This window comes from Xiphias gladius, chromosome 22, assembly GCF_016859285.1.
Source record: "Xiphias gladius isolate SHS-SW01 ecotype Sanya breed wild chromosome 22, ASM1685928v1, whole genome shotgun sequence".
Taxonomy (NCBI): domain Eukaryota; kingdom Metazoa; phylum Chordata; class Actinopteri; order Istiophoriformes; family Xiphiidae; genus Xiphias; species Xiphias gladius.
The window spans coordinates 26992214-27047409 of NC_053421.1; the positions used below are offsets into that span (position 1 = coordinate 26992214).

At 42.1% G+C, this 55196-nt stretch overlaps 4 protein-coding genes across 5 annotated transcripts; 3 read left to right on the forward strand and 1 right to left on the reverse strand.

Moving 5' to 3' along the window:
* The first annotated feature begins 23202 nt into the window (after window positions 1-23202).
* On the forward strand, window positions 23203-35944 carry LOC120784627 (soluble guanylate cyclase 88E-like). The gene is made up of 16 exons (XM_040118574.1): window positions 23203-23330; window positions 23966-24098; window positions 24665-24836; window positions 25928-26019; window positions 27322-27579; window positions 27748-27892; window positions 28423-28548; window positions 28781-28901; window positions 30323-30452; window positions 30896-31042; window positions 31486-31632; window positions 32432-32588; window positions 33616-33725; window positions 34220-34309; window positions 34730-34848; window positions 35498-35944. The coding sequence occupies exons 1-16, from the start codon at window positions 23203-23205 to the stop codon at window positions 35865-35867; spliced, it is 2445 nt and encodes an 814-aa protein (XP_039974508.1). The 3' UTR covers window positions 35868-35944.
* Window positions 35945-39367: 3423 nt separating this feature from the next.
* Window positions 39368-45680, forward strand: tnfaip8l2b (tumor necrosis factor, alpha-induced protein 8-like 2b). The gene is made up of 3 exons (XM_040117857.1): window positions 39368-39554; window positions 44104-44427; window positions 45108-45680. Exons 2-3 carry the CDS (start codon window positions 44110-44112, stop codon window positions 45348-45350), a joined length of 561 nt encoding a protein of 186 aa, XP_039973791.1. The 5' UTR covers window positions 39368-39554; window positions 44104-44109; the 3' UTR covers window positions 45351-45680.
* A 766-nt stretch (window positions 45681-46446) lies between these two features.
* Window positions 46447-49923, reverse strand: lysmd1 (LysM, putative peptidoglycan-binding, domain containing 1). The gene is made up of 4 exons (XM_040117856.1): window positions 49785-49923; window positions 49314-49522; window positions 48016-48335; window positions 46447-47183 (listed from the first exon to the last, which is right to left on the reverse strand). The coding sequence occupies exons 2-4, from the start codon at window positions 49491-49493 to the stop codon at window positions 46994-46996; spliced, it is 690 nt and encodes a 229-aa protein (XP_039973790.1). The 5' UTR covers window positions 49494-49522; window positions 49785-49923; the 3' UTR covers window positions 46447-46993.
* Window positions 49448-53630, forward strand: scnm1 (sodium channel modifier 1). Of its 2 annotated transcripts, none has more exons than XM_040117855.1 (8): window positions 49448-49555; window positions 50687-50757; window positions 50890-50978; window positions 51964-52058; window positions 52529-52629; window positions 52736-52884; window positions 52985-53105; window positions 53223-53630. In XM_040117855.1, exons 2-8 carry the CDS (start codon window positions 50744-50746, stop codon window positions 53332-53334), a joined length of 681 nt encoding a protein of 226 aa, XP_039973789.1. In that variant the 5' UTR covers window positions 49448-49555; window positions 50687-50743; the 3' UTR covers window positions 53335-53630. The 2 variants fall into 2 exon arrangements, with proteins under 2 accessions (XP_039973789.1, XP_039973788.1); XM_040117854.1 differs by lacking the exon at window positions 49448-49555 and adding an exon at window positions 50320-50484.
* Window positions 53631-55196: the final 1566 nt, after the last annotated feature.

The window sequence follows — 55196 nt, forward strand, 5'->3', positions numbered from 1 at the left end:
TTGTGCATGCATGCACTGAGATAGGTTTGTGGGTACTTATGTACCTCTACATATTGGGAAGATATGCCTGTATGTATTGTCTGTTAACTATTATTTTTTGTTCCCCTTTGAATGGGGCAAGTATGATTGTTTTGGAGATGGGGGCAAGTACTGTAGAAGGGGGGAGGTGAACAGGATGGTCTGGGGATAGGGTAAATACGGCATGATGCATGCCATTTTTCTAATTTGTATCAAGTGATATATATTCATTGAAACAATACTAAGAGTCTAAAGTCAGGCTAGCACCTCAGTAAACCTGTACACATCAGTGCTTTGAACTAAATGCTAATGTCAGCATGCTACTGTCACATGCTCACAGTGATATAATGTTTTCCAGATTAACTTCCTTAGTTTGGCGTGTTAGCATGCTAACATTTGCTAAGTAGCACTTAACACAATGTACAGCTGAGGTTGATGGGAATGTCGTCAGTTTTGCAGGCATTTGGTGAAAAACAAACGTATTGGACAAACTGAAATGTCCACAAACTGAAATGTCCATGGAAATGTCCATGGTGGCACTAGATGAAAAGTCAGGGGGTCACCAAAGTAATTAAAGCTCACCCTTTGGGGGACATGAATGGTTTTACCAAATTTCACGGCAATCCAGACAATAACTGCCGAGATATTTCACCCGAAACAAAAATGTCAACTCACGGTAGCTCTAGAGGAGAAAGCAGATGATCAAAGCGTCAGTGGGATTCATTCTCCAGTTATCATGAATTTTGGTACTGAATTTCCCATTCAACCCATTCAACAGTTGTTGAGTTCAGTTTATGATAAAAGCAGTGGACTGATCAAGCAACCGAACGACCAACTCTGCCATTCATAGAACCATGCTACGAGAGTTGCCAACAAAAATCAACGAATACGTAACCTCCTTGGCGGAGGTAATAACAGCTGTAGAAGGGTCAGGTTATCTAGCTTTGGATTTTTCCCCCCAGGTTTTGAGAAGCCTTTAGATTTTTGAACCTGATCTGTACAGAATGAGACGGGCTATGTTGGCTAGATGACTCAACTCCGAAAACAGAAAATAAACTTTTATATGGCAAGGTACCTTGAATTTTATCTCTGGACGAAAACATATATTTTCACACTGTCACTTATTCATCTGCTAAAGTTTTCAATCAGCCTTCAAATCCCAGAGTCCTCATCCAGACTGTCATCCCACTGACTTTCCATTGACTTTACTTTAATTATAAGTAGTTACATCAGATTCTGTGTGCTGGAACGTGGCACATACCTATAATGACACAGAATAATCTCAAAGCAACTATCAGCCACGGAATTCATTAGTAACCATCCCTTGGTGTTAATTGATCCAGTGTTTTGCCTGCAAGCAATTTCCATTAACCTTCAGCTCTTTTAAAACACACCCATTTATGATAAAATTCCCTCAATGCAACTTCCTATAACAAATCTATTAGTGCCCAATCCTGTATATTTCTTCAGGCACGCCCCGAGGTAAATGGTTTTCAGAGCCACCGTTTCTCATTACAGTAGTAAACATTTGAAACAGGATGACCTGTTAACTCAAAAAGCCTGTAAAGCGCTGTAGGGTTTAAATAATTCTCTCTATTAAATCTGCTACCAGTATAGAGCTGCAGCCAGATGAAAACCTTGTAGCCTGTAACAAATCTAATTTTCTTGAGTGTAGAGAAACAGTCCTATTCCTTTTCTTTGACCGATAACAACGCTGGTCTCAAAGTTCATCAGGAGTTTTGATTTTGTTTCATAAAACCACTATTACATCGCATTTGAGGAAAAATAAAAAGGAATTATGAGGCAGACAGGAGTAGTTTAGTACTGTCCCTCCTCTGCGTGCCTGCCCAGGAGAAATCGAGCAGAGCAAAGTGAAAAACCAGTGGGATGTTTTGAAATGGATTAATGCTCCCACCATTTGAGGTTAACAGCCTGTCGCTGGGCTTCCTTATCAGACGGCCGAGATCAATGGCACAAACACATCTGCTCCCCAAACAATCTGCCAGTGTATTGCTGGACACTGCACTGAGAATGAAATAAAATCATTATCCAGCAGCTCCCGGTGCTATTTTATACCCATTCGTCTCCTGAATCTCACACGGCGTAAAGAGCAACATCTATTGACCTGTTTAGGTGGACTGATATTCCTGTTGGAAGACAGTTTCAAAACTTGAAAACAGGGTGACACCTGACACGAAAACAGGACAGAATCTTTTTTCTGATATTCACAATCTGAATTGTGGTTGGTGATTAAAATGCTGAATGTGTGGACTGTGACGCATGCTCAGGGGCATATTACATAACCTGGCCTCATGTACCATAGTCTGTCGTGCAGTATTACCTGTTTGTTTGTTTTTTTGATTGAATTGTTCCAGCATGGTCTACTGGCACGTGACAATTCTGTCCAACTAAGCATTCTGCTAATTTTACTAAATCGATACTGGATCTTTTTATGAAATGTAGGTGCTACTAGAGTTCACGTTCAAACAAAGCTGCAATCGGAGGCAAAAATGAGAATCTGCGAGGTACAATATGTGCTCTACTTGAGTTAGAAAGCTGGTAGGTAAGCGCTTAAATTTCTGCTTTGAGAGGTTTAAATTTCTTTTTTAACATCCTTTGTCCATAAATTACCTTTGCAGAGCCTGGCAGGTATTTGGATCATTTATAGACATGAATTTCATATTACAAACTAAAAGTAGTTTGTAATATGAAATGAATTATTCTTGCATGATTTGTGGCCCTAAATGTTGCATTTGCAACATTTGCAATACTTCATTATCCATCTAAAATATCGACTTGTAGGCTACATTAAGCTGATTACTTCTGGAACCATTGAGTGTTTTATTTTACTCACCGTGATAACTGGGTTGATTCTACTTATGTATTATTTTCTCAGTAAATAAACCAAAAATCTAAAAAAAAAACAACATGACATTAGCAGTAACATGAAATAAATTGGAGTCGACTTAAGTATTTTAATCAATACACAACGCAATTACTGACACTAACGCGCACTACGAGACGTCCGTGAATTACACTGCAGCAACGGCAACCCCCGGGAGGGGGGGGGGCATGTGTTAGTCAGTCACCACCTGCACTGCTTCAAGCAAGACAAAATTTGTCAAACATTAATGAGTGAGTTTGTAACACAGTTTAAAATGGTAATGCTTCCATCTCCTTCACTGCCAGTCTGGTAAAACAGAGTAGAGTCAGAGTGTGAGGCTGTGGCTATTTCCTGGAAGCAGGCTGTGACAGTGCAGACCTGCTACATACTAAAGTCGAAAAAGGTTTCATCAAAAAAAGAAAGAAAAAAGGGCAATTTTTTTTTAATCAAAATCTTTCATCAACTCTTGTCCTGTTGGAATCCTCTACACATTTTCTTTTCATATGTATTGTGAGCATGTAGTAAAAAAAAAAAGTCCCCAATTTTGGATTTTAAACAACCAAGAAAACCACGCAAACGCTGAGGATAAAAAGACTGCGTACAAACGTACAGCTCCTGGATACCGTACTGTTCAGTTACTAATTAATAAAGTTCCTCATTTCTAAAATTTCTAAGGTAAAAATGAGGCAATTGGCCCTTCAGGCTGTGTAATATGAAAGTAACACAACAAGGATGCTCTTGGGGAGCAAGCAAAGAGATGAATATTATTACTTCTGAAGAAATAATTGATATGCAAATATATTCAACCCCCCTGTGATGTTCTGCTATTATCATAAGTTTTAGCAGTTCTGGGTAATAAAGACTTCTGGGTAGTTTTGTGTGATTCTTTTGTGTCTGTCTTAACACCTGAAGGACACACATTGTGCAAGATGACTTCCAAGCTCAGGTGTGAACAGTCTTGGTACCCTTGCTTCTCTCCTTTTTTTACGATGAAACACATAATCAATTCTTTCATCACAAGAAGAGAAAGCCATCTCAGTCCCGAAAGTCACTTCAGCAGGAATCAACAGGTGATCTCGCTGGTGCGGATACTGTGACTTCAGTTCACCATCATACTCAAGATGTGTTGTTTGAAACAAGCGGTCTTTTGAGCGGTGCAGGTAGAAGTCTGGTAGCATCTTTGTTTTCTTGATATTAAGCTCGAGGTAATTGTGTTCACATCAGTCTGTAAGGCAGTGAGCGTCTCTCGGGAAATCAAACGGGGACTCTGCTGAAGCAGAGAGCGCGATGTTGTTGAAGTGGGACTTGTAGATGAAAAAAGAAAACTCTGGGGAAGACTGGGAACACAAGTACTACCCAAAAAAAGATCTCAAATATTGAATATCTCAAAACGAAGCTTTTACAGTCTGAAAATACGTGTAAAATAAGACACATTTCGCTGTCACAGTCAACAAGTTGAGTAAAAAAGAAACCAGTCTAATAAATATCAGTGCAAACAGAGTCAGTTCTTGAATTGCCAAGACGGGGAATCCATACTGTCTATGCATGTTATGGATTGGCCTTTATGTATAGCTATCATCAACTCAAACAATTTAGAGGAATGAAGACCATTTTGTAAACAACTACTGGAAGATAGGGTAAAAAATAAATCCAGTATGGCCATAGAACGGTCAGTTAAGAATCAAGATGTTTCCGAAACTATGGAGCTGCAGTGCCAACCTTTTTTTTCTTTTTTAAAAGTTTTTATTTTGATTTTTATTTATTTTTTTATTCATTTCATTACCATAGAAAAATTGACTTGCACAGATTTAGATAGGTAATCCATCATAGAGTATTTATTTGGAACGCCCATGAGGTCAACCCCTAGGAGCAGTTTTTAAAACAGCCACGTAGCTGTAACAATCAACAACAAGTAAAAGGTATCAAATCTTTATTGTAACGGAATAGTATCTGTTGTCCCTCGAGTCCTTTCCACATTGTAATGAGATAAATCAGAACCAGTGGCTGCCTGGGAGATCAACCTAGAATCCTGTGGTGTTGTTTGGAAAATGGATGGCAATAATGGGAAATGTGGAATGGAAAGCCCCCATCTGAATGATCATTGGAGTTTTCAAAAGAAAATCAGCTGTAAACAAACTGCAGAACAGCAGTAGCTTAATTATATCACTGTGAATATAACAGATAAGTTAGATTTAATTACGCATTGACTGCTAACTTATTTGCCAGCCCTGTGATAGAAAATGAAGTGAACAAAAAGTTCCCTTGTGTTCTACTTGTTATAACAAGTCAAAGGCATGAACTGAGACTGATATCGACACATCTTCCCTTTGTTAGCAGCCCATTTCAGGTAACCTCCGCAAATATTTAGGTGAAAATAAAGAAAATATGCGTCCGAGCGTGATTCTTATTGTGCACAGCTTGTCCAGCCGGCATCAGGACAAGTTAGTTACTGAAGGAGGGAGTCCAGTTAAAGAGAAAAGGTCACCTGGGAGTGAGCAGCAGTGGGATGCCTTAAAGGTTACTTCCATCGAGCTCCATCAAATATTAATGACATCGGAGCCCCTGACAGGACCCCCTGGCGGACAAACAAGTCCATTTAGCAAAGGGGGTGTTTTGAAAAGCCACGAGCACTGTGATGCAACACTTTGTTGCCCGGCTTCAACCTGATCCCTTCTGTTTGATTCTCACTCTGTGCAACTCCATCTGTTGTGCTCCGGCAAAGCCTCGGCTACCCGGCCGAGCCTTGCGAGGCAGCGCGAGGGGTTTTCAGAGGCAGCATTCCTGGATTTCTTTTAAAAGGTCACCGGCAGGTGGAGTGCGACTTCTTGCCCTTATATTTCCAGTATTTTGTATTAATTTATCGATCCAGTTATGTCAACAAGGGAGGCATAAAGGTTACAGCTGAGTGTGCTATTTCTGCAACCCTGCCTTATTAACTATGCAGCTGATATGAAGACATTATGCCCGGCAGTAAAAGGGGCCAAAACTAATATTTAACTGGGAAAAATCTGCCCATAAACAAGCCTCGTGTTGTCCTTTCTATAATGGAAAATCGGTAGTACTCCCAACAGAAATAATCTGAAATGGTGCAAGTCCGCCTCTGATTCGCTCCAAAAATGGATATTTTACCTCAGAGAGGGCAAGAACGGTAAACACTGCAATAAAAGATCAAAATGCGGATTCATCTCTCCTGGCAAGTCACCGCACAGGGCACTGTTGTTTACCACTTTCCAAAGTTGCTCTTGACTTCTCGTAACCTGAGATGAAGACTTTTTTCTGGATTATTACCGTGAAGAGATGCAGCGAGGCAGCTGCAGGTGTTGGCCAGATGTTCATGCAGAATGCTGGGAGCTGCATTCAGTGTTTCTGCTATTTATCACTGATGTCATTGTTTTTGGCACCGGCAATCTGTTTTGTTTTTTTGTGTTTTTAACGGATTCAGGCACACAAAGAACATAAAAATCACTCAATGCATAAACTGAACCTGCACACAACGAAAGCCACCAAAATAGCAGTCATTTATTTTGAATTTATGACAGCAGCTCTTTGTTCAGTTATCACTGAAACTGCTCAATCTCTTCACGCAGAGCTCATATGATCAACCCGCTGACAAACTCTGTGCATTTTCTCATGTTTAATCTTCTATCTTAACCCTTTATTTCTATCTCTATCATGTCATGGTATGGTCTCATGGTGGAATAATATCCTCTTGTGTCTTTGCCGGAAATGCGGATAGTTCTAAAAGATACAGCATTCAGATTGAGTCAGGAGCAGCTTAGTCTATTGCTGGAAGCTCTCTCTGTGTACAGTTTTATTTTACCTTGTTTTTTTGCTGCACTCTCAGCCCTTACTCACATTAGCGGCCGAACTGGCGTCCATCTTGTTTGGTTGTTGAATTAATGAAACATCTTAATATTGTACAGGCTGCTATTACACTGGTACGTGGTCTCTTTCTTATGTGACGGCACAGGTCAAACATTTTAATTAATAAAGCCTCTCGTGCAAACATGCACATACATAAAAAGAGCTCTACTTTGCTTTAAGTCGAAAGAAAAAACACAAAAACATGTCGGCTTGTTTTGAGTCAGTCGAACCACAGGGGTTTTTTTTAAAAAGGCCTTTTTTTCTGCCTCATGCTCTTTTGATTTAAAAAGGTCAGAAAAGTTGCTGTTTTCTTACAACAAACCACACACCCCTTAAACTACTAAAACTCAACATCACATATGTTGAGAACGTAAAATGAGTGATGTCCCTCCGTGCTGCTTTTATATCCTATATACTTCCAAGCCATTGAGATAAATCCCGTCAACCCCAACAGTCCTGCAGATGCCCCCATCCTCCCTCAGCTCTGATCCGGTGCTTAATAATAGATTGTGGTCAGCTAGTTAAGTCTTCCTCTTGCATCGGGGGGGCTTCCAAGGCCTCAGGTTACGAGGCCACATTACTGCACCAATTTTTTACACAGCCCGGGGACAAGGAAAAACGGGCTTCCCTGCCCGTGGCTCCTCACATTGCTTTCCCGTTTGTAATAGTCTCTGCTGCGACATGGCGGGCAAGTCGGAGGGGCTCGCGCAGTCACACTGGGGGTCCAAGAGACTTGGGGAGGATAAATTCTGCAGTCCATTTCCATGTGAGGAGAATGAACCGAGAAAAATAACCACAAGGAATTGCTTTGTGTAATCTTTTATGTCAGAGTCTGCATCCTCAATTTATGAGGCTGTAAACAGTATGCGCATATTTCATCACTGCAAGGCGAGAGAGAGAGTGCGGGGGTGTGTGTGCATGTGTGTGATGGAGAGGGGAGGAGAGGAAGGGTTTGTAATAGCGCCACAATATTAGAATGTGAATAATGCATATAATCCACCTTTCGGCGAAAAAATGAGACTGGGCCATTAAAAAGCTCCAAACTGAAATTGATGATAAACATCTGAATTGCAGAGCAATCCACCATAGCAGTGTGAGTGGTCTCTGAGTGGTTAGATGAAGCTGTTTGGCTGCAGTCGTACATGCAGCGAATGGCTTACGGTTTGCTCTCTCTGGGGCAGCCAGAGCCTAAGTGCAGCATGGGAGGATCCTCAGAGTCTTGTGAGACTTTGCGGAATAAACATGAAGTCTGAAATGTGAAACCACGTGCCACGCAAGGCGAGCGAGAGGTGTTCGTCATCGTCAAAGGCGGGAGGAGATACGACAAGAAAACGGCAGCCGTTGGTGGCTGCTACTGACCAGCGCGGGGAAAAGCAAAAGGGTTGAGCTCTGCATTTGCAGATGGGCAGACACATTTACATCTGTATTTGTTATTATTAAAGGCAGTGTTGGGCAAGTTTCTTGGAAACTGTATTCAATCACTCACTACACATTACTCATTGAAAAAGTAATTACAATACTTTACTCAGCGGCAAAAATAATGCGTAACATTACTTTCTACTCTACACACTCAGCTTTCAGCTCTGTCAAAGTTGCCTTTAAACAACTCCAAATCCGCTGCACCCACATGATGCATCTTCTGTGTTTAACACACGTAGACCGCAGTTCAACAAGCAGCTCTATGATTCGGAGGGATTTACTCACCATCCAGCAGCTAGCTTAGCCTCTGTGGCTGCACACAACTCTCCACAAGCCCTGACCTCAGAAGTTACAGTTACACAACCTCCGGCTCTGAAACAGAAGTGACTCCTGAATGTACGAGTGCCCGTGGCTCACATTTCCCACGTTGGCCAAGAGCACAGCCCAGAGCTGCACTTCTCCTCTTTTGGTAGAGGCTGCCCCAACCCCAGCACCTCAACCAAATCCTTCACCGGTCTGGACACACAGACCAAACGGATCTCAACCCTCCATCAAACTCCCAGTAAGAATGTCAAAGTAACCGAGTGTTTCTGGGGTTAGCCACTCTGATGTCATTAATGAACTTCAAACTTTAGTCCCTTGCACTACTTGCTACTGAAAAAAAGTAATCACATTACTGTAATGTGTCACTACTGGCCAACACTGGTTAAAGCTTAGGTTCACAAGTCTGTCTCACGTGCAGTTTTGGAATGTATTGAGAAAATAATTAGAATTAGAGGAAGGAACGCACCTGCAGATATGACTGGAGTTTTCTGTGACTGTAGTCATCAGTGCTACGCCTAGAAGTTTTATATGTGATTAGAAAATCTTTCATTCTGATACCATTGATATTTATTTGCGGAAAAATAAGAGAAACCAGGTGAAATTTTGTAAAAGTTGTTTTCAGGTAGCAGAATGCGTTGCTGTCTACAACGGGGTCTTTTTCTGCATTACCACCAGGTGGCCCCAGTCAGAAGTGTTTAAATCCTACACTTAGTGGCTCTGAGCGCCATTTTTACCGAAACACTCCTAAACAAACGTACTATACACTCTGACATGCAGCTTGATGTTGTTTTGTCTGCTTTTTTGACACAGTTACATCACACTGAGGTTAATTAACGTGTGTTGTCCCTGATAAAATGAATGAACGAACGAGGTAAAGCACGAGTGGTCAGCGCAGCTGCTGGGTCATCCTCAGGCCGTAAAGAGGCGTGTGCACCGCTTTGCATTACACATAACGAGCTGTCTAATGAATGTAATTACTTCTTTTATCTAACTCTGCACTCTGTAACAATAGGTAATTATTTGATTTCACATAATGGTGTTGCTAAAGCATGTGGTTGTTACTCTAGCCACAGAAAATCATCTACAGAGCAGCTAAATAGGAAATTGCACGGACCACTTATGCTTGAGTCTGTGCACACGTGCTCTGCATTCATGTGTGCGCGTACAAATGCACATTTATGATAATGGGTGTTCATTTAGCCCGTGCTGGATATCAATTTGTGACTGTGTACTGGAGAAAGTCTGGTAGGAAAGCATTGACCTATTGATGTATGAGTTAAGGTGAAGCTGCGCCATGGGAAAATGCGAGCCACGTCCTGTTTAGATGTAAATCAATACCGTTACAAGTCTAAATGGTGAGAAACGTCCAGGTCACGCCGGGTAGGAGGAATCCAGGATGAGGCTGGATGAAGAGAGAGGAGGCGAGAATGTGCGTAAGTACATGATGGTGTATATTCATAGGTACGGACAGAAAAAAAGGAGAACATTGTGCTCTTTGCCGTCCTGAACACGCTGCGATGTGTAATGATGTAAGATAACTTTAGAGACATAAAGCAACGCTGTGCCTGCTGTGCTGGTGGACACACCAGCGGGGGGGGGGGTTAATTATTGCAGTAGATACAGGCTTGTGAGAAAAACTTTATGCGAACAGAAGCCATCACCTTTTTATCACTAAATTCCAGAGGTGTCATCAGCTTCTCTAATTAAGTGCCCAAAAACATCAACAACAAACTCTGCGGGTCTCGGAAAACGCTTCACTAGCTAAGCAACAGTGGCTTTTCAGGGCGCCGTCGCCCAGGTAGAAAAACTGATAAGTTCCCACGTTTATATTCTGTCAAGGAATGCTTTGCTCGGCACACACGCTTCTTTCATTCCCGCTTCACGTTCGCTCCGTTATGTGCACCTGGGAGCTGCCGCCGGCCAATGAGCAACTGGATCAGAGGAGCTGGGATTGGAACGCCTCGCCTAGAGGATTCCCTGCGGAGCTTTCATTAACATGTTTTGTTTGCATCCAATCTGTCTCATCAAAATTCTCTTTGTGTTTCATTAAGACCTAACAAACGTGATGAATCCTGCATCCTCCGACTGGCCTTCGCTCGCGCTTCAAGCAGCCGCTGCAGCTCTTTCAGACGCTGCAGATGGAGCCAATCAGGTACATTCAACATCAAGACACTCTTGGCTCTCGTTTCTGTCCTCTGTCAATAAGAGCAAATGTAAAGCCTGGATATGCTGTAGCTCAATAAGGTCACTCGCAGCAAATTTTCTGTTCAATTGGTTGCTGCCTAACGCTGAGTGCACATACTCTAGTTTTTCTGAAACCTTCAACTGCATCTACAGGCGGTGATCCGCAAACTTGATTTGAAGATAAGTTTAGGCAACTGAAATTACTTGGTGAAGGGTAAAACTGCACTAATCAACATTTTTATATAAATTACTATGTGTAAGATGAGAGGGGTCATGAACCCGGAGATTTTCCCTTGGCGTTTTAGCCTCGTTCAGCTCGGTTGTTTAGGTTTTTCGGCCCGTACCTTCGGCTCAGTCTCAGCACTCTCATCCAGCCCACTTCCAGCTGCATCGGGCAAACTCTGATTAACCAGCACCTTTTTTTAAAAACTGACACACACTGAATGCTACCTAACTAAAACCAAACAGCTGCTGGGCATGCGTCGTACAGGAGCTTTTAGCTGCTAAAGAGCCAAATGTTTTTTCTCGGGAGTCGATAAAGACAGGGCTGGAAGGAGAATATAAAGGTGAATATTGGACTTCAGTTTTCCAGGTCGCCAGAAACATGGCTCAAAGTGAACGCTAATGATCTGTGTTTTATGTTTTTTTTAAAAAATGATTAATGAAAGACCATTAAAAAGCCAACCCGATATAAAAGTGATAAAACCTGCAGCCTCACAGCAAGCTACTACCTATTCTACCAGACCAGCAACTGGCTGTGCCTTCTCCGCCTCACCTACTGTAAGTGGAACCCACTGGGTAGCGCACAAAGCTTTTAAATAATACACAAGAAGAAGAGTTTCTTCCTCCCACAAATTTACAGCACTCAGTCACTCACTGTTTAGAGCAGAGGTTCCCAACGTTTCTTTCACCGCAGACTGTAATTAAGTTTAGGCTCGTCTTCAAACCACTGCTCCTTCCCACTCCTACTGGAGTTTCTACTGCTACTCTCGTTGTTTTTGTTTCGTGCTCATCTCTTCGCTAGTGAGTTGAAAGAATCACAGAAACAGATCACACCCGGCTAGAGTAGCTATGGGCGATGACGGATTACCTACCACACTTTCCAGCCTACTTTACTTCAAATTCAAAGGGTCCTGTTGCTGGGAGTACGACGAGGAGTGTTGGGGAAAGATGCATCGCAAACAAGACGTGATGCAAGGAAATTACTGCAAAAATAGTCTATAGAGCCATTTGAAAATTGTTATGCAGCTGATTGCTGAATCATATAGTTTTTTCTCGTAGGAAGTGAAAGAGCAGAAGATCACAAACGTCACAAACAAAAACCATCATACACGACTACAGTTGAGGTGACTCCCTTGTGTTCCCTCTGAAACTGTACAGATAAAACAGGTTTCGGTCGTGTTGCAACACACGATCACGTATTTTTATTACCTGCCTGATAAATTAACTGATTAACTGAAACAAACGACTGAAACGGATGATTGAACACAGACACGCACACACACACACACACACACACACGCAAAAACAGGCCTACTGAAGAGGGAGGGATGCAGCATGCTCACATGGATTATCAGCGACAGCGTGAAAGATATAAAATTCAAGCAAAATTCGGGTTTCCACTACACAGGAAGCACGTTCTCTCTCACTTCCTTAATCAAAATAACTGCCTGAGACGACTGCCCCCATATTCGGTTACTGTATATCCCCCCCTGGCTGATACCACTGTTCTAAATCTGTAGGATTCTGATCCCTACATCAGCATGGATTAGCGCTCTCTATCACTTGTGTGTTTTCAAAAGAACAAGCTGGGGTTGTACCATAGCATCAATTAGTTATGTAAATGTCATCATCGTTATTTAGACTGGGTTTTGATACCTCTATTCTGAGCCGCGGGGTTTAAATGAAAGCTTAAAATGAAATGAGGGGAATGGGGAATCTCTTCTGCTGATATCCACACAGCTGCGTATAAGATATTAAATAGAGACCTCCGGGGCACAACGGCTATCTGATTGGCAATAAAAACCCCCCTGAACGATTTGGAACGGCGTTAATTGTGATGAAAAAGACAATGAGGCACGGCAGGAGGGGAGACGCAAAGAGGAAGTTCAGAGATACTGTACCATGTGATCACAGATCAGCTTGCATCATATTTCCTTTATTACCTCTGATTTCATCTTACACAAACACAACATGCCATGTCTTCTCTCCTGTTCCGTACGCCTCGCCAGCTGTTGTTTTTTTTCCCCTCGCTGAATTGTTCTTTTATGTTGCACTCCGCTCTTACGGTGGCCAAAATTGTCTAACTGTACCTCAATTTCTACAGGGATGAAAAAAAATGAAATGAACAAAAGGCCTATTTCTACACAGATGCCTTTTCTCTCAGCCCCAGAATGGAATGAGTCGATGTGCGGCCCCTCGCAGAAAATGTAATCACACCTCAAGAAAAAGAAAAAAAAAGAAAGCGGCCAAACTTTGGCTCCAGGTGATGTCGAAGTCAGGATGAAGGTTGAGAGAGCCGCACACCTCCTAAAAATCTGAGCCCTGTCAGTGCACAGCATCGGCACAACAAGTGCTTTCCTCAGTGCTTCCTCTCAGGCCGTTGGTAGGCTTTAATAAATGTTAATAGAATACAGAGTGCTCGGGGCAGAGTTTAGGAATTACAAATTGCTGGGCTCATTTTCGGGCATCCTCACGGGACTTCTCGGACACCAACACCTTGACACGTTCCCTTGAGGGGCTCAAACCGGAAGGATTGAGAATGGTGCAGGAATATAAATCAGCTGAAGGGAGAGGCTGCCAAGAGAACCCGCAGATGGTTGTATCAAGCTGGCAAACGACGGTGGGGGGGGGATGGCGCGTGGCTGTCTTTGGCACACCGCAAGCATCTGGAACCAATGGCACAGGAAAAACGCGCATCCCCACAACACCACTACCACCCGCATCACTGAAGACAACTCCACCTCCCCGCTCTATATTTGGTTTATCTCACCACCCAGCATCCAGGAAGACAATAGGGCTGAGAAAATCCAGCCTGTGTGTCCCCCCCCGCTGCAGGAGCCTCTCTGTTTGGACTCTGAATGCGGACGGCTAAAGGTTTATGGTAATCTCATCTCAGGGCTGACTGTGTTACGCAGGATTGGGTGGTCACAGGCAAGTGAAGCACAGAGGAGAGATGTAGCTGCAGTAAATGAGAGGTTTTGTTGACAACATGGACACCTAACTCCTGCAGCACAGCCCTCTCTTGAATGAACTGATGAAGCTGTCCACATTGAGCTACCCAGCGGTAGCCTCTTACACACTTTACAGCTCATCTTGGTTTTGCAGGCCTTACTGGATGTAATGACTGTAATTACAGAACTCTTTTCGTGGTCTTCAATTGCAGACCTTTAAAAGATGGCTGTTATGTTGTCAGTACCCGGTTTCAAAGACACAAAAAGCAGGACACGAACTGGAAGTTTTTGCTGTCTGTATAAGCTCTGAACACAAACATATACATACATACGCACGTATATCTACGTATACATACAAACATACATACATACTGTGTGATCTATTCAGAATCATAGGGCTTAGTTTACATGTACAGCTTGCATTAGCATTTGCTATTGCATGTTATATACAGCAGTGTCTATGGTTCAAAAAATGATTATAATTACATCTTTTTGTGATGAGCAGCCCTCGGATTTAAAATGAGAAATCAATAAGGAATAAAGGCTCGTAAAAACACAGGACAGCGTGTTGGCACTTTGGCAGGCATCTCATTAATGAGTTTAACGTACAAGTCTAACAATCTGGTATCCATTTATCCCCCGTGTGGAGATTCCTGTCAAGGCCCAATCGCTTGGCAAAGACCTGGCTTCTCAGCATCCACAACCGGCCACACAGCGATACATGGAGCACGCTGGCGAAACACACAGCAGCTTCTTATCTACACTGGCATGCTAACAAATCCACACATTACAGGAGCAAAATACCCAGCTCGGGTATATGTTTTTTATCACGTAATGTTGATTTGAGTCTAAACCAAAACATTATTACTCAAACTCAAGTCCTGAAGTCAACCACTATCTCTATCACTATCTGTCTTTTGACGTCAAATGTCAATAATTTAATTTTGCGATTACCCCATAAAAAAATCACTACAGTTGTAGCGTACAAAGACATGTTGCTTTCATTTTCAAAATCGCCAGAGCATATGTTGAAAATCAGATCAACCTTGATCATACCGCACACATAAAATGGATACCATGAATGTAACTTTGTCCTGGTGGCAATGGTTTAGAAACAAATCAAACAAGATATGGTTCCCCCTCTCTTACTCTTTCTATCTTTAGATGCTTTGCCCTAAACCATCAAACTTCTTAAATAAGAGTGACATTGCTCCCCCGATGTGTTGCCAACTGTCAGCTGCCAACAGATGCTGATACGCACTGTCGTGAATGATAAAAAGACCTCAAATTTTTGTATCATCTGCTCTCCAGAAGCGTCTTCTGAGAGACGGGATTATGGATCCGGTCCCAGCTCACGCTGCCAGGCTTCCCCACCAGCAGCTGTGCCGGGGAGTGCGTCCGCGGAGGACTCGGGGAGACTCAGACCATTTCAAAAGCTTTCAGACAGAAGCACTGTGCTGGTTTATCCAGTAGGGGGTGTTTAACCAGCTCATCACGCTTAAGAGTGCTACTGGGACTCATCGTCTGCCAGATGACCTGTCCTGTGATGCAGGCTTTCTGAATTAAAGGACAATTCCCATTTCGGTCTCTCTTACCTCTCTGATATTCAGCATATGCTGGTTGTTCTGTGATCAGGTGCTGTGATCTACTTCTTTGCAGACTCCTTCTTTTCATCTTCTACTCCTACATTTGTTTCTTACATTTCCCAGAATTGCTTTTGACTGCTACATGCAGACAGAGTACCTGGGCTTATTCGCAGTTGCTGTGGGTAGAAGAGGATATAATGATGCCAATAACTGCACACATTTCCAGGAAAAATAAGAGTTGCCTATTGCTTAAAACATAAACAGCCTTACGGCTTCATTGTATTCTGGTCTATTGAGACTACTGAGAGTGCAGACATTGGTCTTTTTGCCTTTCCTCCATTATATTTCTCTCTGTATCATTGTTGAGCATTGAAGAATAATTGTGAAAGAAGCTCTTGCTCTTTTATTGTGAGGGATTAACGTCAAAACCTGATATTTATTGTTGAGGTTTGATCACTGAAAAATTTTGTCCCTCAAACTCCCTTGCATCCGTACAGGAAATGTCTGGATTTGTCACATCAGCCATGTTTAGTTTCTTTGGTCTCTCTACAGCATAAAAAACACCAGCCCAGAAAGACACAATACTTTGTTTAGGTTTTGTTTGTTGTTTGAAAACGCTATCTCCGAAATAACCAGAACGGCACTCAGTAGAGCACACACCTCCGCTAAGGCCAAATATTGATGAAAATGTCTAAAAAAGCCCCATCTCGCAATGTTGAGGAAAGTGATACAAACTTCCTGGATCATCCCCTTAAGTAGATCTGCACCAATGCAATGGATTCTTCCCTGGCCCATGCCTCATCCCTCCACCAAGTTTGGTGCAAGTCGGTTGAGTATCTTTTGTATTATCCCGCTGACAAATAAAGAGACATGGGCAAAAACATAACCTCCTTGGTGGAGGTAGTGGGGCCCATTATTATCCACGAAGCATTTTATTACCCCCGTCATCGACCCGCTAGTAAGACTTCTTCGGTTTCAGGCTGTGCTAGATGACAGTTTGTGATGGTTAAAAACTGAGAGTGAAGTTCTTCCATTATTTCAATGTAAACAACACTTCTGCGAGGATCGCCAAGACTCTGCCGCATTGTTCTGTGAATGATTTACGACAAAAATTGCTGACAGAACTGCTTCACCATTGGAGACTTTTGTTTTTGAGACAATTTGCTACACAACCACACACAGACAAAGACACACATATGAGCAGGCCTACCACAGCATGACTGCGACCCTGTTTTAAATTACCACTTTCTGATGCAATTACCTCCCTTGCTGCGAAGGGTGATGTTGGCTTTTTGTTTCACCACTATTTGTTTTCTCTGTGCGTTCTCTCTGGAGCATCCTGACAAAGACTCCATGACCTTGCCTCCCATTTAGACATTGCTATCCAACCACACAAAAAACCGAAGGCGCTACTCTGAGGGGGAAAAAAAAAAAACAACAAAACAAAAAAAAAAAAAACAACTGAAGAACAATCCCCAGCAGAAAGTTGGGGAATAAGAAAGGGATGTTCACTGGTGTGCTGAAGGGTACATGAGCATGCATGTGGGTTGAGTGTGTGTGACATAGGCAATTTGTTTGCCTCTGCATAAGTGTGGGCATGTGTATGACGTCGAAGTGGCAGCATTGACTGTTCAACAATCTTTTTTTTTTTTTTGTCGTCTTTTCTGCTTCCTGTGTTGCAGGGTCACGGTAAAACCACTTGTTGGGAGAGGAAGCCGTGGAAGAGCTGCTTGCTAAGTTATTAAAATTTGGAGCCTACAAGATGGGAATGGACAAATCAAGGTTGTGAACTGATTCATATGAATCACATTTGTAAGGTGCCAAATTGTTGTCATTTATGAAATTACACGTGATGTTACATCCTCATTTTAACAGAATTGTTGCCAGGATCACTAACAATGGGCTCAATTATGCGCTTTTTGGTTTCATTCAGCCCAGTGTGGGCAGATGGCAGATCAGTAAATTATATATAAAAAGCCAGTTAATGTCGAAACCCGCAGACAGAAAACAGATCAAAGGAGCAAAAGAATAAAGTAGTGATAGTGATTATCACAATTCATTTATCACTTAAGCGTCCGCCTTCATTGTCCTCACTTCACGCACTGCACGGATGCAATGTCTCTTACCTGCTAATAACACGATTAAAGTGTGACATCAGCACAGAGCTGCAGCGTCTCTCCGCCGCCTCGAGTTACTCCAATAATAAATACATTTAACACATGCCTTGATTGCAAAGAAAATGCTTCGTTGGCCACTTGAATTTCGATACAGTATCTAAAAACATTACTCATCAGGTAGTAATCAGTACCTTTTATCAAAAATCCTCCGAAAACCCACTTCAAGGCACAATTTGTTAGTCATTGACCATGTAAATGAAGAGTATATTTACAATTCCCACACACTAAATGACAAAATGCACTGTTTGTCATTGTACGTTGGTCATTTGTAACATAAGTTAGATGTGACCATTGCAGAAACGATCCATGGGAGCATTTTCCGATCTGCCGCTGCTATGGTGAAGTTTTGGTCAGGCCTGGGCACAAAAACTACTTTAGGATCAGGAACGACTACGCTGGGGGTTACACAGGCCTTGCTGACCGATCCTTTCGCTCCAGCCTCCCCCCGACAAGGCGTGGCAGCTTTATAACAACGCCGCGCTACTTCCGCGTTGGCCTCTAAAAGACAAGAGTCGTAATTCACATGGTCAGTGCAGGTCCTCATTGCTTGGTGAACTTGAACATTGGTTGTTTTAAGCGTCGGAACAAACAACAAATGCTTATGTTTTTCTGCCAGGACAGTCTAAGTCTCATATTTACATATACAATACAATATGATCAAGAGATTGACTTGTACATTAAAAACTGGCATTGGATATGTTGTTGTTGTTTGGTAGAGTATTTTTCTAATTTCCAGCCACCACAATGGAATTTTTAAAACATCAATGGCAGGCTTTGATGTCAGTCACTCGGAATCACAAAGTCAAGGGATTATTTCTAATCTCACGATTCTGCACCAACATTCGACAATCAAACACGGAGAAATCCATCGTAGACGGAGAACAGAGACTCATTTCTGCAACAGCGGCCCCAAGAGACCGACGCAATACAGCCACGTTTTGTGCTGGGAGTAAAAGGAGAGACTCACACCTAGTCTTATAACCACAAATGCCACTTTCTACCAGTATGCACGACGGAAACACAGCTTAAATGCAAGAAAGGTGGGGATTTACTCAACAAGCTACTAAACAACATGTTATCTTAATATTTCTCTCAATGAATTGTTGGTAATGTGGCAGATGGATGGATACTGTAGGTACACAAACACAAATCGTAGAGGGAACGTAAAACTTGACTAAAGGTATTACTTCATACTAAAATGATGGAAACGGAGGCGCATTCTCGACTCGGGGACAAATACACTGGGAGGAAAATTCGAAACTCAAAGTTTTCAGCTGTAAGTGAATCTGTTGAATCTGTCTGGTTCCAGATGTAAATTTACGGATCATAGAGCTGATGTATTATTTGAAAACTGGCGCTGGGAAATGACCGGAGGACTTTCATTAGGCCATGTATTGTGCGCGGTCGGGGATGGATGCGTGGGGATCTGCATTTTGCGTGTGCACGTACTGTGCCGTGCGCGCTCGGACATAAACGCACGTGTATGCATCGCTGTGCTTGTTTGGATACTGTGTGTGACCTTTCGGAGTGTGCATGAGTCTCTTCCACGTCTGTGTGTGTGTGTGTGTGAGTGCACACGGCGGGTGGAAACAGGTACACAAAACCACGTTAGAGCTGTCACAAGCAGAGCCGAAATTAGATTAGTGTCACCCGTGATAAGGCGAAGGGGAGAAAGAGGGAAGAGGAGAAAATTGGAAGAAAGGGAACGGCTATTTTACCACCACTACCTCCTTCTCCACCTCCACAATAATTTCATTTCAAATTCCAGGCACTGAATGCATAGCTAACCGCACTGCCATGCCGTTATGGAGCCGGCTGAAGTTAATGGAATATTTATATGCAGACTGTGCAACCCCGAATTTCCTTTCTTCTCCGAACAGCGTGCAAACCCCCCTCTCCTATCTCTCGTTCTAGAATTGCCTTTGTTAGGATTTGACACTATTTTTACACCTCCAAGAGCACTGTATTTCCATCAGCTACAGTTGAAAGGGCCTGTGGAGAGACTGAATGTGAGCAGCTTTTGGTCAAGGGCTATTTTATTGCACCATGCAATAGTAATCAATGCAAAAGGAGTAACAAGAGATGACCTGACATCAAGTACTTTTTTAAAAAGCGGCGGAAGATTCAATTAAGCTAATGCAGAGAGAGACAGAGGGGGAGGACACGACTGTACGGGCCAGTGACGAACCGTAACAACAGTGTGGAGTGGTATCGGCAAAATGCTGCATTAAATAATGAGGGGAGGCTGGAGAGAGCCTGCATTACAGGAGACCGGGAGCAGGTCTGCGTAAGGAAAGTGAAAAAAGAAAAGTAGCAGGTGGAGTAAAGGATACTGGGGAAAGATGGAGATGCTGACAGGTGAAACTGAAAAGAAACAGAGGGGGAAGAAGCAGGGAGGAAGGGGGAGAGCGGGGAAAACTCACAGAGGAGCTATAAATACAGCGAGGGAGAGAGAGAGAGAGGTCCTCGGTCGCCGCATAAAGCCACAATAAGATGCCCAGACATCGTTAGCATTCCGCTGGTGTAGCGTTATAGCCTGGCTTCATCTGTGTCTACAGTAAAACCAATAAGAGGTAGCTATCCTGGGATTGTGCACATTCTTTTGCGAGCGGGGGCTGGGCGCTGAGAGAGGGGATTGAGAGATAGGATGGCTGGGATACAGATAGACTCCCATTAAGTATTCAACCACGGGGTCACAGCAGTTACGCCTCCTCCATAGATTTCCATTTTGCCACATTCCGGGATTCATCCCTGCAGCTTTTGTGCAGTCACAATCCCGCCACACCGGAGGGATTTACAATTTTATCTGGAGGGGTTGCTGGTTGTAAACAATGAGAAGCGGTTTATGGCGTGAATTTGTCACCCACTAACTTTGCGGCCTGACACAGTCGAAAACGATCCAAAAACCTGTTTGCGCTTCGTGCTGATGCTTTAATCAATGTCCCGTGTTTGAATTGTGAGCTCTTCTCCCGCTCTGACAATGTGAAAATGATAAGCAGCTGCCGGCTTTCTGCTGGAGCCGAACAGGCCCGACTATGCATGGTTTCCTCCAGTGACCCTGATACTCCCCGGAGATTGCATCATCCCTCCGCTAGGCTGGCTGAGCCTGATAACTCTTTTAACAGATAACAAGCAGGGACAGAAAGGAAACACACTGTATGTGAGCGGAGTGAGAAAAGAAAGGAAAAAAAAATACCACCTGTATGTGCGGCGGAGGGGCGGCAGAACGGGGCTGTGTGTTCGTTTGCGCGCGTGTGTGTGTTTGTGTTGTTCACATCAAACAAAGGGAGGAAGTGTTCCTTGGCTCCCTGTTAGCGTTTGAAAAATGACATGAATGGACACCTTTTGAAATAGCGGCACCTCTCTCTTTGTGGGAAGGCAGGAAGGCAGGGTGTAATATTGGCAGGGCGAAAGAAGATGAGTCATGCCGTATTTAATGAAAGTGCCTGCGGCATCTGTGTGGGGTTGTGGTTGGCATCATCAGCACATCGTTATCTCCCTCTGTTCCCCCGGCTAAGAGGCAGCAGCGGACCTCCCGGGCCACGTGCGGCACAGTCGCACGAGAGGCCATTAAAGACAGACAGCACCACCTGGCAAACAGGGGAACGCTGGGGAGACGGAGGGAAATGGAGGCCGCGCGAGAAATGGAACAGAGAGCAGCTCATTATCACGCAGGTCGGGTATTACGGGCTGGCTGTCAGTGTGCCTTCGGTTCCCAGGTGGAACGTAGGTGTGAGGAGGAACGCGTTGGCCGGATGAAGTCGTTCTGACTGAAAGTGTTTTCTTAATTAAAACCTGTACACGCGATGTGTTTGAGATTCCTAACCTTCCAGTTCATTATTTCAATATTTAAAAAAAAAAAAAAAGTTATGTTATGTTTCAGTGCTGAAGATCAGAGCCGGTCTAGATCTGTATATTTTGCAACAGGCCGGACATAAAAGGCCACAAATGTCATAAAGTGACAGAAGGCCTGATCTTCCCTGTCTGGCCTCACCAAAAGGCCAGAGTCACACATTTCTATTAATTCTCAATCTCATTTCCCCCAGTGGAAGCATTGCATACGCCAGGGTATAAATCCAGTATAAATAAATCCAGGGTGTTGTGGCAGTGCCCCCTGGTGGAGAAGCGCTGAGTGTCTAACTTGACTTTGCCGGTGCTCTGTCTGTATTTAAGACTGAGTCAGCCACACTAGGCACCAGCTGATGAAAAAGCTTCTCTTATCATGAAAGTGCCAGGTTCGATAATAAGAAAATATTCTTTCCAAAGGCCCAAGCGGTTTGCGTGGGTCAAAACAGACACTGTGATATGAGTCAAAACGCAAACGTTTGTCACGTTTCAACCTTCACTGATTGGCGGAAGATAACGGCAGCCTTACCAGGAGGCCTGGATGTTTAGAAAGGCTTTATTGAGCCTCGCTTCACAAAGCAAAAGCAATACAAAACCTTTCCGACGCCAATCTCAACACAATGCATGTCATTTTAATGTGCACCTGACCGTAATTATGCAAATCGGAAGTAATTAGCCAAGAAACCTGGTGGCCCTAATGAGTTGTTGCAAAAGAGTGTAGGCTAATTTCGGATAATGAGCCTCACACTGTGTGCTCGGCTGTACATAACACAGAAGCTAAATGTTTTGTTTTTAAGGGATTCCCATACACGGCAATAGCCACCCACAGACTTCATCTCCATGCAAATGCCTCGCAAATTATACCCAGTCTATGTCTGACAGTCCACGCAGCTGAGAGTCTGAAAAACATTTTCTTTAGCATGTTCTTGGCTAGGCTACCTGCCACAAACATGCCTTGGTGCTGCTATTTTGGCCCGGGTCACCTGTTGACCTGACAGGCAAGTGTCAGGGGAGAGCACACATGTCAGCTGCAGGTGGAAACTCTCAGCTGGGGGCGATGCTGTGGCGCTGGACGGCACAGTTGGAGCCCAGGATAACACAGCACTGAGGGACTGCAGGTAAGGGGGCTTCTCTTTTCACCTTTGCTTCCTTTTTATCATTTCGGTTTCAGTTGGGGTGTTTTACTGCAGCTAGCTGATGGGACGGGAAGATCACACGCTGCCTGATTTCCCTGTGATGTTTTTTCAGCAGTTTGTTTTTGCCATAGTGGTGAAGTTTTACAGTAAGTGAAGAACAAAGCTGCGGTAGACGTGCACAGTTCAAAACTGCAACCGGTGTTTGGGTTTTTTTATTCTGAAAAAATACTCGCTTGACTGACAACCTTGCTCTTTTCTTAGATGTAGCGGCTGTCTGTCAGTTACCAGAGGTTTCATGAGGTTGTGTGTGACGCAGGTAAAAGACTGTTCCTCGTTTCCTTCACTTACTGCAGACGGACTGAAACGTTTGCCTTTAAGTTTGCTACCAGCCCGGAAAATTTTAACCAGGCCAAATGTCTTCAGTGCCAAGCAGCGTCTGTCTTCTCAAGGAGGAATGGATTTTCAGAGATTTCTTTTAAACTGTTGACCATAACAAAGATGACTATACTGCCTGAATCTCAGATTACATTTCTCCCCCCAGCTAAGCAGTTAACTTGGGCAGCGGTCTGGAGGTTTCCCAACCCTCTGAAGATGTACGGCCTGTATTTGGAAGCAGTGAACGATTACATCAACGAGTCCTACGGAGAGGATGTGTGGAGACTGATTGAGAACCGAGCAGAGATACCCCACCTAAAGTTTGTCAGACATCAGATGTACAAGTAGGTTTCCACTTTTGTCAATAACCTTTGCGCAATGCACAACTTTCGGGACGATCCCGTAAAATGTCTCGGCTGCCTTGCAGTGCTTAAGCCACTGGCATATGCGAGCGCACCACGTTGAAACCTGAAAATACTGCACGAAAAGGCGCTGCCAGTCGTGTTCAGGAAATATTTACGCTTTGTTTAGACGAGGCTCTATTCAGGAATCCGACGTTTTAAGCCTGCAGCTGAACTGCTGACCAGTGAGTGTTGATGTAGTTAACCGGGATGATGCATTTTCACAAGGTGAACACAGTGTCATTAATGATACAATGTAATGCAATTAAACCCTGTGGTGGTGCCATTATTATTAATTTGTGAAGCTTGGAATGTTCAATTATTCTTTTTACTACTTAGACTGTTTAGAGGCTATATGATGTTGTGCTTACCCCTGCATTTGATTTTGGTTGATTCTAACTAGTCACTAGTTTTCCTTTTTTTTAAATCGTTGTTATTTTTTATTTTTTTATTTTGGTAATGTCTCCACAGAAAAGCCGTTTTTAAGAATCCCACTGGGCCAAACAAGAGTTAAGAAAGAATAAGTCGAAATACAAATGAATGACTAACTTTATTCCCGTTTTTTTTTTTTAAAACAGTGACAACCTGATCCTTCGGTTGGCAAAGGCAGCAGGCGAGGTTCTGGGAAAGACCCACGATGAGCTGATGTACGCCTTCGGGGTCTATATGGTGAAGAGGATTGGAAACTACGGATATGAGCGGATCCTGAAGGTGATCTAGTGATCCTACCTTTGATTGTCTCGGCTATGAGCAGCAAAAAAAATAAACGTTGTCAGACAGATTCGACGTGATTCGTAATATATTAGTGATTCAGTTCTCACCCAGCTCACCCGATTTTTACATGTTTCCCAGGAAAATACCCTCCGGCACACGGGAAGTCGTACGTTTCACATTTCTGAATAAATGGGATAAGAAGTGGTTCTGTGGTTGTAAATATAGCTGACCAGAATCTCTAAAAAGCATCACCTTCAAAATTTTTGTGCAAATTCCCTCAGGCGAAATAATGGTTTCGTATATTTACTCAAAATGAAACATGATCAGGAAATCTAAGGGATAATACTTCGCTGCTTATGCAGTATCTGTATCTGTGTGTGTAGAAAAACAAAAGCAATAACTGCTTAGCACCAGAGAGACATTACAATAGATTTAAGAATAACCACTACCATAACTATCAAATATCCTGACGACATAAAAAATGCTTTTAAAATGAAATTCGTTTTATATAAACAACAGTTTTCGTTTACTGTTTAAATATCGTCGTCCTGCGTCTTTTCCAGGTGTTGGGGCGAAATGTGCGCGACTTCATCAACGAGCTGGACAACCTGCACGAGTACTTTCGCTTCTCCTTCCCCAAGGTGCAGCCGCCCAGCTTCTGCGTGGAGGAGGAGTGCGAGACGAGCTCAGCTGCTGGCACGCACCACACCCAAGGGCCTTTCACCAGTTGTTCAGGTAGAAAAAGTGTTAACTGGGCTGTGTTATCACCAATATATATGTGTGTGGGTTTCTGCCCATTGCATGCTGGGATAGGCTACAGCCTCATGTGAGCCTGAATTGGATTTTTTTTTCTTTTAATCACTGAGCAATTACGGTGCGTTTTTGCTTATTTTACGTAAATTTACTACGTGTTAGATGTACCGAACATTACCGTGGACCACTTTCCAACACATGCCGCAGTAGAGCCAGTTTTAATTAGTTTTTCTACACCTTCCAGACAGCTACAGGTCCTCGTTCGGTACGAAAATCAAAGTTTCCAGAGAACTGAAACCTGCTTGATATAGACAGCGCACAGTGAACAACATGTCTTGTCTTTTCTTTTTTAATCAAAGTTCTGTTATTGTTGAGTGGGAATGCATTGTGCACTCTCAGCTGCTTTACCATAAAATGGGACGGTGACAATATAAACGTAAAATTATGTTCGTAGCGGTGGAAGATTTAAGAATCACCAGTTTGGAAATTAATGTACATACTGTAGTGAGATCAACTGAAACCTGTAGCTAACTGAAAGGTGTTTAAAACCACATTCGGTTATTTTTACAAAGTAATCTGCAGTTAAAGTGAAACAACCAAAAAAGTCAAGGAAAAAGAGTTTAATGTGCTGTACGTTTTGAGCTAATCATATTCAGTTGAAATTTTCTTAATTTGGAATATTACATAACATAAATCTCAGATATCAGATTGACTTTTTTTTTTGTTCTGTGTGTTATTTGGAACTTTTTTTTGCCCCTTTTCCTCTTCATATTATTCCCTCCTTTAAATGTAACTACCTTTTAGTGGAGACTGGCAAAAACAGATACACAGTATGTGCAGTACGTGCACCGTATCCTTTGTCGAGAAGTAAAACAAGTGACTCGGTTCGTGAGGACGAGGCGGTCGTCACGCCATCAGGCAAGGGTAATCTGTCCAGGCAGAGCCAGTGATTGAAATTAGCACTGCAGTTTGCTCTAAAATTAACCTTACACAAGCTCATTTTGACTGAATGGGTTGTAAGCAAAATTGACCTCTACGCATCCATGACCAGTGCCTGTAATTGACTCCTGCAGGGCAGCTCTCTCAAGTGGGACGGCAATTCTACAACACAGATATTGAAGTGGAAATCCTGTCTAAAGAGGAAACCGAGAAAATGACATATGTGGTATGTACTTGGCCCCGGGTCAAGTATCAGTCGAGCTGCTAAGCGTCTGACCTTGACCCTGTGTCTGTTCTATCGGCGTGGAAATGGTTCCATCGCCTTCAATGAGAAGCCGGGTGGAGTTCTTGTTTACACTCAAACAGCAAGTGTTTATTGGATGGAGATAAGTGTTTATTGGCCTGGGACTCTGGGTAAACTCAGAATTTACGGCAGAACAAAATATGAAAGGCGCAACCTTGTGTACCTGTCGTGATGCTGTCTAGCATAAGGTAACATCGAGGTCACCCTTGTTTGTCCCATAAGCAGATAGTCACTCGTTCGGTTCCTTAAACAGCCATTTATTCACTATCAATGTTCAGAGTCCAAAAAAGAAATCAACATTTTCAATTCACCTCAGTCTCTATTTTCGTTGTTGCTTGCTTTTTGGTGACATCTAATAAGGAATACTTTATACAGAGTTTGTAAGTTGTAAACAATGGTTTTATTAATGTTAAAAAGCCATTTATTAATGCCTTATAAATAACTAATAAGCTATTTGTCTCTACAACTTTTAGGGAGATAGTTAAACTCACTCATCTGGGAACAGTTTTAACTACAGACTTGTTGAGTTATTTACCACTGGCTATTTATTAATGACTTACAAACATTTATATCTACAGATTTGATAGCCTGATAGAAAGTTAGGTTAATATTACAGGGTCATAACTTTCTCACATTATAATGAGCCATCAGGTCTGCAGTCACAGATGTTAGTAAGTCATTACTAAAGGGTTCTTTCACATGATAATCTGACAAATCTGTAGATGATAACTCTAGTAAGTTGTTAATAAATGGATTTAGGTGACTTTACTGTCCAAAGGGCTTTTTTACAATATAGTAACCCAAAGGAGGTCCTTATTAATTACTTATCTATTAAGCATCAGTAGAATATGTATCAAAAACACGTGCTTGTGGTTAAGTATGGAGTCCGTGCCTTTACTCATTTCCCAAATTGTTCTGATGAGGAAAGCTCTACGCAAACTAGCCTTAGCGGTCTGACTTAAATTTTCTGGAGGAGATAAATGAAATTAACCTTCAAGTATTATTTGCCCTTATGGGCAATTAGCTGTTGCAATTAAGGCTGGAACTGACAATTATTCTCATCATCAATTAATCTGTCAAAGTTCAAAGTTATGGAAAAAAACTTAATTACGTCAATGGTTTTGGTTTATGAACTGCAGTTTAATATCCCAAACCACCGCAAAAATATTTTCAGCAACCGAGTTATATTCCAGAGGTTCCATTAACTTTTCACTACTCGTCCAGGTTTATAAGATGAACTTTGACAATGCGGCCTTCAAGCACCGCATGCCCCAGCAGAAGACAGCCCCCAGCTACGAGAAGCTGCCAATGAAGCGAGGTATCTTTTTTGACATGTTCCCCTTCAGTGTCATCTTCCGCCGCGACATGACCATGTACCGCATCGGCGACGGCCTCAAGGAGGTCTTCTCCGACCTCCAGGGCAAGAAGGTCAACGAAGAGTTCACTCTGGTCCGACCCATGCTGGAGTTCAGCTGGGATAACGTGAGTTCAGACGGAGTTGTCCCTTTTTTTTTTGTCTAATCTCTCATTTCTAAGACTTCTCATGTGACCAAAATGACTGCCTCGCTGACTAACCCCCACATCCGTTCATCTTTGCATATTGTTATCGGTGCCTAACACCACAAAAATCTTTCTGCTTTCCCCGATCAGATTTACACCCATTTGAACAATGTATTTGAGCTGTTGTCAAAAGCAGTGGTGGAGAGCAAGCAGAAGGTCAACATCCCCAAACTGAGCAAGGAGGAGCTGGAGGAGAACGAAGAGAGCGAGAAAGCAAAGAGGGAAGAAGAAAGAGGTACCAGTCTTTCCATTTCAATTTTTTTTTTTTTTCATTTCAATGCATAATGTATAAAACAAAGGGTTCATTCCAAATGGATGGGATCACAAAATGTCCATCGAGTAACTCCCTCATTTTAGTCCAAAGCTGCTGTGTCCAGACAAAGCAAAATTCAACATTTATAATACATCCAGGCAGAAATTAATGTTAAACTGATTGAGAAGCCAAACCAGTACCAGTAAAAAGCACATTTAACTGAATTTAGATACATACCGGGAAGACGAATATGTTCTGCATGTCAGGAATTTAATTGGAAGCATATTGCCTAAGATTTTTTATTTCAATGTTACGTGTAAGAATGAAACTCATTTTGATTTGGACATAATCCAGAATGCACCAGAACAGAATTTATAACACAGTGATACATTTTACATAAATGCTCTCCTTGAACATTGCTGGTCTGCTATTGCCTGACTGTGTGATGGCAAGTCTCCTGGTTCATTAGGTCTTTTGTCCTCTCACTGTTTCTGCTGCTCTCCCCCCATCAGAGCCAAAGGCAGCGGAGGAGATGAAGGGCACGGACCAAGAGTACAGCAGCGCTCTCACCCAGTACAACAGCTCTGCCAACTCTGGAGGGGAAGATATTGAACTGCTGGCATTCCAGACTGTCACTGGTCAGAAGACTCGATACTTTAGCCTTTGCAAACAGTGTTTGTTAGTTTTCTAGTTAGTTTGTCTCTTACATTTCTGGAGGAGTGCAAGGGGTCAACCGTTTTAAGACAACCTATGTCCCACCGACTGTCTTTCATATTTAAATTTTGAAACTCTGATTTCACTTTTCTGATCACATGCTTTTTTTTTTTTTGGCCACAATCCCGGTATCCTGTCCTTCATGATTATTCTCAGGGAAGTGTAGCGAGACCATCTTCGAGGACATGCGGGAGCCTCCGAAGAAGCCACTCCATCTGAAGGGCCAGATGAAGTATGTCCCCCAGTGGGACTCCCTCATCTTCCTGGGGACGCCCATGTAAGACCGAAAGTCTACGGTTTGACCGTGTTTTAATGGTGTTGACTCAGGAGTGGAGGTCTTCACACGTCCACGAGACCCAACTGGCCACTAGAGTCGGGCTGAGTCCAAATTATATTGAGTTTTTTTAGTGTTATTCAGACATATCATGTGGTATGCGATAATCATTTTAGGAGAAAATGTTTTTTTGAGGTGAACTAGTGAGTTTGAACTGTGAAGCTCAGGAAAAAATGACAGGTATTGCTTCCCTTTTAAAGTGCAGCTCTTTGGTAATAGGTGTTGCATTGTGCTGCTGCCAATGTCGTCGTTTCCTTCCTCTATTGGGGTCATTTGAATCTACTGCATTTTGACTCGGGTCGAACTATACTTTATATTGAAACAGGTCCGACTCTCCTCCGGTCACTTTGGGATCGGGTTTGGCTTTTTTTAAAATAAAATAAATGTATGCATGTCGGGTTCAGATAGATTTTCCACCTCAGGTGGGCCCAATATTTTTGACCAGTTTTAAAAAGTTAATTTTCATGCACACAACAATCCAATCTGGGGAAAAATTACACAGAAAGCAACATTAAGTGTTGCTGTAATGCTTAAACAGTGAGTGCGGCCTTTTACTTCCACTAAGGAGACAGACCTTTATTTAAGGCAGGCTATTATTAGAAATAAGCATACTGCATATTTCTAATTTCCCATTTTGTAAATACATTGTTAAGTAAGAAGCCTTCCCGTTTTCTGACCTGCTCCTATTTGCTGCCATCACTTACAGTTGCTGTTGCCTGCTGTTAATGGTAATAAAACTCAAAACCTCCTCCGTATGTTTCACAAACATTTTGAGTAGTTCAGGGGACATAGTACCCATATTTTCTTTGCAGCCTTTTGTTGTGAAACAATTACAAGTGTTAGGTTTAATTAAAATCAGCTTAATTGAAAAAAAAAAACAACAACATAGTAACATGTAACAATCAATCAATTAAACAATGTGAGAACAGTATTTCTGTTGAAAGGAGAAACTCAAGAGTTACAGTACAATGGTGAGTTTGGCAGGATTACTCTATGCTGTTGCACTGATGGAATTAATTCTGTGGAAATACATTGGTGGGATATGCTGATTTGATCATCACAGTGTTACAATCTCTGTTTTACCCCATCCTGCATTTAGGACAGGCCTGTAATATTTTTGAGAACCAATTTTGTACTGGCCTTTATTTGATAATTTATTGTAAAAGCAAGGCAGCAGATTAGTTTGCAATACCCTGGCTTTTTTCTGTGTGTGTTCAAACGTTACCTGTTCAATGCTAAATACACTAAATGTTACGACATGTTATTAGCCACTGAAATCAGGGGTTACAGATTGGACTTTTGTAGGCCAGTTTGGTTCATTTTAAAGTTAATATTGTCTTCATTCCCTCTCCTTTTTCCCGCAGTATAGAGACAGTGGAGGACATGATCAAAATGGGCGTATATGTGAACGACCTCAACCTGCATGACTCAAGCAGAGAGCTGATTTTGGCCGGGACACAGCAATCGGCTGAGCTGCAGCTGGCCCTCGATCAGGTGAAGGAAAAACCGGGAATCCTTAGTCTCCAGAGGCAGAGCATCATACTAACAAAGCAGACTTTTGTTCAACAGGAGGAATTCAATTGTACAAACTCGTGGACCAGGAGGGCAGTTTGAGGTGGATCATTTTTGTCTCATCTAATGTATTGTTATAATACTCGTATGATTCATATCAGAGGTCATATTATATGATACACTGAGCGCTCACTGAGTGCACAAAATGTAAGAACTGTCAGTTCTATCTGTCTATGAAGCAGTCGGACAAGGTGAGCCCAGGTGAAAGCTCTGCTCCCCTGTTGACTTCACCCATTAAATCCACTTCAGTCATGCAGGAGAGATGTGGATTAAAAGGATTAGAGAAGGCAAAAAGGGATTTTTTTAGCTTTAAGAGAGGTGAGACTGTAACCGTAGACTCTTGTGTCCCGTTTCTAATCCTCCAGGAGCAACAAAAGTATGCTCAGCTGCAGGAAATCATCAAGAAGCTGGATGAAGAGAAGAAGAGAGGAGATTCTTTGCTGTACGCCATGATCCCTAAAGCTGTGGCCGACCGCCTCAGGAAGGGGATCACTGCACTGGAGACGTGCCAGGTACAAGCCAGTGGTTTTTGTTAAGGATAGTGGTACTCCAAAATCACAATATATCAGAGCATCGGGTTCTGAGAATGGGCCGTGAACACAGCATCCAACTCACTCACAGGGAGGGCGTGTGTCTTGCATCTTAAGTACTTTTGTACCAACCAAACCTGTCACATAGAAAATTAGATTAAAAAATCTTTAAATCCAAAATTACAAAATCAGTACAAACTATCCAAAAAAGAATATTCACATGGAAACTCTCAAGTATAACAATAATATTTAAAAGAAAAAAAACAAACATCTAGTTGATGACTCAAGGAACCTGTGTGTGACTGATACAATGCAGTGGCTATCACCTCTTTCCGGCGCAGGTGCCATTTAACCGACGCATCTAGAGTCACGGTGAGTACACCCGTGTTTGCTCGGTGTATAACGTAACCCTATGTGTGTCCCAGGTCTTCCCAGATGTGACGATCCTGTTCAGCGACGTGGTCAAGTTTAATGAGATCTGCATCCACATCACACCCATGCAGGTGGTGGACATGCTCAATGAGATCTACATCGTCTTTGACACGCTCAGCGAGAAGCACAACGTCTACAAGGTAAGGACAAGAAACCAACGCACCCAACCAGGTCTGCATGCCATTCAATTATTTCCAACTATTGTGTGTATTTTGAGGTGTATCTTTGACGTTCTTTAATGTTTTTAGGGTCTCTTTTTAAAGCATGCTATAGATATTTTTAGAATATAAAACGATAGCTGATGATTATCTTAACATTTGGCCTTTTTTCCTGCTGAGAACGCAATTCTACCAGAATTTGTTTCTTTCTTGTCAGAACGGAAAATTTCTAAAACAGTCATTAGAACATGAAAAATGTAATTTGCTGAAACCTAAGTCACAATAAAATTAAGAAATATGAAAAAACCCACTTAATTTAAAGCCACTATGTGTTGAATTTTTTGTGATTCTTTAAAGTAATTCTGAATGCAAAATTAATCTTGAAGTTTTTGTTCAAAGAAAAATGACAAATTCCTGTTGGGGGCAGTACAGTCTTTTTGGATGTGATGTTGAGTTATTGGAACTGAAGTCAGAAATTTTAAATCTTGCACAAAGTTCCTATAAAAATACTATTTGAAAACACATTCTGATGTGTCTTAGCCTGGGTGAGGAGGTGAAACACACACACACACACACACACACACACACACACACACACACACACACACACACACACACACACACACACACACACACACCTGGGCGATATGTGGAGCCATCAGGGTGTGAGCCATTCGTAGTGATTATTGTTGTGGAGTGATACCTTCCCAAGTGGGAACAAGTCAAAATGTTCTACTGACACTAATCTCATCTGCGAATCATGGCTCTCCTTTCTGTCCAGGTGGAGACAATCCGTGACGCCTACATGGTGGTGGCGGGCGTGCCCAACAAGACCACCTTTCACGCGCATCACATCTGTGACATGGCTCTGGACATGCTGAGCTCCATCGACCACCTTAAAGACCCCTCCACCGGGGATAATATCCAGATCAGAGTCGGTGAGCAGTACGACTGCCCGGTGCTTTAGTGGCTCAGCAGTGATAAGGCCCCAAGATTATTTTGATGTTTTGGGCTTTGACTGTTGCTGTCTACGGGGAGGTCATCCTTGAACTGCAGTTTCTTCCAGGCTGAGGTTTTTTGTCCGCTCAACAAATCCGCCACTTTTAGTAACAAGCCCTAAAAATATGATCTTGAGATTTTGGGGTACAATAGAAGGATTTTCCTTCTACCAACCAGAGGACCCAAGCAAAGAATACAGATCAAGACATTGATTCCCTACTGTCACGAGGGGTTGCTGCTCTGAAGCTGATCATCTCCACTGACATCTTTGAAGCGAACCGAGAATTTTCCCAATAAGGATCACGTTCATATAGTTTGCATATCCCTAAATGATTTAAAAATGCGTTAAATTATTTTACCTGGGGTCGCGAAACCATCAGGCAGCTGGAATTGACTAAACATTTTGAATTAAAGTAGCATTAAAGGATCCATCTATTCTGCAAACCGCTTATTCTGATCACGGTATGCCTATCCCAGCATGCAGTGGGCTAAAAGATGGGTAGACCCTTGACAGATCGTCAGTTTAAAAGCTAAACACTTGAGGAAAACATCACTTTGCTGTACATTATGTTTCCAATAGCAGGAAAAACTTTCAGTCAAGACTGGAAAGCAAGTGATGAGTCATTAGTATCAGTCAACAAACCTTCCACTCCCACATAAATATATTATGGTTACGTTAAGGGGATGGTAACAGTAATCTTTCTAAGCTTTCTAGGTAAAAATAAAAAGTTCAGCTTGTTGACTGAATCATGATTTTATTTTATGTTCTCACTCTGAACACAGGACAAAAGATATACAGTTATGACCCTCGCTGTTGAAAAAAAATAAAAACTAAAGTTAAAAACTAAATGTAAACCAATTTTTCTCCATAAAAAAAAACGGTAAAAGCACTAAAATAAGGATTCAGGCAGTTGAGGGGGAAAATGTGCTCCTGTTTGTTTCCATAAACTGTTTCTCCTCTGTCAGGTATTCACTCAGGAATGGTGGTGGCTGGCGTTGTAGGTCTGAAGATGCCTCGCTACTGTCTGTTTGGCGACACCGTGAACACCGCCTCACGGATGGAGAGCAATGGAGTGGTGACTACACTAATATATATTTAACCACCCAGAAACCCGGCGAAACGTGCTAAATAACCTACGGCGAGAGTATAAACAATTGAAATAACATTCATGATTTCCCTCGGTCAAATTCATGTGGATTACTATAGAAAACCATTTTCTGTTTAATGACGCCGCTGTGCATGTTGCTTTTAAGTTAATGCGACAGGCTAATCACTTCATTTGCTTTCCATTACTTACAATAATAGAAAGTAATGTCATGTTGTGTGGGAAATCTCTTCTGTGATGAACAGAAAATAAATTGAAAAGCAGGCAGTTTGTGCTCTCTTAATTCCCTTACTATACATTCCCCTAAGAGAGGAAAACTCTGAATGAACTGTCATTTTAGAGTCCAGTAAGCCAAACGTTTTAACTTTCCTTTGCTGATTTAAGAAGGTTTCGATATAAATGTAGCTTGTCTTTGAATACCCAGCTTTAGCGGTAGTTTTCTCTGTGTGCGTCTGTCTGAGCAGGGCATGCAGATACACATCAGCCAGACCACCAAAGACCACCTGGAACACGAGCCCTATATCATTGAGGAGAGGGGCAAAATCTTTGTAAAGGTAAGAGGTTGACATCAGCCACTGACACATGCCTTTTGCTAGTCTCTGTCATTTTTTCGATTATTTATCAATTATGGCTTTCTAATCCGCCATCACCTGGACTGAGATGGACATTGTGATTAATACTTGACATTTCAAGTTTTAAAAGTCTTGTAGCCGTAACTGAAGCACTTTATTCCCAGCTGAGGTCTATCATTTGAAAAAATTTACACCTGCCTTTGGAGGGAGACTCTCTGTTGGGTGTTACTTAAAATACTCACATCTCATCGGCCAAATCTGAAATATTTTAGACTTGAAAGTCCAAGTGTTTAATACTGATTTTAGATGAAATGTTCTTTCCAACACGTATAGACAGCATTTTTTTTCCTTTTTCCCTATTTTTTTTTAAGTCAGAACACTTGTCTTCCTAATATCATACAGGGTAAAGGCTACATGAAGACCTACTGGCTGAAAGGAAAGAAAGATCTATCGTTCAAGACCCCAGCAGAGCTGCGCTACAGCAGTGAACAGAAAGACTCTGATGATAAGAGCTCTAATGGGTGAGTAGACAAAAGGAGAGCGGTCTGCACCAAAGAACCACTTTTCCTCTGCACAGTGTGGACTCAGGATGCCCCCTGTTGATTCAGTCAGAGCTGTGCTCATTGCTCCCTGCATAACCCGGCGGCGACCGAAAGGCTGTTTCAGGTGCTTTTGTATGTTGGTCTTGCTGACTACCAAAAACAAAATTTATACTCAGATGGCAGCACAAAAAAAAATTGAGAGACAAAACAGGGAACAAAGCTCTTCACAAAACATCTCTTTTAACTATTTAGTCTAATATCAAGACTTTGAGACTCATTTTTCATTAAACAACTAATAAACTATTTGATAAAATAATTCCACTTCTTCCCAGTGGAGTTTACCGTTTTTCATGAATTTTCTCGAAAAGAACCTACTATCTTGAAACAAGACCGAAAAGAGAAGATGAGCGTACTGGTATTGAGCAAATGAAAATTGTTTTCAAAAAAGATTTTTTCTATTTTTAGAGAAGCGTCTGTTTGGAGGACTAAGCTCTTTACAACTATCATCCATGGGGCCAAATGTAGAAATCTAGCATTTCAGACAGAATTACATTTGTATTGTCTCTGAACCTTTTTTTTATGTCTTATGTGAATCGCTGTGAATTCAACCAATGTGTAAATGCACTAGTTCCACAAGCACCAATGCCAAGCACATGGCCTCCAACCTCCACATCACCAGCAGCGAGGAGCAAGCAGAAGGGAAGCCAAGCCCCAGCGACCTCCCCCTGGACACCCTGCCCCCACCAGAGGCCGCTAATGAGCCCCCCACCCTTTCAACCGAGCTTCAGGAGAAGGAGAAAGCCAAAAAGACTAAGAACAACAAGGGGGCCAAGTTGGATGTGCCCCAGGGAAACGCGATGCTGGAGTCTTCGCCGCCCGCTGACGGGCTGGAGAACCCAGGTCCTTTCCTCAACAACAAGAGAAACAGCTTCAGGCAGCACTACGCCAAGCTGCCCACCAACCTGCCCATGCGCAGCGCCGCCTGCTCCATTCTGTGACAGGGAGGTCATAGCGTAAGAATACAAGACAACGCCAACATGTGACGAGGGTATGAAGTTCAGTCAGGGGCAAGACAAAGCAGGCATTTCAACCTTTTTATTATGTATGGTTACAGACAATCTGCATTTTGAATGCCACTGGGTGTCAAGGGGTTGTGACAGATGTAGGATTTTGAGTTATCTGTCAACTCAAACTAAAGACCAACACCTTAACTTTTCAACATTTTCCACTAAAATCCACTTGTATTACAGTTAAGTTGTCGCAGTATTTTTGGCTGCAAGTGCCCGATAATTAAAAAAAAAAAAAAAGCCTGTACAATGAAAAATATCCGATGGAGAAAACCTGCATGTTGTTCCTTTGTTTCATTGATTTCCTGCATCTAAGCATGTTTCACAACATGCCTTCCTTATGTCGACTGTTTAAAAAAAAAAAAAAGGAAGTATAACGTCTAACACACAAGAAAGAGAAACAGAGAACCATGAGAATGAGTTTATTTCTGATTTTCTTTATCCTATTTGCTGTATTATTTTACAGCTGTATAAGCAATCCATGGAGTGAGTGCTATTACTGCTACAGGAATTATGTTCAAATGTATAATGACGACAAACTACAGGATGTTTCGGAAAAATTAAAGTAAGCCGTGCTATGACACGGCTTACACGGTATCTAACCTAGACGGGAGCCTCCACATGAACAGAAAAAACTAATTCTGTGGATGCTTCATTTTGTTAAGTGAGAGTAGACGTCAGAGGTTGTATTTTATTTTCTTTAAACTAGGCATATGGTAATTCAGTAGGCTTTTGGCTAGAGTTCTACTTTCTGTATGTAATTGACTGCATTTGTTTCACTACATGATAGTGTCATGAGTGATAGTGTACTTATATAAAACTGTATGTACAGCTACTAAAACTTTCATGTTTTCATTTTTTTTTTTTGTAATCGGGTCATGACACTAATCTACCGCTTAAAGTGTTTGGTGGTTTCAAAAAACACTGGCCCACCATTCATCTGCCAAGTTTTCGGCCCCTGATCTCCCATTGTCACATAGAGCAGCCCACACAGTTCCACAGAACTGCAGAGAGGATGTGAGTGATCGACCCTGGTTCAATGTCGTCTGTAGACACCGCCATGCCTTTTAACAGCCACCAGGAGGTGACAGGATGACCACAAGTTAAAGAATAAATTCATTAGTTCATAAATCAGGGACTGTGAACAATAAGCGAACTAATTTCTGGCTCCCTGAGGTTCTTAATACCTAAAAAACAAGTGAAATTTGTGGATTTTGTTATGTATGGGGAGAAAATGAATCCGTTAACTGCAGGCTGATCAGATTAAATCTCTGGCCTTCCCGGAACCCGCATCTGTTCGATCTCGATCCGTGCTCACCGTCTCTCCTATAACGCTGCGAGCAGAAAAGACAACCACGAGCACAGAAAGCACCTAAGCTCGCCAAATCCTCCATCCAATTCAGGCTCCCAATCTTCAGGAGCAATTCCCAAACCTTAGTGGTTATGAGGTCGGCTATTCCTGTTTTAGTCATCTGGCGATAACGCACTGCCATTATGTGAGTGACTGTATGTGTGTGTGTGTGTGTGTGTGTAAGGTTAGAGGCTGGAAGGTCTGTGTGATCTCTTAATGAGAGATAAGTGACATAATTGAAGTTCCCCTTATTATCTCATGAGCAAAAGAGGCAAACGCGTAAGCTGTGTACAGTGCGGAGGTGAGGCAGGTAAGAGCTCATTTCAGGACGAGCGCGCTCCTTCACACACCCAACGATCCCTCATATGCACGAACACATGCAAACATGCACACACTCACACACAGATATTCAGCTGAGCGCTCTCTGCTGATGTTTCCTTGTGAGATGTCATTACATGATAAAGAGGAAGCCATCAGGAAACCGCTTAAGCACTACTTCCTGTCTGTTGCCACGGTGACAGACCTCATTCTACAGTTACCAAGTTTACCATGACTTTACTTGGGTTAATTTCTCGCAGAAGGGCCGAGTGGGAGGCGAAACAAAGAGGCAGGTGTGTCTGAGCCTCCACCGCACTCTGGTGGGCTGGTGACCTGTCCAGGCACTCCTCCTGGTCCAGCTGGGTCTCAACCTGACCCTTAACCCCAACATCTGACAACAATTATCATTTGTGAGTGTTCATTGGACGGGTCCCTTCGAATGGCCAGAGCTTCAGCCAACAGCCCTTCGGCACAGCTGGTTGCCATTCAGATAAACCTACGGATAAACACACAGCGTTAGAATCGGGAGACACTTCCTGATTCTAAATGAATCGCTGAATTCGTGACTTCAGACTGGCAGACATGTTTGCTGTAGTTGGCGTGACTGATTGCTCTGTTTTGGTTACTCTGGGTCACATCCTATATTACCCTCATCTGTATTTATATTTCATTCATTCAGATTAGACTTTAGGAGGGTTGTCAAGTTTTACGGCAACCAGCTCAAACAAAGCTTCATTTATATGATTGATATCGGCCTTCGGTTTTTATTAGCCTATAAGCTGTGACTACAATCAAACTCACCACTCTAAAGGAAATTACTTTATGAATTGTATTTTTCACTATGATAAATGATTTATCATCGGGGACAAAGTACACTAAATTACATCACTGTGATGTCAATGTGTCATATTTAGCCAGTTAGATCATGGTCACGTTTGTCATTTCAATAGAGTTGAAAAGAAGTAGCATTTCTTTATGACCACGGTTTTAAAAACTGACAAGATGTCGGAAGCACCATCTGAAGTGTTAAAAACAAGCAGACATTTAAGTATGAGTAGAACGACTTAAAAGAAAAAAAAAAAAACAACAAAATATGGCTTTACAACCAGATATGAGAGGCAGATAATACACGCACAAACAGACCTGACAGGCACTGATGGACAGCGCTAGAAGTACTGTTACATATCACGTTGGTACGGCTCTTAGTCAACAAAATTTCTCTCAAAACCACCGCAGGCTGGTAAAAGTGTCAGTGAGCCGTGACTGCGCGCACATGTGTCAGACTGAGACACACTCCTGGCCAGTCATTGTTCTGACACTACCTTGAATAAGAGACACACTGGGACGGACACGGTGCTCAGCGGCACTGACAGGAGCCACATTCCAGCGAAGGTGAACACAAAAAAGGGGGTTAAGCCGCTCCCCTTTCAACCGGCCGCGTTGCTGGATTATTGCTAAATTCTTTCTCGGGTTTTCACTTGTCAGAACAAGCAGAGGCACAGCGTCAGCAATACACAGAGAGCGGGGAGAGAGACGGACAGATTCAGAGAGAGTGCCAAACCGAGATGAGTGAGGGCGAGAGAGAAACACCGTGGTTTTAAAGAGTTCGAATTTGAATTTCAGAGGGAAACGCAAGATAAGGGAGAGAGAGACAGAGAGAGAGAGAGAGAGAGAGAGAGAGAGAGAGACAGGCTGAGGGGTGTGTCATAGCAATTTAGTTCCTCAAGGAAGTACAACTCAACATTATCTTAAACCAGTGTGGCACTGACAGAAGCGCTGCAGGAGGGCTGGCTTTTTTGGGTTTTGGTTCGGCTCGTGGTGAAGATGAAGGGATCTCGTTAAAATCAACCGACCTGTGCTGTCAACCTGAGATTCAGAACAGACAGAGAGAGGGATATATCTGACAAGGAGGGAGGGGACTCAGCACACACACACACACGCACACACAGGTAAGACACTTTTGCCTTGTTCATGTGCCAGTAAAGGGAAACTCTGGGCCCATATTAGTATTGTGTCTTCTCCTTTTGTTCTTGGAAAAACAAAGAGCCTTTGACACAGACAGACTCGGAGGGATGACTGGAACAAATTGTGCAACTCTCCACTTCCCCATCTCGAACACGAGTCGGGAGACATGCGTGTGCACTCGCAGTCGTGCTGGAACAAGTACAGTGACATGCACAGATGCAGAGGTCACACTTTTGTTTGCACAGACTGGGAGTTGCTCAACTCAACTCTCAAGGCAGTGGACTTTCCCTTCCTCACTGGCCTACTTTGATTTCTAGCACATTAAGTGCGATCCAGAGACTCTCTAAGGTTGAGATGTCACACACGGCAGTGCAGATACAAATTCTGGGCCTTTGCTGATGACATCCCGCCATTCAGACTGCTGTCTGTTTCGCTTCCCTTTTGAGGCGTCGCAGATGGGTGGCAGGCTTGATCAACGATAATTCAGAGGAGTTGTGCAACGTTGACAGGGAAACCGCAATATGTACTTTTTGAGGATTTCAAAAATGGTTTCCTGTCTATTAATAAAAGGTACACGGGGGCATTTTTGTTTAAAACGAAAGATGAAGAAGGCACTTATTAAACTAAATATGAAACCAACTTAAATTCGACAAACGCGCATAAGAAATTCAACCTTCTACTGAAGTAAGATAACGTTAAGAGTTACTAGTTACGCATAAGTTAAAGTGCAAAACAAGATCTACACATCTCGACTACAGCCCTGTTGTCTTCAGATCAAAACACACAACGGAAGTGACATTTCATCCTGGCACATTACTCAGTTCACACAGAAAGCTGCTGTGTAAGGACACAGAAATCGAGTAGTTTTACTCTTTTCTCCTAGTTCATTACCAGGAGAAACTAAAAGTCTGATTAAATCTGATTGACTGGTACAGCCTTTCTGCGTGTTTTTTTTCTGGAACGTTCTCATTGTTCGATCTGATCAGAGGCTGCAGGCAGCTAAAGCGGACCTAACGCCCTCCTGTCAGTCTCACCGGCCACACCGAGTCAATGCAACCCCGGGCCTGGTGATGAGAGTCGGCGAGGTTGTGTATCTGTCGAGCTCACAGTAACGAGGCCCTGCTGCACTCTAATAACAGCAAAAGGCACGTTGTCATTGGCTCAGTCAAAAGGGGTTCCACGAATCTCTCTCTCTAAGCGCTGAGAGAGGTTACATCTCCATACACTCGCGCGCACACACACACACACACACACACACACACACTCACACACGCGTGCTGGAAAGGACAAGGACACACATACAAAAAAAAAAAATTCAACACATTCTCTTATGCACAAAGATAGATGAATGCAAAAACCACCAGAAATCCCTTTCACTCAGAAATCCAAATCTGCATGCACACAAGATCATACATGCACACAAACACCGAGGCTCCACGCTGGAGTTATCTGAGGAATGCTAAATATTTACCTCTCCCGCCTGCCTGGATGGCTCCACCAATCATGGCTCTCTCTTTGACTGTCCATTAACCTACCACTTAAAGATCCCTCACGGCCTGTTGTTACAGTAACTCTGAAACAAAAATACAATCATCTCTACCGTGATAGCACCACCTCTGCTCTTGTTATTTTTCATTTTGTACTCCTGACAGTTTCAGATCTCACACAGCATACAGGTGCTTGTCAATCGCAGCAGGCATTTGGGAGGGAAACAAACACTCGAACGCGTAATGCAGTCGCTCCCCGGTGTAAGTCAACAACAAACCGACGCTTGAAGGCCCTCTTCAGTCCATCTGTACCAGAAAATTGATGCTCATTGAAAGCGTCCTTGATGTGACCGACCGAACGACGTCCATTACAGAAAAGTGGCTTCGTGGCAATATCGCTGCTGTAAAACATAAATGTTTCGATGTTCTCCAAACAGCCTCAACCCCCTGACAGATCTGCATATAATAAGATGCACAAAAGCCAAGCGACAAGCAGTCTCCAGCTGCGGGATTAAGATTTCACTATGTGGAACTCTGGCTGAAGACTATACACTGTGCACGTCCCTCGTATCCCTGTAGTCTTTTTAGCAAATAAATGAGATTGAAGGATGAATCTGAAATAGCTATCACGCTGCTCCACTTCCATTATCACCGTTAAGGGAAATTAATCTAATGAATGCTCTTTCATTCCCCACAGGGAACCCAAAGCTTTTTTAGCAAAGCAAGCTATTAGAAATGTGACACTTGTTCAAAATGAATGGTTGTGCATGTAAAACGGAAACTAGTGAGATGTCCTATAAAAGTGACTATTTGCTTATTATGTACGTTGCAGCTGGGATTGGGATGCGAGCCAGGGACGGGCGGAATCACAGCAAGTGCTGCCTATTTGCATGATGTGATCATTAATGCGACTGGACCGCTTTCTCATTTATTAGTGACCCGCGGAGTCATTTGCGCACATCGCTGACTCTGCATCACTGAAGTCGGACAACGAGAAAGCCATCATTTCAATAACGCTCTCTCATAAGCACAAACAGGCATGAAAGAAACACATTAATGCCACCATCAGGTAGTCACTTAACTGACAGCGTACCGACAACATGACGTTGCTGATGCACAGGACGTTTCAGTGACAGAGTAGCCGTTGTAAAGGCAGAGAGCAGGCCAGAACTCAATGGCTTAAAGTAGCCATTGAGTTCAGTGGTCTCACTTCTTCTGTTCTCGCCCTGCTTCTGATGCAATCTGGAAACGGCAGGCATGGACCTGCCTCAGCTATGCAGCCTACCGGCTCCTCTCAAATACCTGTCCGCACAAGCCATTGAAGTGGGATTCAGTGGAGAGAAGATAAAAAAAAAAAAAATCAGACTGAAAGATGCTCGGTAACTGTTCCTTGAAATGCAGTCCTGTTCACACACTCTGGGTCTGTAAATGTGTGAATCTAAGGCCAAATAACACAGGAAGCAGGAGAGGATACAGAGCTGCCTCGGTGGCTCTGATTCACGCTAAAGATACTGTACTTCTTCCTTCGATTTTGTTTTGCTCATCAAAAACTTTAGAGAAGTTGAGGTTCCTGTGTTTGTAGTATTGGAGATATAACTATGACTTATCTACCAAGCATAAGTATTCTACAAGGACACTTATTTGATCCATCCATTATAAAGAGTCATATTACTCTGATCATTTTAATCTTTCATCTTTTTTTTTTCCATTTTGATGATGTGAGAATTTAACCTCCCTTTGCTTGCCCGGCTTTTACGCACGTCTCTAATGAGAACATCATCTACATTTTATTTAGCTGGAGTTTTCCTCTGTTAATGATCCATTCCAAATCTGCCTGCTTTCATGTTAGAGATTAGGGGAAATTAAACCGAATTCAAAAGGACTTAATTCAAACTGTGTTGACAATCAAAGATAAACAGTGGATTGTGTAGTTCTGTCATAGTGTTCTGTATGCATGCTGATGACCTCCCAGGGGGTTCTCTGTGATGGATGCTAGGTGTGGTTAAAATCTCGGTGGGGAAATTAAAAGCCTCTGTGGAGACTCTTCCATGGTACTTTCCCCGTGTGGCATCATATGTGCATGTCTTACAAAAACAAACACTGCGAGTGACAATAGAGAAAAGCAGGGTTTCAAATCAGACAGAATGTACTGAGTTTTCAGCGTTTGCTAATTTAGCACTGTAAGCATATCACTTTGCTTTTATTTTTATAAATGGTCAAACATTTAAGCTCGAATTACTAATAGCAGCGAAGCTTGAAAGATGAGGTGTCAGGATGGATGACAATCTGAAGGTTAGAGAGTCACAGTAAAGACTGGAGTGTCGCCAGATCAAACCCCCAGTTGAGCTAGGAATTTGGATAAGAGAGGTGAACATGTGTTGCCTTCCCCAGCCTCCACAACAACAAACTGTTTGCCCTTGAACATGGGTCTTAACCTCCACCTACTCCACTGGAGCTACTCGCTGTCTGGCAGTAAAGGACTGAAGTTGTGCCGAACAGCAAGGTGTGAAAATGTTGTTCTTCCTCTTCTTTTAAGGCTATGACTATAAATACCTTCTTTTTTTTTTTAAATTGAGAAGGCACTCACCTCGCATTTAGCATTTTTATTTTTATTCATGTAATGGAGAAAACGGAAGCAGTGTTCCTATTCCTATTCTTTGACTATTGACGCTTTGGATTTGCTGTAATCTGGTGTCAGCTATGGGCAGGGAATTTTTCATGGCTGCAGGAAGAAATATAATCTGCATCATGCACACCAGTGAGCCATCAATCCACCCAGAAAGCTGGAATAGTAAAGGTTCAATCTTTTTTTCTCCTGTGAGTATTAGGTGCAGTTTATACATGTCATGTTGAATGAATTGTGCGCAAGTCCTACTGTTTTAGTTTTCAGCACTGTTGGAAATTACTAATTTGCAACATTTATTTCTTAATTTATTTATTAATTACTGTCTCTACGCAAGATTTAAACATTCTCAAAGAGCGCTGTAAAATGCTTATTTCGATAATAAAACTGTTGAATTTTTTTTTCTTTTTCCTGACAATTCAGACAAACATGGACGCCTTCAGCGCCAAGGACATGGCCTTGAAGGCGCAGAAGAAGATCCTAAGCAGCATGGCCAGCAAAAGCTCTGTGCAAATGTTCATTGATGACACCACCAGTGAGATCCTGGATGAACTGTACCGCATCTCCAAAGAGTACTCAGGAAATAAAACCGAAGCCCAGAAAGTCATCAAAGACCTGATCAAAATTGCGGTGAAGATAGGCTTGCTGTTCAGAAACAACCGTTTCAGCACAGAAGAGCTGGGAGTGGCCCAAGAATTTAAGAAAAAGCTGCACCAAGGAGCTATGACAGCTATCAGCTTCTACGAGGTACGTTTCCACGTATTAACTTTTTAATGTAGAGGATTACAAAGCCAGATGTTGGACTTAAGAACTCCTTGTTATTCAGTGATCTGAAACTAATTTAATTAACTCTGTCACGAATATTTAACGCAGATAAATAACATAGGAATAAGGACACCGGTGAACTAATTGTTTAGGGACAAACTTCCCCTTTAAGTTAATTAAAACAAGTGTGATGAACACGAAACAGTACACAACCAGAATATGGTATTTCAGTTCTGTATTCAAGAGTCAATGTGTCCTATATGTGGCTCGAACTTGAGTTTGTTGGTCTTATCTTAGTTCAGCTACACACTCCATAACTGACTTAAAACTTGACTGCCTGTTTCCATTTCTGCTTTCACAACATATCACAGAATTTATAATGGTTTATATCACACTCTGATTTTATATTAACATCAAAATGGCAATTGCAAGGAAAGTTGTCATTACAAGATAAAAAAGTTCCAACCTCTAAAAACTGTATGTAAATGTATTTGAGTGTATTTATATCCTGATATAGGACTTATTTATTTCATAATAAATGAGTGTGGCTCTGCTTCTGTATTACTTGTATTGACACAGTCACAAATCCCTTAGTCAAGATGATGAAGAGTGTCACACTCAAGTCAATATTCTAACAGAAATGTGTCTCCTGACTGATGCAGGTGGATTTTACCTTTGACAAGGCAGTGATGGAAGAAGTCCTGACAAGCTGCAGGGATCTGCTGCTGAAGCTGGTCAACACCCACCTCACCCTTAAATCCCACGGTCGCATCAACCACGTCTTCGACCATTACTCTAACCCAGAGCTCCTGACCAAACTGTACGACCCCACTGGCCCCTTCCGACCCAACCTCATCAAGATCTGCAAAGGACTCAACAAACTGGTGGAGGAAGGCACAATATGACAGAGAAACAACGAAAACGTCATGCAGACACTGGGAGATCTACAGGCAGACTCACCTAAGACTCTGAACTGTTGGACAAAATTGGTCTTACGGCTGAGGACTGGCAGCATGAGACAAGTGATTTGAGAAAAAAAAAAACTGCTGCCCCATCCTTCTCAAAGAACATGTGGGATAAAAATAAAGTTGGTCGACTCATCCCTCAAGTTTTTTTTTTTTGTTTTTTTTTTAATGTTTAGAGGTGATATATACTGTATAACTGTTATACTTGTCTTTTCAGACAAAGATCACAGAAAACAAACTTGAATATTAACTGTTTTATATATCATACCAGCTGTTTTATTAGATAAATGAAATGTCATCCAATGTTTAATATTTGAGGCCTTGAAATGTTTCAATCATAACTACTGATGTTATGCGTTATGGAGGGGAGTAGTGAAAACAGCTGGACAGATTTCATAAAGAAAACAGTGAGGGAACAATGCCACTGTAATACAGCACTGCCATCTGGTGGTCACGATGATGCATCGGCAGTTCAAAGTACTGCACTTCCTGAAGCAGTCAGGCGACAATGCAGCCAACAATAAAGCAAGTAACCTCACAGTGGACAGCTACTCGCACCATTACTTTGCAGTCTCAAAACATGTTTCGAAGCATCACCACTCTTCAACAGTGTTGACTGCACAGGCTTGAACGTTAATCCTATAATTCATGTTTATCTGCGAAATGGATCACAGCCATTGGCTGGGATTCAGACAGGTGTTATTCTTTGGGGTTCCATGGTAAAGACACTGAATTTCAACAGGCAAGGGAAAGTCAAGTCCTGACTGGACATTCCGCCTCAAATAATAGTCAAATATTGTAATGTAGTGTTTAACTACAAAGTGATTTTCCTTTGTGTAAGCAATAACATGGAGAAATGTCACTTACAAAAGGTGTTTTTTTAAAGATCAAGCCCTAATGAGAGTCAACAGTTTCTGGACTTACCGTTGTGAGGGGCCAAGAGAGCTCACACGTTTAAGACAAGTGTGGACAAACATATTTTAAGACCGGAACCCAAACATGGGATCAAAGCCTTTTTTATTTTAAAATGAACTACACAAAAATTTAAATGAACCATAAACATTCCCATAACAAACAATTAAAAACCTTGGTGTGAAAATATATTCTAAAAAAACATGTCTCTCTTCAGGCTGTGAGGTAGCATTACACACAACCACGTGCTGCGTTGACCATATGAACAGTCATATGACTAAACCAACATGTGACTGAATATTCTCATTTGGAACATTTCACGCTCTTATGTGAAATCAAACTCTAAAAAACACACAGCTATGGGTCACATGAAGATATTCAAAACCTACATTATATCTCAACAAATAAATAACACGGCTACAAAAGTGCAATATTCATTTACAATGACTTGTTAAAAGACAGTGTAACTTACTATTACAATGTATATATTATATGATATTACGGATAAATTTTTAAGCTTCAGGATCGTAGAGCAGCAGGGGGAATCACACGTAATCTATTCCTTTATCTGTCATGCTCTACTGTCTGGGAGGCCGAACCCAGCGACATGGCTTTCTGGGAAAGTTTCTTTAATGATCAAAGTGAGACAGCAGAAGAAAAAAAAAAACATGTCATAGCTCAAAGATCTCATCTTCCCTGTCTCTCAGTTTCTTGGTGAGTTTGGTGATGGTGAGGGGTACTGCCCTGTGTGCTGCCTGCTGCTGCTGCTGCATTCTGGAAGATGAAATGACACTCTGTGACCTTGTAAGAGGCCGCCGGTCTGATGTCCTGCTGTTGCAAGCTGCTTCTAGAGCGGCAACCCTGTGAAGAATAAACAGATGAGAAGATACAGTAAGTTTGAAGACTGATAGGATTCACAAAACTCAGACTGCATTCATCTTTGGCAGCTTTGAATGACTGCCTCCTGTTTTTAGAGTATGAGTCTGCTGAAAGATCAAACTAGCCTCTTATGAATTAAATTCATATGCAACTCAAGAGCGAGCGCAAGCTGTGGTTCATAAGAATGGGGAAAAGGAATCTGGTGGCATAACATTTCCCCCATACTGTGTTTCTCCAAAGCAAACTGCATATGGACCTCATTTCTAGGGGATACAGAGTGAAAAGATTTGTTAAAGTCTCGCTTGTTGGCCACAACAAAGAAGGTGAGATATCAGCAATTAGGCAAAAATATATAAAGAAAGAGAGAAAGAAAGAAAGAAAGAGAGAAAGAAAGAAAAGAAAAGAAAAACTAAGGTTAAAAAATATATATATGTAAAATGTAGTAGTGTACAGTTAATAATAAAAGTACTGACAGCTGTGAGATGTGTTGTTCATGTGAACAAAGTGAAAGAAAACGCAAAAGCACAGAGGCCTGATGCATGGTGGACTTTGCAAACTGACATCTAGGAAGGCAGGCTTACATACTTCCAGTTTGCCAATATTTACTATTAACCAGCACCGACTGGTTTGTCTGGGAGAATGACATAAAAATAAACAAATGGTGAAATTATACAGGAAGTATATTAACACCTTGAATGCCAAGCCGCAGCGCAGAGGCAACTAAGATGACTTTTGGACTCTGTCACACAATAAACATCGCCCTATCTGAACAACCACTGTAAACAAGCAAGCGGTGAGAGCCACGCAGTCATACCTCTTCTCTGCTTCCTGGCATCCTTTGACAGCTGCCTGCTTGGACTGATTTATCAAGTCATCCAACCTTTTCAAAAAATCCACTGGAGTAAGGTCGGACGGCCTTTCCCCGCCGTCATTTTGCCGATTCTCATAGGAGCTACCTGCGTGCTCATTTCGAGCAGCAGCACAGCCAGCATCGTCTTCTTCGCCGTCCTCTTCAGCCACATCCAGCCTGTTACTGCAGTCGTCCACGTCTGACAGCACAGGGATTGACAAAGATTTCTTCAGGAATATTGAGTCATTGGTGTACAGCCTGTTGGCTCTTTTGATTTGCTCCATCTGTAAGAGAATTACTTTGTCAGTCTTTTGTAAACTTGTTTTAAGCTTGTCTCACCTGATTCTAAAAAGTTGCTTGATATTTCTGCTTTATTTTACTGAAATCACAAGCAGGACAACACTCAAATTAAACTGTTCTTTTCCGATTCGGTCAGACGCCCTTTTCCTGGCGACATCTGAATAAACAATTAAACTGGAGGGCCGTCCTGCTTGTGATTTTTGGACTTTACTTTTGAGGATTCAGCACTCATTAACACATACTGGGGTTGAGTGTACTGATGCATTATCGATTTTATTTTACTGAAACACTGAGTAAGTGCAATTATGTTCTTACAGTAAAATTGTATGAACAAGTGCAATAGCCAAGACACACATTAACAAAAGACAGAACTAAGAAAAACAGTACAAACGGATACATAATTAAAATAAAATTTTATTACTATGAATCTGCAGATTATTTTCTTGATTAGCCGATTTATCGTTCTCTCAATAGAAAGAGTGAAAATTTTTCCTGATCCCAATGTGACGTCTTCACATTTCTTTTGTTCAGCTAGAAAAAGTCCCAAACCCAAATATATTCAGTTTACTATCATGCTTGACAATAAAAAAAATTAATTAATTAATTTAAAAAAAAAAAAAAAAAAAAAAAAAAAAATCACACAACCTTCATATTAAAAAGCTGAAACCATTAAGTATTTGGAAGTCTTGCTTTAAAAAAAAATGAGTTACTCGAAAAATGATGAATTAAAAATGAATTTTCTGCCAAGTGACTATTTGAGTAACCAACTAATCATTGCAGCTCTATTAAATATACTTGTTTTGTACATCCCTGTATTGCAAAAATAGATATTCCATAGGGAGCGATGATCACAACATTAAATACAGTATTTTTACATAGGTTAAAAATCAATTTCTAAGGAAGTGGAACTGACTAAAACAGTTGCTGGGGTTACTGCTAAAAGCCAACTGGTTCATACTCACAGAGACTCCATATTTCAGGGCCAGGCCTGGAAGTGTCTCTCCTGGCTGAATTTTGTGTTCAATTCGTCTCTGGCGAACCGGAGAGAGCGGAAACCGGACCAAACTGCCGTAAGATCTTGTGCGGCTCCCGTGGAGCAGGCCGTTCCCATCGGCTGGCAAAGGCGCCCGCTCCCCGGACATGGTGGGCGAACCACTCACGCTCGTGTGAACTCCGCGACCGACCAAGCGGTGGTAAAAACACGGTTAGCGGCAAACTTTAATGTTGTTCACATCATGAGAACACAACTTACTTGGCCTGAATATGCGTCAACTAGCCGCTTAGTTAGCATGCTAGCCAAGTTATCAACTTAATTAACGTTGACGCACGTTCTTTTTCGACTGTCAAACTGCGACCGTATCTTGCTAACGGTACCTGTCGAGCCTTTGCCACGGCTAATCACCATAACTCACCTACCTACAAGCTTAACCTACCTTATCTCTCACGCAAACGCCCGAAAGGCTGCTGAGAAAGTTGTTAACGTGAACGCTTTCATGACTCCTGCTGTCAGCTGTCCGCGGCCATGTGTTGCCATGGCTGCCGTGTTGAGTTCCTAGTCACAGGCGGCGCGTTCCCGACAATTGGAATAAGCCCACACCAATTGAAGCCTTATATGCAGTCTATGGTCTGAGACATAGTCGATACAATGCCACACAGTGATTTGAGATTTCTGCTTATTTTACCTTGTTCTGAACATTATACACAATTTGACGGGTGGTGTATTTAATCCTATATCGGAGCTAATGCTTAAAGTTACGTCGAACACTTCCGAACCAAACCAAACTCAAAGTATATCGAGCAACCGAGCTTAGTCACAGTGTTGTATCGGTTATGTGGACTCCCCAAATAAAGAAAAACAACCAGAAATCGGTGGCCATTACCAAACGTTGGAGTAAAACAACATACTGCCTAAAACTGAGCTGAACGGTATTTTCAAATCAGAAGTTTCCTATTTCCCATTGCCTCGTTTGCCTGGGAACGCAACATTGCTATCAGGAACTGGCTGGTCGTTGTCGTACAGTAGCTAGCTTGTCAGCTAACCTGTGACGGACGTCTCTTTTCAGATTATCGAACATAATAATTATGTCTTTTAAAAGGGAAGGTGATGACAAGAGTCAGTTGAACATCCTGAAGGTAGCCTTTTCTAATTTTTTCTTTTTTTTTTAATCTTTTCCATTAGAGACTTCATTTGAGAGTATAAGTGTTGTTGTTGTTAGCATCCTGCTTAGCAAACAGCAAACTGTAGTGTCGCTTCTTTGAAATTCCAGCCAAATTTTTCCAAAACTGAATTGACCATTGTACTATTGCTGGCCAACGTTATTGTCTTGTGTTTCAGAAGCGGCGTGTGGCAGATCTTCTGTCAAATTTTATTCCAGAAGATGAAGCAGCTCTCATGAAAAATGGAAGGTCAAATTGACTTGTTTTGTTTTGTTTTTTTATTGGGGGGGGGTCTTGTAAATTGAAGTTGTTAAAGGCTGTTAACACATAGTAACTGATGACGAGACGCTAAAATTCATTCTGTTTATTTGGTTTCTGTAGATACACTTGCCTTGTGTGCTCCTATCGTCCTGTGTTTGATACAGTTGACATGCTGACAGTCCACAGAAAGGGGAAAAGGCATCTAGAAGGTGAGAGAGCTCATGCTGAGAGTCACTCTTACTTACGAAGTTTAGTTCTTTCCAGGAGTTACTGTGTGGTAAAGTGTTTTCGATAGCCATTTCTGATTTCCCCCAGTGTTATCCAGTGTAACTTTATCGATTGGCAGCCTCTCTTGAAACGACACTTATTGGGGGGGTAAAAAGTTGTATCTCCGTATCTGAGAAATAATAGATTTACTTTATGAAATATCCGCCATTGCAACAAACAGTTATTTTTTATTTGCAATTCATCTGTCTGTATTGGTCATTAATTGATTAATCAAAGAAATTCAGTTTACGGTCACAGAGGACTAAGGAAACCAGAAAATATTCACAACTGAGAGGCTGAAAGCTAAGAATGTACACGTTAATTGATTAACCAATTATCAAAATAGTTGCTGAATGATTGTCTGTCGATTGCCATCATTTGTGGGAATAAGACAAACATAGTGATTAACATAAAAATTAGCACTATGCAATTTACCGTACACCAGCCATAGTTGATTTTCAACAGTGTTAATACTTGTGAATACATTTCTGCATTTATGAGTGGGAAATTTGTCATTTTATTATGACCTTATTTTTCGTGAATTTTTGGGGAAATTGAATCAACTGACAAATTGTCTGTCTATGCATAAAAAAACCAGACAGGAATGTCTGTGTTTGGCCAATTCAGCATGTAATTAAATTCCTGTAAAGTCACGATGCAAAAATCATTTGAAAGAATCATATAAAAAATCCAATAAAGCTGTCCAGCTCATTGATTGGCAGCATTGCCCATGATAGTATAATACAACCAGAGATACTGAAGGGATAGCTACAGCACTATAAATAAATTGTATATGGTATGGTTTGTAATGGTTGACAAATTTTATATCACCAAAGGGTGTAGAGTATATCATCATATTATCCAACCCTAGATATATGCAAGGCTTGGAATATAAGCACGACTCTTTTTTATCTTCTGTTTCTCCAGGATTAAAAGCATTCTATGGCAGGAAAGCACAGGTGAAGAATGAAATAACAAAAAGGCAACATGAAAACTACATCCAGGCTGAGGACAGAAGACAGGTTGGTAACCGTGACAGTCAGGAGCATCTGGTGCACTTGCTCTGATAAGTGGCAGTTCGGTTGAATTAGCAAACGTTTCAGAATCTCTTGATATGTAAAGAAGCGCAGAGAAATTGTGGAATCCAGGGACAACAGATATGATTCAACCTTATCATTCAGCAGGAAGAAGGTCAATGAATTATTCACGGAGAACAACATGAGCTGAACAAACGTAGTCTTTCTTTGACCGACTGAGACGGTTAGTCCACGTTGTCGTCCATGTTGTCTAGTGTGACAACCCTCTGACTGTCAGATGATCCCGGCAAATAACATCCTGCCAACCAATTTAAAGTTATTGTCTATTGTGGAAAACACAAATAACGCTTGACGGAGCAGTTGGTAGAGCTGACTGCTGAGTGAGCTCCAAGTAGCATTTGAGAAATTTCTACAATCCACATAGACCCACATAAAGCATGCTGTTGTGTTTTTAGGAACCCTCCAGTTCAGCCCCTTTACTGGCACAAACCCGGAGGCTTACACATCACGCTCTGTTGAAGACTGTACCGTACAACAGTTGCCATCGAAAAACCAGGTGAGTCAGATGCTTATTTAATATACAAATTCCCACATATACTTTAAATCTCAGAAAATGAATAAAGGGAAAACACAACTTTAATGATAAACCTGTGATTTTTAAGCACAAAATCTGATAAAGGACCGGCAGGCATCGGCTCAGATCCCAGTGGCAACGCTTGCAGCAGAACGCCATCTGAGCAAAAAAACACATGTTTGAAAACTGAAGTTTCAAACCGCGTACCACCAAGCAGTTCTAGTGGCTTCCCAGCAGGTAAAGTCTGTCACAGGATATCTTTTATGTCCCGATTTAGTGATTAAGAAAACCCAGGCCTGATTATGCCTTAACTGTGGGGATGTTTTGTGTTCTGTAGCCAATAAAGAGTTACATCCATCGAAGGACATAAAGGGCTCTCAGCTTACTGTGGCACATGAGGGCGATCCCATGACACCCCAGAGGAGGAGAGAGCTGGAGCACTACCTCAAACTGAAAAGGTACAAAACAGGGTTTTTTTGTTTAAACTGAGGCTGATATTACTGGCTGAAGTGGAGCATTCTCAATAATAAAGGTCAGTTCAGTACTTTTGCATTTCATCTTTTTCTTTTTCATAGTGATGGGTGGCTACAAGACCCGAGCGGCCAGTGGATTAAAGACGAGAACGTGGAGTTTGATTCCGATGAGGAGGAGTCTCCTCCACTTGCCTGCCTACCCACAAGTCACTGAGAGGACTAAGAACTGTGGGGGAAAAACAAAGATGAACTTGTACCCCAGTGGTACGTTCAGAAGCCACGGCGCTGCCTGAAACAGCCACAGCTCCACGTGCAAGGACTTTATGTAACAGATTTATACCATCCGGCAACCTTTCATTGAATCACATGGTCTTCTTGTGTTGAGTCTACAGCGCCTGTATAATCTGTGGACACACTCCTTAGTTGAAATAGAAACCTGCTACTCACTCGTGATAATCAGCTGCAACTGCTGGTGTTTTTATTTTGCTAATAAAAAAAACTTACTATTTACTGAAAAGTGTCATTTTCATCCAGTCGATTCTGCGTGTCACAACAGACCATTTACAGAACCCGATAAAACACGTTTATATCAAATTTCTTGTTACTCTAACTTGCTGAAAATGTTTTAGTTTTGGTACAGTTTATGGAACATCAAGCAGACTTAAAGACATAAAGATTACTGCCAACGATACCAAGTCTCTTCAGGCAGTGGTGTTTTTCTCTGTGTCCACTCCCAAAAACTCCAGCCATGCTTGTGTCCTAATGTTTGTGAGAAGTTAGAGCATAATATTGGTTTAATACTATTTAGGGATTATTTTTATGGTTTTGGCCTTCATTTCTAGTGGTTGTGATAACATTGTATTCACCAAAGTAGTTTCTGAGATCCAGGAAACCCCGAGACATTGCTACAACCACATCCAATGGGGAAACAAAACAGCGGTCAGACAACAAACCAACAGTTCGTCCACATTATCTCAGCCCCTTTATTTAGAGGTGAAACTGAAAGGAAGTGAACCCAAACTGTCAGTAATAACCTCTCATTGCACAGGAAATCTGTGCACACAACTGTGGCAAGTACAGAAGGGCAAAGTTGTTTCAGAAGGTTGGTCTGTAAAATGTGCTGGATGCGTACAACTGAGTAAGTCTGACTAACCGGGGGATTTGTTTGCACCCTCTCTGATCATGTGACCGTTCGTGTTTCTTGCCCTGTCCGACTTCTTTTAATTCATGTCACTATGTTCCCGAGTCTTAGCAGTTAACTTGGTGAGTGCATGTTGGGTACAAGTACAAGTACAAGTTGTTATGACTGACGAAATGCTGTTACAAATCAGTTATCACTGTCATATTTGACCCCTTTTTGAACAGGCCCCCCCCTCCCACCATGATCTGACACTGCAACATCCTGTCTCATAAGGAAACATCACAGTGAAGCAGTAAAGCACCACCTGAAATGCTTCTCTCCTTTAAATAGTGTTACAAACTGACTGGATCATGGTAACCCCACCAACATCAGCCTCTTTCTAGTTCCTGGTCACCTCAGGATCAAAAGAGCAGCACCGAGAGCTGAACAAACACTTTTCAGCTGGATATCTCTCGTCACCCTCTTGTCAGAATGAGTAAGGCTATTTTCATCACCCTTTGTTGCCTCCTTTACGCCTTTCAATAGACTTCAGTCACCTCTATCTGGTAGGACTAATCCTCAGTCAGCTTTACTATCAATCAGCAGCAGATAGGCAGTATTGGTGCTAATCTGGTTAGAGAAGCCCCTGGTTAGCATTCTTCCCGGCACAGTTGGTATAAATTGGATAATAATATCAGGGTCAGTGGGAGGTGGCGGAGGGATTTAACGTGTGTTAGTTTCTGATGACAACGCTAATATGTGTCGAAAGCTCACTTCATTTTAAGAGCTCAGAGCGTCACCACCACACGGGGACGCACTTAATATACTGTATGTGTAAGATCTTTCTCACATCGTCATGGAGACTTGGCGGTATGAAATATAAACACTTGTAAAATGTTTTGAAGACAAATTTATCGGTGTTGAAGTTCCGATGACCTTTAATATCATGCCTGACC

Excerpts from the sequence above, each read along its gene's own strand:
- lysmd1 (XM_040117856.1), bottom strand. The coding sequence starts at position 49,493 with ATGTCCGGGGAGCGGGCGCCTTTGCCAGCCGATGGGAACGGCCTGCTC. Across the intron at positions 48,336-49,313 it reads CCCTGAAATATGGAGTCTCT|ATGGAGCAAATCAAAAGAGC; the intron begins GTGAGTATGAAC and ends ATTCTCTTACAG. Across the intron at positions 47,184-48,015 it reads TGCCAGGAAGCAGAGAAGAG|GGTTGCCGCTCTAGAAGCAG; the intron begins GTATGACTGCGT and ends TATTCTTCACAG.
- LOC120784627 (XM_040118574.1), top strand. The coding sequence starts at position 23,203 with ATGTACGGCCTGTATTTGGAAGCAGTGAACGATTACATCAACGAGTCC. Across the intron at positions 31,633-32,431 it reads AGAAGCACAACGTCTACAAG|GTGGAGACAATCCGTGACGC; the intron begins GTAAGGACAAGA and ends CTTTCTGTCCAG. Across the intron at positions 34,849-35,497 it reads GATGATAAGAGCTCTAATGG|TTCCACAAGCACCAATGCCA; the intron begins GTGAGTAGACAA and ends TAAATGCACTAG.
- tnfaip8l2b (XM_040117857.1), top strand. The coding sequence starts at position 44,110 with ATGGACGCCTTCAGCGCCAAGGACATGGCCTTGAAGGCGCAGAAGAAG. Across the intron at positions 44,428-45,107 it reads CAGCTATCAGCTTCTACGAG|GTGGATTTTACCTTTGACAA; the intron begins GTACGTTTCCAC and ends TGACTGATGCAG.
- scnm1 (XM_040117854.1), top strand. The coding sequence starts at position 50,434 with ATGTCTTTTAAAAGGGAAGGTGATGACAAGAGTCAGTTGAACATCCTG. Across the intron at positions 50,485-50,686 it reads GTCAGTTGAACATCCTGAAG|AAGCGGCGTGTGGCAGATCT; the intron begins GTAGCCTTTTCT and ends CTTGTGTTTCAG. Across the intron at positions 53,106-53,222 it reads CACTACCTCAAACTGAAAAG|TGATGGGTGGCTACAAGACC; the intron begins GTACAAAACAGG and ends TCTTTTTCATAG.